This window comes from Callionymus lyra, chromosome 4 (assembly GCF_982586985.1).
Source record: "Callionymus lyra chromosome 4, fCalLyr1.hap1.1, whole genome shotgun sequence".
NCBI lineage: Eukaryota > Metazoa > Chordata > Actinopteri > Syngnathiformes > Callionymidae > Callionymus > Callionymus lyra.
Window position 1 is genome coordinate 37,668,102 of NC_141821.1, and position 60,948 is coordinate 37,729,049.

General features: G+C 38.9%; 1 protein-coding gene across 1 annotated transcript; it reads right to left on the reverse strand.

The window, feature by feature from the left end:
* Positions 1-5,903: 5,903 nt before the first annotated feature.
* fgf11a (fibroblast growth factor 11a) lies at positions 5,904-53,536 on the reverse strand. The gene is made up of 6 exons (XM_087790152.1): positions 53,441-53,536; positions 53,063-53,373; positions 27,833-27,943; positions 13,095-13,198; positions 6,672-6,870; positions 5,904-6,138 (listed from the first exon to the last, which is right to left on the reverse strand). Exons 2-6 carry the CDS (start codon positions 53,253-53,255, stop codon positions 5,996-5,998), a joined length of 750 nt encoding a protein of 249 aa, XP_087646278.1. The 5' UTR covers positions 53,256-53,373; positions 53,441-53,536; the 3' UTR covers positions 5,904-5,995.
* Positions 53,537-60,948: the final 7,412 nt, after the last annotated feature.

The following is a 60,948-nucleotide window of genomic DNA, read 5'->3' on the forward strand; positions in this document are numbered from 1 at the left end:
ACTTTGCAACATGGAAACGGTCCTGACAACTGCGACTTGGTTGTGGATCTGCGATGTAGCTCTCCATTTTGACCGACTGGCTCTCAGGATGAGCTACATAGTGTTTAAATGTCTTCTCGGTTTGACTGTTTTACACTCACGTCCTGGTTTATACAGACTTATCCTCGCTGAGGCATTAATAAACCATGGCCAGGCGGATGTAGTCCTGAGACATCAGTCACTTCTCATCCCCCCTCGCATGGCACTCTCAAGTGCGTCACACGACTGTGTTGTCTACGATGATGTCAGCCCTGACGTGGGACAGTTAATACGAACTGTCAGAGACTTGTGGCAGACGGCCCGGGACTGCTTCCGTATCTATGCATGACCCTGCAAACGGATCTTGCTTCCTGCTCGGAGTGATCCACTGAAGTTCTCCTCTGGTTGAACTGCATTCAAGATCCATGCTGATCACAAAACTTGAAAGCTCTTAGATCAGCACTGAGTAGAATGCACACTTCTTGTGTCCGCCTGCTGGTTTGTATTAACCGCTGTTTGCTGTTGTATTGTTAGAGCAGACAGCTTGTTCACTCTGACTCTGCTGCTTATGTTGGTATCAGCTGACATGCTAACGAGTTCTGGGTTTCTCCTCAATCCTGATTCATCTCGTTGTTATCATGAAAATCATTTTTATCACTCTGTCTAGATTAAGCTTTCTGTCCGTTGTTTTGTCCAGCATTGAGACTTACTTGGTCTAGTTCGGGTTTTACAGATCTCCCTCACACTTTCAGTACAGGCGTGGCTTCGAAAGGCTTCTTCAATATGAGTGCCTGCTGTTTGAGGAGGATGAAGGTTCAGATGCACAGACAATTTGCTTGTTTGTTTGCGATGCGGGTCACGTGATGAGTCCGTTGCTTGCACACAGACTCTCACAGCGGCTCACGTCAGTGGTTGTGTCTGCTTGAGAGGCAGCGGATTGTAAACCATAGCTTGGCTTCACGCGGTCTTGTGGCTCGTGATGTCACGGCTCTTGTGGTTCGAGTCCCAACAGAAGAGATCTTGTGCTGCCTCCTGGTCATCCATCTTGGTTTTACCAAAACATCTTCTAAACATCATTAAATCATCATCAGAGAGGTTATTATGTCATTGTTGGACAAATGGGAGCAAGCCTTGCTTGAATACTTTCTTGTTCTTATTTTCCAGTTCTGTTCAGCCATTATCAAGATTGAATATTTTAAACTCTGTTATTTTTAGGTTCTGACCCCTTCAGGAAATTTCACTGAGTGATCTCCCATGTTTGCCCTACTGGATCTGTTCAACCAAGGAGCCCCTGCTGGTGCTTCCTCTCAATGCATGTTGATCTCAATGACGAGGCAGGACTCCGAAATTACAATCATACAAATATATTGGTTTGTTTATTCAATGATATCCCATAATAAGTCTCCTGTCTGTGGAAGGTATTAGAGAAATAAATACACACCATGTTGCAAAGATGCAGAGATTGTATGGGTATAGAGTGTCAAGGAGGGACACGAGAATAAATAGTCGATTCCTCAGAGATGTCCAGTAAATGCTCGCTGCATGCACGCTTCTAGTTCCGCCTCCTGGTGAGTCTGGACCACTCGTGGTGGTCATTGTCCTTCGTCAGGCTTCGAAATGAGAAAGAATGATGTTGCAACACCCCAGGAGGGTTTTCTGCCCGCAGTCCAAAGCGCAGGGATATATTCACATAGAGATATACTTCCTTTATTTCATATTTTTTTGCTCTATTGAATATAAAAATATTGTCATTGTGGCTTTGACAGCTGGAAGACTGAATTTCTCTTTTTGCTTTTGGTACAGACATCAGAGGTTTTCCTAAAACACTCCCACACAGTCTGACCGCTCGTGAAAAGCAAAAAAAAGGGTTTGTTAGTGTTCTATAAAGAGTGTGATTTAGGAAACAGTTCAGTCCGAACCTCATGGAGGAAGAATCGTAACATCTCTCTACTCACTTCCACTCAGCTGATGTTGGATATCAGAAATTAAGCAAATGAAACAAGCGTGTTATTTAGATTCAAACAAAATTCACACATTACACCCATTTCAAATCTATGGAGACCCTAAAAGGACATATCAAAAAAGAATAATAAACTTCCGCTTGCGTGCCAGAAACATTATTCCGCAAACCTGAAATTTTTGCGTGCACACAAAAAACGTATTGCTTCTACACCCTTCACATCTGGACCAGATAATTCAGCATACTCATACAGATAATGTCAAGTGTACACCAGAAACTTCCTCATGTATACTAGAATATTTCATGTGTGCCCCAAAAACATTTGCCTGTGGAGCAGAAAGTCTGCGTATGCCCCACCGGAAATCTTTATGTATGGACCAGATAATTCCACAAACCCACCAGAAAACTTTACATATGGACCAGATAATTCCAGGTACCCACCAGAAATCTTTATGTATGGACCAGATAATTCCAGGTACCCATCAGAAATCTTTATGTATGGGCCAGATAATTCCACGCACCCACCAGATATCTTTACGTTTGGACCAGATAATTCCAGGAATCTTTACGTTTGGACCAGATAATTCCTGGTACCCACCAGAGAAATCTTTACATATGGACCAGATAATTCCATGTACACACCAAATACTTTCGTGACCCACATGTAAGTATATTTATTTATTTTTTTACATGTCCTTTTAGGGTCTCCGTACAAATCAAATAAACAGTAAACAGATTGTAGACGTCCTTCTCCTTTTCTCTCTCTTAGTTTGTCTTTTGCTGCATTGCAGATGTGAAGAAGAAAGTCCAACACACGCGCGCACACACTAACACCCACGCACCCACACCCAATCTTTGGGTGGGCACACACACACAGCAGAAGCAGGAGAGAGAAAGGTCAAAGGGAAGTCAAAACATTGCTCCAGAAAACAAGATCAGCACAGCATGGGGGCCCTCGAGGTGTAGCATTAGCTCATTAAAATAACCATTTCAGCTAGTTTAAAATGAATAAATGAGTGAATATGTTGTTGCTGAGTCCAGTATCATGAAATCAATCCCATCATCTTCAGTCAGTGATGAGCCAAAGAGACATCTGATGCCGTTGCATGAATGCAGATGGAACAATGAGCATCAATTCCACTGACAAAATGTTTGCTCGCTGACACATTCAAGTTATTTATTATCTGGTTTGAAGGCATAAATTCTGCCGTGAGCAGGTTCTGGTCATCATACATAAGGTTTTAGTGACGCACAGACAGTCCAGCAAGATGGACAGCTCATTTACATCCCATAAATCAGTCAGGATCAATTGAGGTGAAGGCTGAAGGGTTAAACAACTGTAGCACATCTACACACACCCACACACACACACGCACTCACACACACACACACACACACACACACACACACACACACACACACACACACACACACACACACACACACACACACACACACACACACACACACACACACACACACACACACCTGAAGACATGCAACACCATCTAAGACTTCCAAAAACACCTTTCTATAGTCGCATATAATTGTATATATAAAAATCTCTATATCCAACTCTCAGATTAGAATAGATAAAGTTAAATAGAAACATGAATGATATTATTAATCTCTGTAGAATAAAGCAATAATATATAATATATAATATATATTAATATTCCTCACAGTGATGCTGCTGGCTGACTGACTTTTACAGTTATGGTACTTTTTTAAAGGGTGTACTGGAAGGGAGTTTTTGGAAGACATGGCCCTCACCTGAATTGAAACAAATATAAGTATGATTTGATATATATATATATATATATATATATATATATATATATATATACAGCATTAGCACTATTTAGAGCACTAGGGAAATCATACTTATATTTGACCCTTTTCTATCCAAAAAGGAAAACTAAAATATAAAAAAATAAAACAATTGTAAATATATAAAATTATTGCAACTTTAAATATCAGCCCTTGATATACGACTTTGAATATAATAACAATATAGAATTCTCTCTTCCATCAATCAAATATCCACTGATATCCCGTCTGTTAGCATCACACCATTTATGCTAGCTCTCTTTAAGAGAACCTGCAACTTGACTTCTGCTGGAGGTTATTGTTGATAGACTGATACAGGTTTAATTGTAAAACTAAAACTATTCATTATTTTGAGCTTATAGGTATTAGACTAAATGCATAGATTTTGTGAGAATATGTGACTTCTCATACATTTCTATTGTTTGATCAATCAATCAGACAATTTAGACTAATAAAGTCAGGGTTTATTTCTGTGTTGAGGGCACATTATTAGGACACATTTCAGGTTTAAATGTAATTTAAAAAACTGCAAAATTATTGTGCTTGAACTGAACTTACTGGGCATTCGGCTTGAGCTGCAGAATGATAAAAATGCAACAAAAAAACAAAATTAAGTTTGTACATCTTTGTTAAGCCACAAAACAGCCCAATAAATATAAAGTTGAATTCCTTTTAACAATAATTAGACCTTAGACCTATATATATATATATATATATATATATATATATATATATATATATATATATATATATATATATATATATATATATATATATACATACATACCAAGACTAAACTTTCATAAACTTTTTTTTATATATATATTCTGTCATAAATTAAGTATATTTGTCTCTAAAATATATTATGTGATATCCCATGCTCAAATTGTCTTATAAATTGGTTTATTTTTTTTTTAACAAGCACAACTCATGAAGAAGAACTCTTTAACTATTATTTATATGTTCTTCACCATATAACCTAGTCATGTCACCACAAAACTGCTTCACAGCAGTCGGTCAGAGACTTGCTTTCACTCAAAGTACAGAGAGATATTTTTTAATTTTAAAAGATAAACATGAAACTGATACAAAAAGTGTTTTATCTTGTGGTAATGTAAAAAATTGTAAAAAATAACTGCAGTTCCGACACTAGAACCAATATTTTCATTTTAATATATTGCAGCTTTAATAGAAGATGTTCTATTGTAATTAAACTTATTTCCGTTATTAAAGTAATCCATCAAATGCATTCAATTTATTTGAATGTATTTGTTATTTCTTTTTATACTAAAAAAAACATGACTTTAGTATTACAACCTTCCCTCGTATAATCTAAAAAGAAATTTGTCAGATAATTCTACAAGACGGACGACAACTTTGTCAGTCTACCAAAGGACGTGGTTCATCTCCATAAGCTGCTGCTGTAATGTCACACACAGCGACATGTTCATGGTTTTGTTCGACACACACACAAACACACACACAGAACTCGCTTATTAGATGTGTTAATGCATGCCATTGTGTTACGTATGTTTAAATCATACTCAACAGTCGTTAAATATCAGCCAGAGTTGACTCACATGCTGACCCTGGCGTGTGTGTTTAAACGTCAGGGTGGTAATGACTGGGTGAGTGTGTGTGTGTGGTTATTCATTGCCATGGGAGAGTGGTGGCCCCTCGTTTAAGGGTCGAGAGATTGTGATCAGCACCCGGACTCTATTAAGCCGCAGCAGCAGAGGACGGCTAGAAAGGGGGTGGGGGGTTCTTGTGCCATAGAGTGGAAAATTGAGTCTGTGTCACAAACTAATCAAAAGCTGAAGCAGAAAGAGAGTTTACACACACACATGGACACTTGCCGACCTGCACAGATGATGGAGAACATATGCCCTGGCTAGCATTAGCTAGAGGAGACCCATTCACCCAAAAATATCATTGTGTTTTCCGCAGCAGGGATTGAACCACACCAATGGTCTGTAGTTTGGACCTGGAAGACTTTGACTCATCTCTGTGTGGAGTTATTGCTTTAAAGTTCCGACTCATCCCAGAGGTTACTGAAGAGGAAAGAAGGTGGCTGGTGTGGGTGAAAAAAGGGGCTTAAATCTTCCCGCAAAAAAAAAAAAAGGAACGTTGGTATCCAAATCTGCCGGAATTCCTTTTGACCTCCTTCTAATGCCGCCCTGATGAGCGCTAGGAAGTTGAGGTTTTCGTTTTACTTTGAGGGTCTTTCTTGCCATTTTGGGGCACGGGTGAGTCACTGAAGGACTTGGGTGTTTTCCTGGGTGGACTCTGCTCCGCTACGTCATGCAGAGAGGGCTCTCTGTACATGGCCACTATGGGAGGACAACGTAGAGTTCAGAAAAGATGCAGAAAAAAGAGAGTATTATAGAAGTGAGAAAGTCAGGATTTGTAAAGCTTTTTCTTTTCTTTTTCTGTTTTAATGAAACTCCAATTAAAAGTTTTGAACAAACTTTCTACCAACATAGAAACATTGACAACAACTAAAACATTTCTTTTTCAAACTGTCAGTTTGGTGAAAGTTGTTAAAATACATGAAATGTTTAAACACCAAAAAGTGAATCAATGTAATGTGTAATATTTCATTATATACTTTATAAACTATTTAATTTAATGTAGTTAATAAAAATAAATATAAAACGAATACCAATAAAAGGAAGAAAAAAAATGTACTGGAAAAAAAAGTTGTAAGAAAAGTAACATTTTTAGATAGCTGTCGGAAACATCTATAAATTGTCAATTTAATAGTATTATTTTGACCTCATAGTGTAGATGGCCTCCCAGGCCAAACTTTTTCCACGTCTAGTATACATCAGGTAAACAAAATTCCGCACTTGCTGTTTGATACCTTCGATGAGTTTAGGCAGGAAATGGGCCGCGCCTTTGGTCTTCTTCACACGGTTCCCCTTCATGACTTGTCCGTCTCGGTTGATACCGATGTACCAGGCGCGACCCGACTGGGTCTGTCTGTAGAGGATCGAGGAGTAGGTGACGTAATAGTTCTCAAACACGCACTCCTTGAACTTGCATTCCGGAGTGAAGTGTTCCTGAAACCCACAGAATTAAAGAGTAATTAAACATTTATCGGAGCTGGACGGTTCGGTCCAGACCTAATAAACTCAAGGAACCAACATTCTAAAGTGAGACCAAACTCCAAACAGACTGCAACATCAGTCTCTCTTTCAACTATTGAGAGATAATTTGGAATACGTATCAAAAATGACCTGACTCTCTCACAACTCACTCCTTCCTGGTGGAAACACATTTCTTCTGATCCAAATCAATGTTTTGTTTTGTTTTGTTTTTATTTACAGATGTGTTATTAACAATTAAACATAAATGCAAAACAGCTTTTCAGCTTGGACACTACTCTCCATATGTGGTGACATTCAAAAGAGAGAACTCTTTAATCTTACTTTTAGCAGATTTTACTTATTTTTTATTTTTATTTTAAAACTATACTTCTTAAAGGCCAATGTGGACCGTATATTTTTTACTTAAACATACTATCAAATAGTCATATATACACATGTGCAATTTATAGTGTGTGTGAGAGAGAGTTTAATAGTAGACAGGAGAGAGTTTGATTGTACATGTGAGATAGTTTGATAGCAGATGTGAGATATTTTTGATAGAATATGTGAGAGTTTGATAGTAGATATGAGATAGAGTTTGATAATAGAAATGAGAGTTTGATAGTAGATGTGAGATAGAGTTTGATAATAGAAATGAGAGTTTGATAGTAGATGTGAGGGAGTTTGATAGCTAGTGTAAGAGAGTTTGATAGAATATGTGAGATAGTTTGATAGCAGATGTGATGGAGTTTGATAGCAGATGTGAGGGAGTTCAATAGTATATCCCATTCTTTCCACTCCCTGGCAGCGTTTTGCATGTATTTAAAGGGGCTGTGATACTATTGATGTTGTGTAAATGTTTGCCAAAATAATAATGCCAAAAGAATATTTTTAATAGCACCCAGCCGTACTTCAAAGAATGTAAAAAAAAAACGTGGACGACACAAAGTAACCAACAGATGTGAGCCAAACGCTTATGGCCTCATGCCACTGTTCACGTAACAACATCATCGTGGCCAAACCTTCACCTTTGCCATTTTGTATTGACCCTATGGTAGGCCTTGTGGTGTTTGACCACACACACTCACACACACACTGTGGGACATCCCTCTTGTTTCTCCTCTGTCATAGGGTAACCTTGTGTAGGAACAAACCAATTTGCAGGATTGATTTGGGGCGACGACGTGACAGTGAAAAGACCTGAATAAGGACTTTCTCTCCTTCTCTCACTCTCTCACCTCCATCTTCTGCCACCGCAGGCGCAGCGCTGCAGCATTAACGTCTGCCTGTATCCATCGCGCCGCACATAAACAAGCTCATTACAACAAGTGAATCGCCCATTTGTTAATTACAGTCGTACGCCCAGACAGCCCACACGTTTGCTCCGAAAGGTCTCTTAGTCTGATAGTTCTCATTAGCTGTGTGTGTGTGTGTGTTTGTGTGAGACAGTGTGAGACAGTGTGTGTGTGAGACAGTGTGTGTGTTTGTCTGTGTGCGTGTGTGTATTGGCACTCATCACTCAGCCAGATCTAAACTACACTCAGATCTGCGAATACGCCGGCTTGTGCTTCTTCATTAATCACTTAATGGAGTGTAAACAAATCTGCTCTCCAACACAAGCATGGATGCCACAATCAGCAATAAACCTTTCCATGAGTTTTAGACTTTGTCTACATGGAACTGTTAAATAAAAAATGCATCATAAAGATGGATCTGTTTTAGCCTTTCCAGGTACGGACAGTGCCGCATCGTAGTTGTGAAGCCACATCCTGAGCTTTATTTTTTTATGTGTCAATGACACTTCAAAGAAAGGTTTGGGTAAAAATGTCTGCCGAAGTGGACCATTCATATATATAAAAATAACAAATACAAATTCTTGGATAGCAGATGTGAGAGAGTTTGATAGTAGATGTGAGAGTTTGATAAGAGATGTGAGATACTTTAATATAATGTAAGAGGGTTTGATGGCAGAAGTGAGAGAGTTTGAGAGTAGATGTGTGAGAGTTTGATGGTAGATGTGAGAGAGTTTGATGGTAGATGTGAGAGAGTTTGATAGTAGATGTGAGAGAGTTTGATGGTAGATGTGAGAGAGTTTGATAGTAGATGTGAGAGAGTTTGATGGTAGATGTGAGAGAGTTTGATAGTAGATGTGGGAGAGTTTGATGGTAGATGTGAGAGAGTTTGATAGTAGATGTGAGAGAGTTTGATGGTAGATGTGAGAGAGTTTGATAGTAGATGTGAGAGAGTTTGATGGTAGATGTGAGAGAGTTTGATAGTAGATGTGAGAAAGTTTGATGGTAGATGTGAGAGAGTTTGATGGTAGATGTGAGAGAGTTTGATGGTAGATGTGAGAGGGTTTGATAGTAGATGTGAGAGACTTTGATAGCAGATGTGAGTGAGTTTGAGAGTCGATTTGAGAGAGTTTAATGGTAGATGTGAGAGAGTTTGAGAGTAGATTTGAGAGAGTTTGATACTGTGTAAGAGAGTTTAATAATAGATGTGAGAGAGTTTGATAGTAGATGTGAGAGAGTTTGATAGTAGATGTGAGAGTTTGATGGTCAATGTGAGAGAGTTTGATGGTAGATTTTAGAGAGTTTGATAGTAGATGTGAGTGAGTTTGATACTGTGTTAGAGAGTTTGATAGTAGATGTAAGAGATTTTCATAGTAGATGTGAAAGAGTTTGATAGTAGACAAGAGAGAAAATTATAGTAGGTGTGAGAAGGTTTGAAAGTATTTGATAGTACAGTATTTGTTAATGCATGATGTCAACACTAGCCGGCAGCCTGCAACACTTTCTGTGTCTAAACTATCCACACAGAGCAGGAGAAAGTCAGTTGTCTAATGCTACAGCTAACACAAACACCTGTTTTTTGAGATCAATTGTGTAGAAACTGAAAAGAAGTCAATCCTGGATTCAGCACGTTATAATGACAGAAGAGGTTTCTGGAACCTATAAGGTTAATCCAACCGCTTAAAGCCGAACATGTTTATTGATCCACTCGGTCATTGGGGAGTCTGTGTGCATGGAAGCGTGTGTGAGCCTCGGTTTGTCAGAGATGAGGTTTGTGTTCAGGATGAAGTTAGGGTCTGGTGGTTCAAAAGTAAGGAAAAGTAAAAAATAAGATGTGTTAATTAGATCTCATTAGACAGCTGATGAGGTATCATGATACAGTTTCTTCATTTTGACCACTAGATGGTACTTTCTGCTTTGTAATCTTTAGTTCTGATTTACAATTTATTTGATTTTAAAATAATGAAGAGACTGTATCGTGATGCAACATCTATATTTTCATGACAACATACTTCATAAAAAATCTGGGGGAATCAAACCATCAACCAATCTGTTTTACCACAATGTATTTTTTTTAACTTTAACAGGATTCGTAGTATTCAGTTTTTTTTATGATCAATAGGATTTCTTTTTTTAAAGAAACATGTTTTTTCTAGTGTTTACACGAATCACATAATGCTGTCATGCATGGGTGCGTCCATGTGTGCATGTCTTCTCATGCGTGTCTGCTGTTGTGACAGAATAACATGACGGATCCCTTTTACATCTGTGGGGGGCTATACAGCACCAGCTGACACACACACACACACACACACACACACACACACACACACACACACACACACACACACACACACACACACACACACACACACACACACACACACACACACACACACACACACACACACACACTCCAGTGTGACGGATGATCAGCTGCCGACCTCATCACTCACTTGCACATAGAGAACAGAGAGAGAGACAGCAGCGGGTGAGAAGGAGAAAGAAGACAGTTGGATAATCCTACGGTTAACACACACACTCACACACACAAGGTTGTTCATCTGCCGTGTTCAATTAAAAAGGATGGAGGAGACATTGAAAGAGATTCAGAAGAAAATCCTGGATCAGACCTTGATTGGACGGTGATGGCAGAAGCGAGTGTGAACACTTAAGTAGTGACAGTCGAGACCCTGAAGGTTAATCCGTCGGCTGTAAGTCTGTTTATTGATCACGTTCAAAAGGGGGGAGATGTGTTTGTGCTCATCGTGTAAAAGTTTCTAAAATAAGTTTCTAAATTAAATTGCATTTTACTTTCCCAGAAAAAAAAACTCTTAATTGTGCTAATATTGTGGGGTTAAACTCAAGCTGGCACAGCTCTGAGATCAATATTCATTATCAACTATTTATAAGATTAAAGCACACATAACCACTTCAGTGTTGACTCCAGTATAATCAACTTCAACGCTTAAAAAAGAAAGCAGAGCCAGGATTGTTTTTAAGGTCAATTTTTGTTTTGTTTAGGGAAGCACTTGAGGAAATAAAAGTCAATGTACGACGCCTATACATCATTTTAACAGTGGTCAACGACTTACTTTTAATTTTAACCTTTTTCTTCTGGAATTTAAAGTATGTTCAGGATATAGACATAATCTGTCCTCATCAAACATGTCAGGATTAGAGAGAGGGGCAAAGAAAGAAGGCGGTACATGTTCGGAAGAGTTTAAAAAAATAATAGGATGGTCTAGAAGTGGGGCATTATGATTATGATGTATCTGTCAGTGAATCTTTTAATTGTAGAAGGAGAGTTGTGAGCGGAGCTTGCAAGGTGAAGTGTTTTATAGCATGAATGAAAAATACACACAGCGTAATGAGAACAGCTGGAGCAGTGTGAGGAGAAGAAGGGGTGAAGGGGGTGTCCTCTGCCTCTCACCTTGACGACCAGACTTGAAGCGTATTTTTCTTAAATATAGCATGAGTCTCCACTCATTTTAATAACCTATCAAACACCGAGTGCATTAGCTAGTTTCTGTGTCGGGAAATATGAGTTGAACCTGGCACAGCCCATCGTGCACACCAGCACATGCACACACAACTAAGCCCCAAAATGATAGAACAGAACATTAATACTGAAAAAGGTCAATTAAAAGTGTCTCAACGCAATGGACGGAGGGCCACGGAATATCACCTCATGGGCCGAAAATGTCCCACGGAAGTTCAAGTGTCTAAATTTGAGAAAACAAAGTGGCAAAGAAAGTGCACTCAGCACTGTTTAAACACCAACGTCGTTTTAAAAATATTGTAGTGGTTTGGATTGAACCTACAGACATACCCATCCATGGTTGACAGTATAAAGAGCTTCAAATATTATTTTTCATGAGCTAAGCTGCCAGCGATATGAAATTGGATCGATCTGGCCATGCCTGCTCTAATGAATAAACAGACATTTTAAACTCTGGAAATAATTTTTTAGGTCATCCAGTCCACAGTTGTACTCCCTAAAGTTTTACTTTGTACCAACTTCCCCTGTTAGTGGAACACTCAGTCTGGGTCTGTGAGTCTGGCCCAATTATGTCCGTCCACCTCTGTCAGCTCGATCTACCTGGCTGCCTGTGTTTGTTCGTCTGAACTGAGGATTCTTCCCGGTGGACAGTTATGAGGAAGTGGGTTCGTCCATGATTCTAATGAAGCACAACTGAAACTGTGACTGAGTGAGCCATTGGAACCCTGATAGAAAATAAATGAGGTGCCACAGAACAACTGATGATGTATCATTATACTGTGTCTTCATTTTAAAAGGACACTAGATGGCACTGTCTGCGTTTTAATATTTGACTCTTAACTACTAATTCAGTGAAACTGCATTATTTTCAAAATGAATCATGTATGATACCTCATCAGGTGTTTTATGAAGCCTCATTAAACCATCACTAATGATAACCCTTCTCACCTGACTGACCTTGAAATGGACTGGACATGCAATGATAAGTGAATACCAGAGAAAAAGCGTCTTTTTGTTTGTCTCAGACTTCGGTGTTTGTCTTGTCAGTGTTGTTTTCACCATTTCCTACTGCCTTTGCGAACTGACCAGTATCTTGCGTGAATACAAATGTTGTTTAGTAGCTTGGATTGGAAATCACCCAAGAACAAGTGTGAACAAAGTTTAAAAGCAGAAGATCAAAGTCAGCGATGAAACGGATGGAAGGTTGGAACAGGACGGCAGATTAGAGGAGGGAGAGGACAGGGTTGGACGCTCTGAACAAAAGGTCGCACTGACAGAGATGAAGAGGGAGCAGTAGATGCACACAAGCGAGACGGTAAATGTTGGACTGTGAATGAGACGCAGAGCGAGGGAAGGACACCGGGAGTCGTGCGGGAGAAGCCTTCACTATGATTGACACTCACTGAGGTGTAGAGGTAGCCCTCGCTGTTCATGGCGACGTACAGCCCGGTCTTGACGCTCTGAATGGCAACGATCCTGAGGCCCACAGGAATCAAGTTGAACTGCACTGCAACAAAAACAACAACCCATGTTCATGAGCAGGTGCATAACATGTTCACAATTATTTCCTTTTAATATTATTGAAAATCACTACGTTTGAAATTGAAATTGGTTATGAAACAGGAATAATAAAAGAAAAAAAAACATTAAATTACGTTAGTATTTGTGAATTAATATACAGAAATAGAGCTAACCTTAATATGTGTAATATATGCTATATTTTAACATTTACTTCCTCTTCTATCTCCTTATTTATTTCCATTTTTATTTCTGACTTATTAAACTTTAAATATTTCATATAAGAGAAGGTTACTCTAACCCATGTGTAAAAGTGATGTGTGTTATATAAGAATTATGCGATTATGATACTTATCACGATACAAGTACAATTATATATATTTATATTTTTTTTAATTAAAGAGTCACCGACAAATAGATCTTAACAACATCTCCATTATGACATAAAAAATAATGACAATCTTCATCAAAGATAATTTTTTATAAACGTTTACTTGGTTTGGGTTTGTTTCTAGTTAAAAATAAATAAATCTGTATTTTATACAAATGTAAAAGTTATTAAAACAAATACAGAAATGAAAGTTGAGATAAAAATAGGTTAGACCTCAGGTGTGATAATACACGTTATAATGTCGATCTTTTTTTTTTCAATGCCACAATAATGAAGCTGAAAATTTGTTTTCAAAATTCTTCCTGGCGATCATGAACGAGGCAGTCAGACAGACATATGACGCAAACGCTGATTCTCATGCAGTACTTTCGCTTTGCAGGCTGTAATCAGCTTCTGACCCAAATAGTTTTGATTTCCTCACTCCAGAGAGTTTCACGGATAAAAAATATGAAATTAGGGATTATGAAGCCATAAGTGTGATCAATTTGGGGAACATCTAGAAAAGAAGATGTTTTGTCGTGTTTGTTTGCATCATTCAATGTTAAGGACACATTATTACCCACAACACACTTGGATTTAAGGTGCAGCCAGGGATGTTGTTTATTTTTACTATGAGTAAACAATTTTGCTTAAACTGCCTCACATCTGTCACTCATGTCAAAAGATCAACATTGACCTTCTCTTAAATTCAGGTTAATCCACGCCTCATTTATTCATGCAGTAAATTATATAATATTCTGCCGGTTGAGAAGTTCAAGTATGTTTATGTCTTAATCAGAAACAACTCTATTTCAATTCACTTTACAGCAAACAAACAACTCTTCAATGTCAAAGTCCCGACTGAAGGAAGTAGTATGACGGCAGCATCACAATAATATCCAACTGTGCAACTTCAGGCTAACATTCCTCAACAAGAGGTAAAGATTTACCTTATTTGATCTACTTATGACATATGACTCCTTCCCTTTACACTGATTCTTCATTTTTATATGTCATATTGTTAAGATCTATATGTCGGTGAATCTTTTAATTGTTTACCTTTTCTCAAACATGTGTAACATCTAGGACTAAAATAAGGGCCAGTGGACTCTTGCTTTAGTTCTAACTAGGACAGAAAAAACGGAATTTGGTGTGTCATAGAAAAAGATGATCAGATTTTTTCTCAACCACTATACGGGACAGAAGCAGCCTACTGACCAATACATGTGTGATTTTAAATGAAATAACCAGCATTTACATCCATATTTCTGACATTAAACGTGTTATTTGAGGCATCAAGTTACACAATCGTATTACTGTCAAGAAAAATTCCCAATTCCCAATTTAAAAGTTAAACAGAAATGTGTTTAGTAAAGAAGGAAGTTAACACAGAGAACATAAAATGAATAGAAAATGGAAGGGGGGCGTTGCTGGCGAAGGCATAAAGTAGGTCGTGTTTTCTTTGGCTTCTCCACTTTACGCCGTTTAAACTATTTTAATCAACTTTTATCCTCACCTTTATGCTATCAAACCATCAACAAGATTTGGAACTATGACGAAGAGCAAGAAGAAGGGTCAAAAAGTGCAAGAAACGCGCAATGGTAGTGAAGACGAGTGCCAAGGTTTGATAGTCTGAGACTTCGCTTGAAAGTGTGAAAACGGCAGAAGCTGCTCACACATCCTGCATTATTAGCCTCGAATCAACGCAGGAGGAACATGGAGGACGTTTCGCTGAGTTGGAGAAAACTTTTTCAGCACTGGTGAAACCGAATTGGGTGTTAAGCATCAAACTTTGTGACTAATGGATATTTTATAGAATTGTTTAAATTGCATTCTGGCTGTTCTGAATATAATTTTCTTGCTATATACTGTATATAGTTTTTTTGTTTATCATAGTTAACTGACCAAATCGAAGTTATTTGTTTATTAATAAGGATATAGTGTTAATATATTATTTAAGGGTGTTTTGGTTCATTTTCAATGTTAAAAACTAGGTGATTGATTCTTGTAGGTTTAGGTTGATTTTAAAGTTAAGTAAAATAAGAGGGTTGATGTTGCTTTTGCTCTATTCTGTTAAATAGCCTTAGCCTCCCTGGTTAGTTCACCAGAGCCTGGTGTGGTCCACGGACAACACAGTTCCGCTATCATGGGTTTTTCTTTTCTTCTCCTCTTTGTGGGGGTAGGGGGATACCAAGGGTTGTTCACCTTTTTCTTGTTTTACTTTTGTTTTTGAGCACTCGCTCAAATTTCTGTGCAGCAAGATCCAATATTCTGAACCTATTGGGGGGGGGGGGTTTAAATTAACCCGGTAAAGAAGGCAAAAATATTCTCCCATCTGAAAGGTTTGCATAGTGATGTTTATTTCCTGCAGGAGATGCATATTAAACATTCAGACGCTTTGAAATTGCGGTGTGGATGGTTAGCACAAACCTATAAGTTAACATTCTTTACTAAAGCACATGGTGTGGCAATCTTGATTTAAAAAAAATGTGCCCTTTAACCACATATTAACCCAGATTGATCCAAATGGTCGCTTTATAATTGTGACTGGTGCAATGCCGAATTTTGATAACCCGTAACTGTATTTCTGACCTGTCCACAACTACCTTAATTTCAGGGGGTGATTTCAACTGTGTCTTGCATACAATAATAGATATTCCTTGCGTTCAAGAAATCCACTTGACTCCACAATTGTTTGGAATAACTTGATGAAGTCATTGAATCTAATCGATATTTGGAGGATCCAACATCCGACTCAGAGAGAGTATTCCTTTTTTTCTCCAGTTCATAAAACCTCCACACAGATTTCCTATTTTCTCGTTGACGGCAAATTAACATCTGCAATCTCCTCATCAAAATATTTTAACATTTTAATTTCTGACCACAGCCCAGTCATGATAAACATTGATTTTGGAAGGAAGAAAGAAGCTGAAAAACAGTATAGGGAAAATCAATCTGCAACTACACTTATTGTTAGGTTGAGGCATGAATATAATACAATTCTTACCAACCGACTTCTTCTCAAGATAAAACATAAACACTTTGAACTCGGGGATAAACCTAGTATGAACAATAATACACCCTGATCAGACTGGTTTTATTCCCTGAAGATATTATTTTTTTAATGTGTGCAGATTGTTAAATATTGTCTATCATAAATGGAGCAAAGATTCCAAGGCTGCCAGAGTTGCCAAGTAGAATTGAAATACATGTTGTTAACCTTAAATAAATGTGGCCTTGGTAATAGTTTTGTTTCCCGGGTGGAGATGCTTTATTTGTCACCAACTGCTGCAATTAGAACTAACTCTGACCGATCTTCTTCTTTCAACCTTCAGCGGTTTTCGCCAGGGATGCCCACTTAGCCCTCAACTCTTCGCTTTGTTTATAGAGCTACTTGCAATTGCCATCAGAAACAGCCAAAATATTATTCCTGTACACCTGGGTAAAGTTGATCACCACATCGCTCTGTATACGGACGACATTATTTCGTTTCTTGAGCAGAGTGAAGACTCTATCCTTCTCTTACCTAATATTATTGAAAGAGCTTGTCATTTGTTCGGATACACTGAACTGGCAGAAGAGTGAATGTATGCCATTAGGAAATGGGCTAGACCCGCTGTTTTTGAGTCATCTCCCCGTAAAAATAACTGATCAAATAAAGTATCTTGGACCCACAGTTGATAAACAACCAGATTCTCTGTATGATTTAAATTAAGTTAAATTAATCCATCAACTCCATAGAAATATTGGCGAACACTTCCAATGTCAATGGTTGGTAGAGTAAATACCATTAAGTTGATAACACTGCCCAGATTCCTATACTTGTTTCAAAATATACCAGAATTTCAGCCAAAAATCTTTTTCAAATCTTTGGTTTTATTAAAATGCCCTCGCATTGGTTGGAAACATATTTGCAAATAAAAAGAATTAGAAGGTTTAGCTCTCCCTGGGATTTCAACATTATTACTGGGCGGCTAATGCTCTTTTCTATTGGAATAATGCATTCCCTGGGGAACTTAAAGACCCAACACCATCCTGGGCTGCTATTGAACAGGATATTAATGGTACCTCTCTCCCAGCACTACTACACACTAAAGAAGGGGAAATTTAAAATGAGAGAAATCTTAGTTTTATAGTAAAAAACTAAGAAAAAAAGGAAGGTACCAGAAACCTATAGTTTGGCCCCAATTTGTTACAATCATTTATTCACCCACTCAAAGGTTTTCATAGCTTGGAGAAAAAATGACTTTTCTGGACATTTCTGTTGCAGACTTGTATATTGAAAATGTTTTTGCATCATTTGCCCAACCTGGGAGCAAACGATTAGTGTCTCTGTTTGAGAATTTTTTTGATACTTACGTGGCTCCACCTACTGACCGTCAGAGGATCATTTAGTAAAATGACTTGGTAACAGTATTTTCTGCAGAAGTGTGGTCTAAATGTCTTAATAATATTTACACTTGTTCAATAGATTCCAGGCATCAATTGATACAATACAAGGTCATAAACAGACTTGATTACTCCAGAGAAAAACTACACTCCTTTTATCCATCCACAGCCTCAATATGCATCAAATGCAAACAATCGGTGGGAACTTAAGTTCACATGTTTTTATTCTGCTGTAGACTGACAAATTTTTGGGAGGAAATATTTCATATTTATTCTGCAGTTTTGGGGAAAAATTTGGATCCCGGGACGACCCTTTTGTGCTGCTCACAACAACTGGAACATTTCAATTATACTAAGACAAAGGCAATTAACATATTCTTTAGTGTTGGAACAAAGAAGGACCTCCTAGTTTTGAAATGGAACTTTCAAACTCTTTATCTATATATATAAGTTTCAATAGATATGGCAGCCTATCTTGGACTATATTTCGGCAAAAAGAATGGACTCCTAAAATGTTATCGTACTTTTATTTTGTGTAAAATGTGTAAGTGTTTGACTATTAATGATTCGTCTAATCATTAATGTTTTGTAAGTGCTGTTTTATTTTTTTCATTTTCGTTTATTGTTTTATTTTATTTTTTGGGGGGTGGAATGTTTTTTTTGTGTATGTTTTGTCTTGTTATTTGAAAATTCAAAATAAATTAATACAAAAAAAGAAAATGAAATGTCTAAATGACAGATTCCTACTATTTCTATATATTCCTCTCAGGTAAATATGCATTTTGTTTGGTCCGAAGATTTTGGCCCCTTATGTGATTGAGTTTGGCACTCCTGATCTAAGAACTCTATAAAATGAATCTATGTGTTGCTGAATAACTTTCTAATGGACATCCTTCACAAGGAACCTGAATCCATCATCTGAGGAGAAGTCCTGGAGTTTACGTGTATCACAGCTCATTAAAAAAAGACTTCAGAAGGATTGGGGAAATCAAACCGACAACAGATTCCTGTTGAAAAAGCAATGATGAGACCTTTGATTCTTTCTATCGCTCATCTTGTTTTCTCCTCTGCACTCTTTCATCCCTCTGTCTGTGTCTCATAAAAGAACAGCCCGTCTCTCCACTCGCTTTCTTTCACACACAGAAACTATTTGATTTAATCCTCCATTGGACGCGGTAGATTCCGAATCAGGATGTTCCAGATAAGAGGAGTTTTCCTCCAGTGGCTGCCTGAAATGATTAAAGTGGATGAAAGTAAGAATTCTCTGTGCGGCTCTGAGTCAATAAACTTTTATCAGTTAGGACTTCCTGAGTCATGTTCCCTTATGTTTCTCTCTGAGAAAATCCAAATGAGGTGACCTCCTTTTCACTTTCAAGGTTTTTGTCGGCTTGTTTTTTCAGTCATTTTCACTATATTGTTCTTTTTGATCTTTGGACTATGGAAAACTAACGTCCAGCCAACATTTATGATTAAACTAATCTATAAATCAAATGATCTTATTTAAAGTGTACTTTTTTGACCTTCATAAGTAAATTATTCAACCTATTTCAAATCAAAGTAATTAATAAATACAGGAGAAATGCATAAATCAATCTAGTATTACTTACTGTAGGTCACTATTAGTCTAGAGATAGATATATTATTTAAAAAACAATTGTTGATTTGAAGGCTCATTAACTCAAAAAATGCTCATCATAACTGCAGTATGTGACAACATACTCTAAATGACTTCTCTTGGTACTCCTTCAGCAATCAAGAAATGACTACCCTGCCCTCGTTCCTGTCGGCTTCTCAGAGCAAGACAATCACTTTGAGATTGTTTCCCAGAGTTCTTAACTCAAAGTGAGAGTACTAGAAAAGTGAGTATTATCACTAAGATCTCAGTAGTCAGAGCTTATATTTTTTCCCACTGACCTTAACACTCTTCCATACATTAATAATATGGATATTTTTTGGTGCATGACATGAGGTGAGTAGAGTACAATTTTGGTGAGCTATCACTTTAAATGAGGACATAATAGTACATGAAGGATATTTTAAGTGACTAATTCTAAAACATGCTTAGATGCAGATCGCATGTCTATCCAGATTTAATCTTGCTGTTGAAATGACACCATCAACTTGAACTCTCTCCTAAACACCACAGTAAATAAAGAAAGTTGATTATGAGTCAGCATTTTAGTTCAGGAAGTTTCGCTCCAATAACTGCTCACAGATTTGCACTGAAATTTTTTTCATTAGAGGCAATAAGTCGTCTGAGTGGTGGGTGGGCCCAGTTAATTCATCTCAAGAACAGCAGGAAGCTCCTTAAACAGCAGCTATACTGATGACCGAAACAACATTTCCTTGGCAAAATAAAGACACGGGCCAAGGGGTTACCTACGAGCCCCCCGACAGCAGGGCACCGCTCAATGATGGAGGATCCATCAGCTCGATGCCAGCTGCTCCCCGACATCAAAATAATTCTCCTATCTTTCAGTGACTTTAATCCCAACATTTGTCTCATCTTTTTTTGTCTCTATACTACTTTGTCGCAATTATAGCCTTCCTTTTTTCCTTCTTTTAATTCTAACATTTTTATTAAAATTGTATCATACATTATATATATATTATATATATATATATATATTACATCACAAAGCCAATAATTAAGAAATAGTTATCTATTTCTCATTTTAAAGACAATTTCAAGGACGAGTGTAAAGTCTTCTTTGGAGACATCAAATCCTCACAATCCTTTTTTCGGAGAAAAGCTGCTGCTTCAATGAAAGGGATGAAGACAGTACGGATTATTATAAACATTGCTTGACAAAAGCTCAGTGGCTGAAACTTGGAGCATATTAAACGTATATTCTTTAAGAGCAGCATCAACAATTAAATGTAAATATGTTTTGTTTCTTTTACTTTATTCTGTAAGAAATACTTGACCAAGGTCTGGCCCAGGGGCCATTCACGGTCTTTGAGCAGACTTCATGTGGCCTCTTCTGTATAAACTTTAATATTAATTTTAGGAGAATTTAAAATATTTCAATGCAAGCTTGATGAAACAGCTGAGGATGTATAATGATACAGTGTTTTAATTTTTAAAGACCACTAGATGGCATTTTAACATTTGGTTCCGATCTACTAGTTCAATGAATCCACACATGTTTTTCAAACTTGGAGTGAAGACACTGCATCATGATGACACTATATCATGATACCTCATTAGCTGTTTCATGAGGCCTCATCAACGAATCACTAGTAAACGCTAATTTCTGAATGGTGAAAAGGTTTCCCCTGTCTCTCTGTCTCACTATAACATTTAAACATAGGTCGTCCTTTCCAAAAAGGTTGGTCCAGCCCTGCTATATGCAGTTAACAGTTGCCATCATGCTAACTCCCCAAATGCACTTACAAGCAATGTTCACTCTAAGCTGCGCACACAAAAAATTATTGGTCGCCCACAAAAATGAAAGGTCCAACCTTAGATTTGGGTTTGTCTTTATTTTAAGTGTAAGACATTTGTGGAAGGCAGTGGCATTGTATTTTATAAACTTGGGGTTCGGGCGTCTGGTTGGGCAGCTTTGCAGGTCTTAGTCAGTTCGAAAACCAGCACGAACCAGAGTTGTCAAGTGTCAATCACAGAAGGCACCGCGCAATATTAACCAATCAGAGGCAACATAAGGCGGGCCTTGATGTCTCTACTATCTAACTAACTATTCATAACAAAATAGCGTGATCGAGTCATCATAAGTCATTTTTATTTGTAAAGCTCCTTTCACAGGGTCAACAGGTTCATTCAATCGTTTTCAGATCATTTAAATGACACATTTTAGACTGCGTTAAATCAATACTTTCCATGGGTAACAATCATGGACTGCCATTGATCTCTCCTTGAAGATGTGGACTATCCCACACAATATCATATCATTTGAATGTAGAAGATATAGAAATTCTCTTTGGCTGTCTAGGTGCTGCAGGACTTCAGCGGACTGTGAAGCCTGCAGAGCAGATCATTGGTGCCCCCTGCTCTCCATCCAGGAACTGTACGAGTCCAGGACCAGGAAGAGAGCAGGGGACATCATCCCTTTCCTGCCCCCTCCCCTCAGGCATGCGCCACAGAGCCCTGCTGACAAAAACCACCCGCCACAAGAAGACTTTCTTCCGCTCCGCCATCTCACTTATGAAAAGGTGAATTCCCACTGTGCCATTTATATTCCATTTATTGCACCGTTTGAAGGTTTTTGTGTTTATTTTTTATTCTTTCTCCACACAACTTTTTTTTAATATAATTTTGTAAATATTGTGTATATATTGCTTATTGTTATCTACCTCTTCTACTTTTCAACCCCAATTCTGGAGGCAACCACAGCCACAAAGATCTCCATGTATGTATACCAATGTTTATGGCGGATAAATATGCTCTTGAATCTTGAAACCATTGTCAGGCAGTATCAAGAAACAACAGCTTTTTCAAGTTGTACTGTATTTTATGTGGATCGCTGGTTGCAAAGGAGTCATGGACCTTGTGGTGAAGGATGTACAACTGTGAAACCTGCAGCTGATTCTGAAAGTTAGGCCGGGAGGTTCACAGAGCGACAGATTTATTTACACTTTCCACTGTTTAGTCACTGGAAAATGAATGTAAAAGAAGTAAGGTTTCAGAGTTCAGCGTAACGACCCCGAGTTATCTTGGTAATGCCTTTTTGATCCCTCTTTCAGTCAGCATGACAGATCGTAAGATGTTGACAACAGTGTGTCCAGAGATAAAACCGTCAGGTGATACATCCGTGCCCATGCATCATCAACACAACAATCTCCATTGTTCACTCCTGTTTCCTCCTTTTTTAATAATCCCAGCTGTCAGTGGCCGATGATTGTGCGCCTGATTTACTCCCACGAAGACGACCATCGCTCCACCACGAATGAATAAATGATTGTCCTGCCAGAATACAGGCAGCAACACATCCCGGGTTTTATAGGAGCTACCTGTCAAAGCCGCCAGCTCCCAAACGTTGAGGGAATGTAAAACAGCCTAAGCAGCAGGAATTTAAGAGTCGGGATTGATGGAATTACAGTTGAAGTCAAACGAACATTGCAGGTGCCCAACCCTTTAACAACCTGACTGACTGATCACCAGAAGGATACATTCGCCCCTCCATGAGTGAACCTGCATGCTGTTCATTATCACCTACAACTTCAGAATCTTACACACACAGATACATAAATACACACATAAACACACACATGCATTCCAACACACAAATGCACACACACCCACACACCCACAGACGCGTATACACACACACACATGCATATACACACCCAGGCAGACACACAACCTAAGACACACACACACAACACACATGCGTAAACACATGCAGACAAACACACAGAGACACAAAAACAGGCACGCACCGGAACAAAAAGACACATAAACATAAATAGACACACGGAGACTCATGGGCAAGCAGACAGATACTTGTAGACACACACAAAGAAACATGTGTTAACACACAGAACCATATAGAGATACAAACACACACACACACACCTGCATACATGCACAGGCACACCCACAGACCCACACAAACAAAGACACACACACAAACAAAGACATACACACACATACACACCTGCACAAGCACACACACACACACACACACACACACACACACACACACACACACACACACACACACACACATAAACAAACACACACACAGACAAGCATACGAGAGAGTTAATCCAAAATTGTGCAAACTTGATGTTTTTCATCTAAACTGGTGTTCTGAATAAAACTGCTGTGTGACCACATGGACCACATCCCATAATACTATATTGATCTTCCTGGAGGGAGGCCAGGGACTTCAGGGAGGTGATGGTTGTAGTCAGTAATCAGCCAGGTAATGACCCAACACACACCTACACTTGCTGTTACAAGACTATTCTGTCTGTAGACCTCCTATCTTGTACAATTGTTATGTATCCAAAATATTCCTGGTGTCCCCTCTTATCAAATACACCATTGTTGTACTCTTTGGTTGCCAAAGTTTTTTTTTTAAGGTTAGCAAAAAAGAAAGAAACAAACTTAAATGTATACCCCATTTATTAAATGGGGGTTTAAAGTAGCCAACTCTCTCTCCACGATGACGATTTGCTTCTCTATGTTAAAAACCCTGCTGTCAGCGTGCCTGTCATTTTGAACATTCTTCACGAATTTGGTAAATTTTCAGGATATCAGCAACTTCAATCTTCGGACATACTGTTTAAATTAAATCTAACTAGCTTCAAGTATTTGGTAGTGTTGTGTCGTTCACGAACGATTCGTTCGAAAGAACGAATCTTTTGAGTGAACGTACTGAACCGAATCACTTCAGAAGTGATTCGTTCCTTTCTCAGTTCAGTTGAAGTCACTCAGCCGCGATCGTGCCGGTGGGAGGATTCTATGATGATGATTATCATGATATGATGATGATGATTCTATGACTCGCTGAATCCTCAGCGTCAGCGAACGACGCAGCTACTCGTGGGTGCGGGGGGAGAGACTGAGGAGGGAGAGAGGGACTTCGCTACAGAACATTTAGTTTTAAAGGATTTCTTATTTTAATTTTTTTTTTTACTTAAACAAGGCCTTTTTAATTTATTGTTGATTGCATTTAAGTTTATATTACATTTTATTATTATTATTATTTTTGTTTTATTTTGACTGAACGAGGATTCTCATCCGGTGATTCTATTCCGGTGATTCTCATCCGGGGATTCTCAAAAGATTCAGTGTGACTGAACGAGGTGTCTAATCCGGGGATTCTCAAAAGATTCGGTCAGTGAGTGAATGAGGTGTCTCATCCGGGGATTCTCAAAAGATTCGTTCAGTGAAAAGGATTCTCTTCCGGTGATTCGCACGTCAGGGATTCGGTCAGTGAACGAGGATTTAAGTTCGGCTGTGAACACACCTCAAGATCTTCTCTATTTGCTAATTCCTCGCGAATGTCACTCGTCCTTGTCCGTGAACGCACCGGGCGTCTTTTTTTTTTTTTTTTTTTTGCATTGTCCCTGAAGTGCAGTGAACGTGAACATCGGGTCTGAATCATTAAATCTAGTAACGGATTGTTTGGCTGCGTTCAAGAAGTAGAAGAAATTGCAGTCAGGGCTCCATAAGCACAGAGTTATTGATTTGGTGAATGAACGAACTGAACAAATCTTTTGAACTAATCATTTTAATGAACTGATTCTAGTGATTCAGTACACTCAAAAGAACTGCCGTGCCCATCACTAGTATTTGGGGGTAAATGTTACCTATGTATGGGGGTGTATGTAACTATATCTAAATTAGTTTCAGCAAATTTCCCCCACCTGATTTTCGGAGATGAAGATTCTTAGGTGGGCCAGTCTCCCCCTATCATTAATTGGTTGAATTAACATGGTTAAAACGAATACTCTGCCTAAATTCCTTTTTTTTTTCAAACATTGCCATGATTTCTGCCAAAGTAATTCTTTAATACTATTGAAAAAAATATAATTTATTTTTTATGGTGTTGAAAACTACAGAGGGTAAAAAAAAAACTATCCTTGAAAATTGATGGTGGTCTGTCCCTAGCAAATTTTCAGGTTTACTACTGGGCTTCACACAGAAACTCTGTTTTTACGTGGCACCATTCTTGGTGTGAAATGGAACTGGCGTCTGTCAAACATCTATGACAACTCTGCTTTACTCTTCTCTTCCCCTAAAACTTATATCTCCTCTAACATCCATAAGTCATAATCATGCATTTCCTCCTTCTGTTCTTGCACTTCGTTTGCTTCTTGGCAGGATAAAGGTATTAAAAATGTAAAACATTTGTACATAAATGCTATTTTGCCGAGTTTGCTGATCTCTCTTTATTATATGAGCTACCAGTTTTACCCTTTTTTCGATATTTGCAGATCCGCAGGTTTGTTTCCAAACCTTTTTTATATTTTCCCTCTTTACCTCCCAGTCAATTCTGTGAAGAGTTACTTACAATTAGTCACCAACAGAGGAGTCAGTCTCTAAATTATATACCTCTATCCTGTCAATTAATAGTGAAGATACAAAAATAAGAGAGAGATGGGAGGAGGAGTTGGTAATATGTCTGTCTAAGAATTATTGGGACAAGGCATTACGTATGGTTGGGTCCTCCATCTCTTATATAACTTAGATAACTTTGTTATGATAAGACACTTTAAATAAAATTGAATTGAAAATTGAATCTCTTGTGCTCGGCTTGGATTGATTCAATTCAAAGTGTTGTTCAGAGTTCATTATTCTAAGGCTAAACTGTCTAGGATCTACCTTGCTGTTGGTGATGTATGTGTAAGGGCTCTCCTTGTAACCTCTCACACATGTTTTTTTATGCCCAATCGTTCAGATTTTTTGGTCCAGATATTTTTCAATTATGACCGCGGTTCTTGGTGTGCAGTTAAGACCTTGTCCATATATTGCTCTTTGGCACACCTAACATCACCGATGGACTGAGCACCACACAAAGGGAAATAATAGCATTCACTTCACTGCATCCTTCAGTACTGGAAATCACCTGATGCTCCACCAATATCAAAATGGCTGAGGGAAACAATGTTTAACCTAAAATTAGAGAAAATAAAAATACACATTAAGGGGCTCTACAGAGACATTTTTCGCTAAATAGAAACCCTTCATTTCATATTTTGGTGAACTACAGGCACTACCTGACTTAAATAAACCGATGATCACAGGTCAATATGCTTCATGTCATCTTTTGGAGGTGGGTTTGGGGGTGAGCCGGGAGGGGTAGGGTTGGGAGTAGAGTTCATGGGTATTCATATTGGATCTAAATGAACACACTTGAGTATCATTGTCTGTCTACTTACAAGGGTATCAGTGCCAGCTGGCCCATAGGGGGCGCTGAGGTGCCGCCCTCCCACTGATTTGGCTGGTTACTTTAATTTACTTTAATCGTTTTATCTTTTATTTTTTTTAGTTTTGAATTAACATTGTTTTAATCAACAACATTGATCATTTAGTTTATTTTTAGAACTCTTGATAAACTCTCTTTCACTGATTCATATTCTGATTATAATCTTGGTCTGCGTCGTCACTCGTCATATCCGGTCTCTGGCGTGGGTGTCCTGTGACGTTTACATAGCTCAACACGTGGCAACAGCAACAGGCGTCAGTTCTCAATTGGGACTTTGGGGCGCTGGAGAAAACGAACATCATGATTTTAATAACTAATAGTAAACATTCATTTTAATTCATCAGGTTGATTAGCTCAGTTGGTAGCGCGCATTACATTAATGAGTTAGTTTATTAGTTTAGTAATTCAATATTTTTAAATATATATATATATATATTTTTTTTTTTTCTTTTCGTATATTTGTGTGTCTTTGTGATAATTTGGTAGAAAGTAGAAACTCTATTGTTCTGGCACGGACGACAGGTTGGTATTTAGCTTTTTAATAATATAGTTTATTCTGTATGATGTATATAAGAGTATAATTAAAATATGTTTTCAATTGGAAAACAGAAAATAAATATTTTCACTGTGAAATGTATAAATTGTTGAATATGTATCCATAAACATATTTATAAAATGATAATAATAGTAAGAATAATAGTAAGAATAAGAATAAGAATAAGAATAAGAATAAGAATAAGAATAAGAATAAGAATACGAATAAGAATACAAATAAAAATAAAAATAAGAATAAGAATAAGAATAAGAATAAGAATAAGAATAAGAATAAGAATAAGAAAAATAATTAGAATAAGAATAAAATAATTGAACAAAAATAAATCCCTCATTTGAAATGTTAAATTGAACCATTCAATTTTCTGTTGCCACTGAAGAAGTTCCATATCTTTGTGCGTTTGTGACTCACAAAAGGAGCTGTTTTCGTCCTTTGTGCCTTCCATGGTGCCATCGGGCAGCATCTGGAGGTAGAATCCGTGTCTGCAGTAGAGCCGCGTGACAATGCCCTTTAGCTGCGGCTCTGTGAAGGAAAATACACACACGTTATTGTGACAACTTCAGACACAAAGATACACACTTTTAAATGAGGGTCCTGATATTTACAGAGGAGAAGACAAACACAAGGATGTGTTTGCTCATGTTCAGGTATTCTGTTCAAGTCCAAACTATTCTTCACTGCCTCAATGCTTTAATGCTGAATCAGCACTAACAGGTTTAACACCGGAAGAACAACATCTGTTGCCTAAATGAAATCTTTCCCTTTAATATGCAATTCAATAATAAAACATGCTGCCATTAAATCCTTGAATCATCCATCAATCCTTTTTCTCTTCAGCCTAATCCCTAATGGGGTCACAGTTGGGCCGGAGCCTGTCCCAGCTACCCAGGGAGAGAAAGAATTCAGTGAGAACATGAGACTCCACCCGTCTCATACGGTACATCTCATCCCAGATCTTCAGTTGTTCTCAACCTCACGTCTTGTAAAGTCTCTCCTCCCTTAAGTTGGCAGTCGACTTGGTGGGAAAAACCAACTTTCAAGTCAAAAAATAAATTGACACACACTATAAAAAAATCACCTCAAATTCTGAGTATGTGTTCTCTGAACTGCTGAAGCATAAATTGTGGATCTGGAGAAAGACGTGTTTCAGGCATCAAGAATTAATGACATCATCAAAGATGGATGAAGATGGAGAAGTGCGACTGCTGGCGGCTTGTCCTTATCCGAACAGAATCCGGACTTCGACAGAGTTTTAAGTTTCCCTCAACTACTCAGCAGGATGGATCCCACAGAACTTGAACTTTTATCCTCAGGACACAATCTACGATTATTTTGGGGGTGTTTAAAAACTTTTTTACTTTTCATTTCCAATTCCTTTATATATATATATAGATATACTTTCTTAAGGTAAACACACTATTAAATGTAGGTTTTAGATGAGTCACTCTGAGGTACAACAGAGTAATACTTTAAAAGTCTAAAGGAAAAAAAAATTGAATTCTTCACACTTTTTTTAAAATTAAACTTGTGCAAAGTGCAGCCTGGGGGCCACATTTGAGTGTAACTACGTGACCTTAGTGGTCAAAGACTGTGTAGAAATTAAAAAAAAAAAATTGTATTAATTTATTTTATCCATTACTACTCTCTAAATATGCCGATATGTTTTTTGTTTTAGGTTATTTTTGCGAGTATTTGTTGCCCCTTAACCCTTTGTTTTAACTCAGGGTCAAGGTGACCCAAAAAAAACCAAATGAGTTTGAGGTATCCCTTGTTTTGCCTCTGGGTCAAGGTGAATACTAATATACAGTGGTGGAGATCGTTCGCCTTGACCCAGAGACAAGACAAGGGTTAAAAAGATGTAGGTGAAGATAAAAATTAAAGTTATTTTATGTCAGATTTATTTCTATAAGTTCTATAAAATTATAATTTTCGCTTCTTTATTTTTTGCTTAATGGCCCCTCTCAATAGCCACTTTATAAAAACGTGGCCCCTGGGGAAGTTTAATTGCCCAAACCTGCCTTAAAATCCACATCTATCAGCATCATGCCGCACAAAAACATTTCTAGCTCAATGTGGAGTCTTCTGTGTTTTATTCCATCCTCTTTTGTACACATTAAGCACGGGTGTAAATTGCATTACAGCAACATAATGGCACACACACAAGCTGCTTGACGATGAATAATGGCAATGAGAGCCGGGAGAGCAGACATTGTAATGACCATATTTACAAGGGCCATCAATCACCTGCGAAAAACGCCTGTAGCCTTCTGCCTCATTGGCTGGTGTAAGATGAAGAGGGCGGGGCTTGCTAATAACCAATACCCCCTCTTGATCTGTCACGCCCCTCTCTCCAACTTTACCTTTGAGGGAAATCAATAGTGATGAAAGTGATGAAGCGTCGCTAAAACTCTCGAAATTATTTTTGTTGGTAATTAACCAACAGGAAGGACTCGACAAATGACACCATCCATCCACCTGGGATACCGCAGGTGAAATATTAAATATTCCATCTGTTAGTATTCCTCTCCGGCATATTCAGAGGGAAAAATTGAGAAAAACTAACAATTCAGGACAAAACGATGGATTAGATAATCTGTCAATCACTAGACATACAGGCCATTAACCATGTTTAAAGGCATTTAAAGTGTAGCAGCCTTATCTATATCTAATTTCAAATTAAGTTCCATCTAGTGGCCTTTCAAGGTGAAGATGCATCATGATACCTCATCAGGTGTGTCATGATCAACATATCTCATTTATTATCAATATAAATACGAAAATGTCTAGATTTATTCTTTAAAATGAAACTATTGAAGTGATAATTCACCACAAAATTTAAACTTCACCAATGTTCTACCAAACCTCATGTCGACTAAGGGTTAGTTGGATTCTTCCAGAAATAATTAAATAAGTCTGTATTTTAAGTTTGTTCCACAAAAATTCCCCTGAACAAGGCTTCAATGCAATGGACGTTACAGACGAGCACCTCAGAGGTATATGGATGTTTTAAGTGCGTCATTTTGGAAGAAGATGAATCATTCGATAGGAATTACATGTTTTTTTATAAGTAAATCATTTATATTTACAGTGCGCTTTTCCAGACCAGGGTCACAAAGCACTTAAACAATCAAAACAATACCACAATACTAATAAAGTATATACTTAAAAGGTCAAGATAACACAGAGAACAACACATGAGTTCCAGATAATCAAGGAAAAGCCTGCACGAATAAAAATATCTTAAGATGTTTCTTGAAGGAGTCAGTAGACAGTGAAGAGTTTTAAGGATCAGAGAAATGTGAGTTCTTCTACTTGAGCTGCTCAGAATTCTCTCTGCAGAGTTCTGTATCAAATGCAGGCGAGACAGCTCCTTCTTGTTAAGACATCAAAACAAACTGTTGCAATAATCCAGGCGAGAAGACACAAACGCATGGATTACAAGCTCCAGATCATGTTGTGACAACATTTTCCTAAGTTTAAAGATTTTTCTCAGTTGAAGAACAGTGTTGAACTAGAGCTATGTCTTTGTCAAATACAACACCCAGGTTTCTCAGGCTCAGTTTGACGGACTGGCAATAAACAGAGATTCAGTTTTGTCCACATTTAGCTGCAAAGTGTTTTCACTCAGCCATTGTTTGATTTCTAGCAAACAATTGACTAAGATGTTCAGCCTCTGGGGCTCAGTCGGATCAAAAGAGCAGTAGAGCTGGATGTCATCAGCAAAAATATGGTAAGAAACATCAGGAAATCTCTGAATGATTTTACCGAGGGAAATCAAGTACAGCAAAAACGCCCAGAAAGGTATGACGAGAACCTCTCTAACACAGACCCAGACAGTCCCACTTCATCCCTCAGTCTTCTCAGCAGGATCTGGTGATCAACTGTGTCAAAGGCTGAGGACAGATCAAAGAGAACCAGAACATTGTATTGACCTCTATTGACCAGCCTTACTTTCAGTAGGACTGTCTCTGTAGATGGATGTTTACGGATCCAGACTGAAACTTCTCATGGATGTCGCTCTGATCCAGGAACAAAGACAGCTGCTCAGACACCACCTTCTCCAAGATTTTGGACAAAAAAGGGAGCTCAAAAATAGGCCTGAAATTACTGAGGTCAGTCAGGTCTAAGCCTGGCTTTTTAAGCAAAGGCTCGACAATGGCATGTTTAAATACATTGGGAAAAACCCCTGTGGAAAGGGAGAGGTTCACCATATTGGTAAACTCTTATTATTCTTATTATCTTATTATCTTATTATCTTATAAGTCTTTGTATCTGATAACTCTGAAAATAATCCCAATACATGGTCAACATGAGGGTTAGTAGAAAATGAGTGAAGTTTAAATTTTGGGCGAACTATCACTTTAATTATTGTTAATAAAAATAGCTCATTATATCATATCAACCTTTTTAAGGGGCAACTAATGTGATAATTATAATGTGTCTTAAATTGATCTTGGACCTCTATTGTACTCATCAGTATGTGTCCGTTGGTGCAAAACTCTCCTTTAACTGAAAGACATTTAATATTGTTTACTATAACCACACCCCCTCTGCTGCAATTGGTCAAGCATTGATTCAATCCCAGAAGTCTCCACCACCAAGGGTCTCGTTGTATACACAAAGAGGGATTACTGCTGGCTGGAGGAGTGAAGCTCATTAATGTTCCATATTGGAATCTGCTCTCGTAACCTATTATTCGCTGATATGACAGGGGAGAACTTTATAAGGTAATAACTTCATAATGGTGAATCTTGGAGAGGAAAACTTCAACATTTGAAACAGTCAGGAGAGTTGGGTTTTAACATTAGTTGCCATTCAACCCCTTTCTATTCCATTAAATATAAAGTTATTTATTATTTCTAATCTTGCCTTCTTATCTGTACGTACTGGTCCACAAAGGAAATAAACGACAACTGCTTATACTTTCTTTCACTCCCGCCAGACACTGACATCATCTGTGCTGACTTGTATGCAGATAGACAGGGGTCCCTCTGGAGCCATTAGATGGACAATTTTCCCGCCTGCAGATTATTCCGGGGACTCTCACAGCAGATAAACCCAAATGTAAAGATGAAACTCAAGAGAGCATTTTTTTCTTCGAGACACACATAACACTTTACTTCAAATCCATTTTTACAAACTGTACGTGTGTACGCATGTGAGTGTGCGTCTGTGTGTGTCTTTACGTGTGTGTGTATGTATTTGCGTGTTCCTGCATGCTTGTGTGTGTGTCTTTCTCTGTATGTGGATGTGAGTTTGTGTGTGTATGTGGGTTTGTGTCTATGTGTGTGGGTCTGTATGTGTTAATGCAGGCTTGTCTGTGTACTTGTTTGTTTGTGTATTTATATGTGTATTTGTGTGTCTTTGTGTGTGCACATGTATGTCTGAGTATCCATGTTGGTGTGTGTATGTGCATGCACGTGTGTGGACTGTGGGTGTGTGTGCAAGCATTTACTGTTATAATTGTTGTAGTGCATTACGGGGTATTATGGATAGTTCAAGTGCCCTGATTCCCTTTGGACCACCAGGACATAGTGCGGTTTAATAGATGTGTTTAAGTGAACAAATAATTTCTAGTTTTCATCGAGAGCTTGAAAAACATCAGTAGATCAGTACACCGAGAAGGGGCCAGATATTTATAGATCAAAAGCTTTCTATATAAACCTGACATGAGTGCATGGGAAGTCAGAAAACCAAAGCCTCCAAACCGAGCTAGAGTTTGGATTTTGTATGATTCGATCTCAAATGTTGTGTTTAAAGATTTGATTTCCAAAAAACACAAGATAAATTTTGCCATGGACTCAACAACATTTAAGAAATGGTGATGTCAGTAAACATTATTTTAACAGTATTGTTCCTGTTTCTGCACTGTGTTTGCACAGTGGGTCGCCTGATTAGCATTAGCACCATGTTCCACTGCTGTAGAACTGAGAGAAGCAATTCAGCAGAAGAGTAGAAGGAGGAGGTAAAATAGGGAGAGGAAAGTGGGTGAAGTAGTGCCAAGATGAACGATGTAAAACTACTATTTAATCTGTAAATCACACTTGCTCTTTGGATACACACTGAGTGATTTACTCCGTCTTGCTCAAATTTAAAACTGCTCTTGCTTTCACAACGCTCGCTTTCAAGACTGCAATCTAAGACTGCTGTGTAGTCAAGGATGGCCAAGGACTGTTCCTGACCCTGGAATGTTCTTGTCAGCTGATGATTAACCTCCACTCAATTCAAATAACACAAAAAGGTTACTTTTGTCTCCAAGATGATAGAAGCAGCTAGTAAATGCCACTCAACTGGGTTTATTAACACTTAACTGTCATTTCTTACTGCCTTGGCTCAAAGGGAGCAGGTATAAAGGGAAGTGACTTCTTGTAACCGGCCACGAGTAGTTTAACAGAAATCAGAGAACCCTTTATTATACAGCACTGCCGTCTGCCCAGACCTGAACGAAAGATTTTTCATTTCCTCTCTTTAATTCGGCTTTTACAACCGAGTTGAACGTGAGTGACAGCTGGTACCCATGTGACCGCTGCTGTTCTCTTCAAAAGATCCCGCTCTGCACGCCTGTCAGTGACGCGGCGTCATCAGTGCTGAATGTAGGACTGCTGAATGTTGATTTATTTTGTCTTTCTGAGACTTGGCAGAGAGAGGAAGAGTTTATTCATCTGAACGAACTCTGTCCAGTAGGGAGCGCTGTCCTGGGGAAGCCTCGCCTCTCTGGTCGTGGGGGAGGTCTTGTTACACTTTTAGGGAGAGTTGTTCTTGCAAAGTTATTCAGACACAGGAATTCACTTATTTTGAGTCTCAGATGATCTTGGTTGGTTCTACAAGACCTTTCTATTGTGTGTCAAAGTCTTGAAAGACTTCAGTGACTTCTTATCTTCCATTATTCAAATGTGTGTTGTGTTAAATACTGGATCAAGTGAAACCTGTTAAATCAAACTTGAAAATTCAGAAAAAACGGTGCCCTTGGACAAATGAAGATCTCCTGGTAGAAGCAAATAAGAAAAACCCCAAAGTGTTGTTTGACACGATTCATTCTCTCGTGTCTCCTGCTCCTCAAATCACGCCTGTCTTCTTTGAAGCTGACAGCAATGCATTGTTGAGATTGTTCATTGACAAAATTAAAGTTATCTAAGAGAAAATCTCTCGCCCTTTGTGTGGAACCCCTACTGTCTCTGAGCCCCTCACCTCGAGGTCTTCCTTCACTGCTGTATCTTTGGGTTATATTTCGGCACTAGTGAACAAGATGAAACCCTCCTCTTGCTCAGATGACGTCCTTCCTTGTAGGCTTCTGATCAAATTATTTGATGTAATTGGCCCCTGGGTTACCAATATGGTGAACCTCTCCCTTTCCACAGGGGTTTTTCCCAATGGATTCCATTGTGGAGCCTCTGCTCAAAAAGCCAGGCTTAGACCCAACTGACCTCAGTAATTTCAGGTCTATTTCTAAGCTCCCTTTCTTGTCCAAGATCTTGGAGAAGGTGGTGTATGAGCAGCTGTCTTTGTTCCTGGATCAGAACGACATCCATGAGAAGTTTAAGTCTGGCTTCCGTAAACATCACTCTACGGAGACAGCTTTATTGAAAGTGTCCAGTGACATCATGATGTCGGCTGACTCATGTAAATTCACTGTTCTGGTTCTCTTGGATCTGTCCTCAGCCTTTGACACAGTTGATCACCAGATCCTGCTGAGAAGACTGAGGGATGAAGCTGGACTGTCTGGGTCTCTGTTACAGTGGTTCTCATCATACCTTTCTTGGTGTAGTTTTAGTGTATCTGCCAATCAAATGAGGTCTGAATCAGCAGATCTGTTGTGTGGAGTCCCTCAAGGTTCTGTTCTGGGTCCTTTATTGTTTTTGCTGTACTTGATTACCCTCGGTAAAATCATTCAGAGATTTCCTGATGTTTCTTATCACATTTTTGCTGATGACATCCAGCATTACTGCTCTTTTGATCCAACTGAGCCCCAGAAGCTGAACAGCTTAGTCAATTGTTTGCTAGAAATCAAACAATGGCTGAGTGAAAACACTTTGCAGCTAAATGTGGACAAAACTGAAACTCTGGTGATTGCTCCTGATGATAAGATTCCAGGGTTGAGTCAGTAATTGTCTGTCAAACTGAGCCTGAGAAACCTGGGTGTTGTATACGATAAAGACATGTCACTTGTTCGACATTACAGAAAACTGACCAGAAACTGTTTCCTTCAACTGAGAAAAATCTCTAAACTTAGGAAAATGTTGACACAACATGATCTGGAGCTTGTAATCCATGCGTTTGTGTCTTCACGCCTGGACTATTGCAACAGTTTATTTTCATGTCTTAACAAGAAGGAGCTGTCTCGCCTGCAGTTGATTCAGAACTCTGCAGCGAGAATTCTGAGCAGCTCAAGTAGAAGAACTCACATTTCTCCGATCCTTAAAACTCTTCACTGGCTGCCAGTTACTTTCAGGATCAATTTTAAAATTCTGGTTCTTACTTTCAGAGCTATTCATGGTCAGGCTCCTCCTTACATCACTGATCTGATCCAGCCTTACACCCCAGCTCGGGCTCCGAGGTCTGTGGATCAGAATCTACTTATGGTTCCACGCACACGGTTCAGGACCAGAGGAGAGAAATCCTTCCAGGCTGTTGCTCCTAAGCTTTGGAACGATCTTCCTCTCTCTTTGCGCTTGATGGAGTCTACTGACTCCTTTAAGAAACATATGTCTGCCAAGGGCCTCATTATACATGTTTCATCTTATAATCTTGTAAAGGGGTGCAGGTTCACTTCCAGCTTTAGGCAACACACCACCATCATGTGTGAAGTTTGTATTTACTCCGGACACTCCGGTTTCCACCCACAGGCCAAAAACAGAGATGGATTAAACACACACCTATTGACAGTTAATTGTTTACAGGTTTGATAGTTGTTTGTTTCTTTGGTGACCTGTGACAGGCTGGTGATTTGTTCAGTGTCTACGGCCTCTTGCCCAGAGCAGCTGTGATAAGATCCAGCCCACCAGCAACAAAATAAAGGATAAATAATAACTAGAAATTAATTAAACAAAACAAATATGATACAAGAATATGATTTGCTCTCAATCTAAAATGAAAGATAGTTGCACCCTACACGATTCAAATCCACAACCTCGATCTGTACCATTACAGAATCCTTAGCTCTTCCAAAGTCCTTAGAAGCAATGTTGAATGATTAATTTTGTCACCAAAGACACATTAAAGTTGATTATTTTGTAATTTTGTATGTCATGTTAAAGCTTTGCCTGTTTGCCTTAGTGCTTAGTTTGTTTACCTGTATTCACAAGTCTTTTAACCTTTGCTTTCCTTTCTGGTGTCCAGGTTCTCTGTTGCTCTCTTGCAAGATATTAGTATGGTTTTTATATTGTTTGTATTTTGTTTTATTTATTAAACTGTATTTATTCCATTTTTATCAGGACATTGATGCTGTTTTGTTTTTTCTTCTGGTTTTTGCCATTCAGGGCTGCTGTAGGGCTTACTACAACTCTGGTTATTGCTCCTGATGATAAGATTCCAGGGTTGAGTCAGTACTTGGCTGACTTAGGTCAGTCTGTCAAACTGAGCCTGGGAAACCTGGGTGTTGTATTTGACAAATGACATACAATGTCTTTAGTACAAGACTGCAGAAAACTGACCAGAAACTGTTTCCTTCAACTGAGTTTTTAGGAAAATGTTGTCACAACATGATCTGGAGCTTGTAATCCATGCGTTTGTGTCTTCTTGTCTGGACTATTGCAACATTTTGTTTTCATGTCTAAACAAGAAGGATCCGTCTCGCCTGCAGTTGATTCAGAACTCTGAGAATTCTGAGCAGCTCTTGTAGAAGAACTCACATTTCTCCAATCCTTAAATCTCTTCACTGGTTTCCAGTTTCTTTCAGGATCAACTTTCAAATTCTGATTCTTACTTTCAGATCTATTAATGGTCAGGCTCCTCCTTACATCACTGATCTGATCCAGACTTACACCCCAGCTCAGGCTCTGAGGTCTGTGGATCAGAATCTACTGATGGTTCCACGCACACGGTTCAGGACCAGAGGAGAGAAATCCTTCCAGCCTTTTGCTCCTAAGATTTGGAACGATCTTCTTCTCCCTCCGCGCTTGATGGAGTCTACTCCATCAGGAAACATCTCAAGACATTTTTATTAGTGCAGGCTTTTCCTTGATTTTCTGAGACTCCTGTGTTGTTATAGGTGTTATCTTGACCTTAAGTATTTATTTTATTGAGTATTGTTTTGATTGTTTAAGCGCTTTGTGACCCTGGTCTGGAAAAGCGCTCTAAAAATATAAATTACTTACTTACTTACTTACTACTAGCAAATCGGGTTGATGAGGCCTAATGAAACAATTGTTTTAGTATCATGATACAGTGTCTTTTTATAGGCCACTAGATGGCACTCTTGGATTGAAAATTATCCCAGATTTCGCCCAGCGCCAAAGACCTAGAGTCCCATGTATCTCAAAGTCCAAGTCCAAATTAGTCCAAATTACAAAGAACAAAAAAAGAGTCCTTGATCAAAATGAAACCAGAGTAACTAAAAGCACTGACAGAAAAGACCCAGAAAAGGTCCAAAGAATCCGGAAATTACCAAATCCAGTAGAATGAGCGAGCGAAGGTAGTCAGTGATACCAGGAAATACTGTCCAACGAGCTTACACCAGTTCCTGGTTATAAGAGGAACTGGAGGATTGCTGAGTGCCAGCAGTCGTGCATCACTAGCTGGAAAAACAACACTTCGTTAACAAGGAAAAAACACTGAGCAACAGGAAATGACTTGACATTCTGGTAAACAATGTCCTTAATACACCTACTTCAAAATTTAAACAATACTCCAATGTAAGTCACGTGTGTATCCCACGGAAAATTTCCAGTTTGTAACCCGCCTCCAATCCTGGAGCACACAAACACACACTTTCATGTGACGTGTTCCCAAAAATAATGAGAAAAAATGTATTTAGAATGAATTCGTCATTTGTCTGGAAGAGAGCCAACATGAATTTGAAAACAGTGTTTAAACTCTCCAAGTCATTGTTGATTCCCCTGCAGCCTTTTACCCATCTGTTCACGAGCACACACATGCACACGTTTTTTTTCTACCTGTTCCTTGTTGTGTGTGTGTACATGTCTGTGCGTGTGGTCATTATCTAATGCATGGTCGGGGATCATGTCCGCAGCTGCAAGTCCCACAGAGGTCAGGGGTCAGTGACGCAAAAGCACAGCGATCCGTTGCAGGGCTACAACACGCTCATCCATCTTTGTCAGCCGAGAACCCCCCACACTCCTCGTCCCCCACACACACACACACTTATGTGCACAATTAGGTCGTGACCCTCTTCACTGTCACCATTTCCCACTTGAGTTTACTTAAAATTCAGGTGAGCGCAACCTGTGTGTGTGTGTAGGTGAGGAGAACTCTGGGGACACATTTTGTCTTCATAACATCAATCATGAAGACAAGATGAAGGTCCAACGTGTGCGTCATGTACATGCTTATGTGTGAGGTTCTTTTGGGTACTCCACGGAGTAAAAAGACCCCAAAGTCTTCCATGTAGATCTGATATGTCGAGATGAGAGTCTGCCGATGAAAGGGCTGCTGATACTTTTGGTTGTTGGATAAAATAGTTTTTAAATTGAAATCAGTGGATCCCTCACAGGTTCCTCTCCCAAGCTACATCTTCCGGATCTTTCCATGGGACTTAGAGGCTTCCGCTGGCCAGCCAAGAGACATTGTATGTCTTGGGTCTTCCCCACGGTCTCCTACTAGTGGGACCTGCCCTGAACTCCTCACTACATATAGAAGTTCCCTGGCAATGTCCTAAAGGGGGACCTCTACATAATTCTTTCTCAGACTGCAGTTTAACCAGTTTGGATCCAAAACAGGCGGAAGTGGTAACGCTGGTAGGTGATGCATAGATGCATCTGGAAAGGGAGAGACCAGAAGTAAAAACGTGGACCTGCGTGTACTCCTGTATTTAGTGGAGTGTTGCTTAACTTGTTCGCAAAAACACCAAGATTATTTCTACTTTAATAGCAACCAAAGTCTAGCGTATGAAAAGCTGTATAAACCAAGACTTTCCAGAATCTAAAACCCTTGTTTTTGCAGTTTACACAATACATTTTCAGAAATATCCAGACTGCCAAAACATTTGATTTATTGAACATGATTTTAGCACCTGGGTTTATATCTAAGTTAAATCTGTGTGTCTTGCCACTTCAAATACAATAAAAAGTTCGGGGAATGGGTGATGACTGCAGTTGTCACTTATGAGCCAAAATTGCTCAGGGAAAACCTTCCATCCCATTCATGGGTTGTATATTTGTATATTATTATAAATAAACTCTGTTGCTCAGCTGAAGGACCATCACTCGAATGTTTGTTTGCACTTGACAAAAAACATTTTTGAAAATTGCTGCTGCTTTTCTTTCGGTCCAATTGTCAGAAACGTCTTCTACCTACAATCAAGTTACAACCATCTACAGAGGGAGATCATTGTCGTTGAGTGAGAGTGTGAGATGATACTTGTTGAGTCGGTAAGCCTAATATGCGACTGTAAGGTAGTTGGATGAAGCTGAGTTGGACCCCTGGGTGAACAGTGCCTTTAAGTTCCGACAGGAGGTCCATACATCTACTGTATATTGGCTAGAGAGACACCTGTGGCACCTGACAGGTGTAACAGGTCTTGTTGATTTGAAAAAACACTTTTGGTCAGCCTTGAAGAGATTTGACTGCTGAAAGAAGAGGAATACTGCCACGTCAGCAAGGAGGGTAACATACACTTGAGGTGTTGGTTAACACTCGTCACACTGGTTCAAATTCGTTGCTATTTGGGCTAGTTGGTATAGAATGACCAGGTTGTTGTTCCTGGGTTTGTGGATTATAGCTGCATTTCATTCCAACACACAGAAGACAATGACTCAGCCCACATTTAAAGCAGCAGCTCTCAAGGGGGGCATGGAAGGCAGGTCAGGCATTAGTGCTGTGGCAAAAAATAGTTGTATGAAGCGGTTAGAAACCTTACTTGGAGGAAGACTGTCACAAAGAAAAAGAGAGAAAAGTAGAAAGGTGAAAGAATGAAAATAATATATAATTTTTTTTACTTTTAATTAATCAGCACTGGTAGAATGTGTTTTTATTTTTCCTTCTGCTAATCACATGTCCGGGTCTTGTCGCCGTGTAATTAACAACCCTCCATTGTCAATGTGAGCAGAGCATCTTCATGACAAATAGACCATCAGTATAAGCAAGTATGTCAGAAGCATCACAGTGTCTTTTTTAATACATGGACCATGAAGAGCAGGCAACAGCTTAATTAACAATTTAATTGGGGAAAACATACAAATATATAAGTAGTGACATTACAATATTATACAAATTATTATGGCGACCATCATGAGGATTTTTGTGTTTTCCTTTGTTCTATAAAAGAAAATCCAGTTTTACTCATATTGGAAGTTTCTGTATAATTAACATTCATAAATGATATTCTTTTCCTTGCCTTAAACACACTTCATTTGTCACTGTTCCACATGAATTAATCAGCTTAAATATCAACACATAAATGACCTGGTTGACCAGCTTTTGCCCCTGGTCTTTTGGTTGGAGACACATGTAAAATAGTAAAGAGGAGTAAAAGTTACTCAAGTAAATATTATGTCGTCATATTTATTAAGACACACTCAAAGCTAAAGTCCATAACATGTTTTAGATTAATTCAAATTAGTTAAAAAAGTAGGTCCATAGCGCAGGTCAATAAGAATTTCAGTTTTTCTAACTTTTACAGTGTCTTAGTTTCTTAGAAGGGTGACAACCTTATCATGACTCTAACTTCATTCTGACACTGGAGACACATTTAAGCAGAAGAAATAAAGAAAAACTGTGTTCTGAAGCTCAAAGGAGCAAGTGACACAGCGGTCACAGTGGTACAGGGGATTCTACCCACTCGTCATTGTTTGTCCACAGAGAGAAAAAGTGTACCGTAATCAGCATCACGTCACAGACTGACAATACTAATGAAGAGCTGTGGGACTGATCAAATGCTTCTCATCATCGGAAAACAAAAACACGGGGTGCTTCAGAAGACTGAAGAGGTCTGCCAGAGGCAGCCACTGGAGACTGCAACAATCTGGCTGATGTTTTCTTTCCAAATCTGTCAGCAATATTCCGAATGTAGCTCCCTTTGTGTCTGTCTGTGTGTGTAATCACACCCTCGACTCTGCGGGCGTACAGTCTCATCTCATGCATCGCTACCTTTTAATTACACTGATTTGTGGGAGATCCACATCCAGGCACCAAAAACACAACTGGTATGGTACGGCATCCTTGTTTCCCTTCTGGTTCCGCCAGTAGTAATATAATCAAGCAAAAAGGTACGAAAAATGTTAATTATTTTCCAATTTATTTCTCTTGCAAAACTTGCTCACTGGTGCAACTTCCTCAACTTTGACCTAATACTGAACTAGTGTCTTCACTAGGGGAAAACATTTCATTTGATGGATGTAGGCGGTTCTAGCTGTTATTATCTTTTGAAAAAATTAATGACTAGCAGTTCGGAATGAGAAGGGTTCTGTTTTCTTTTATTAAAAATGTAATTACCTCTTTTCATGTTTTATCTTATTTTAAAAATTAAATGGCTATAAAAATCCCTGACCTAGGTGACCTCTTACATGTTTTTTTTACATGGCTACTTTGAAGATTCAAGCCTTACTAAACATTTTAAACATCATTTATATGAGTCACCCGTAGTGATGCGTTGATGAGACTTCTTGAAACAGTTGACGAGGTGTCATGATATTGTCTTCTTTTTGAAAAACCACTAGACCACTTGTCATCAACATCCACATATGTCATGTATTTGTTTCACCATGCCCACCACACTGAGACAAAAAGATTGTTCCTCTTTGTTCTCACACTTTCTCTTTGCTACACCTTCTTAGTGCACACACGACTCCAGACTTGTGAGTTCCAGAGTGTCAGCACTGATCTGATCAGCCGTCCCCTCACGACTCTCGTCTCTGTCGAGTGCTTTGGCTCGCTGCTGCTTCATTTATTGTGGCTGTGTGTCTCCATTATGCTGTAGCTGCCAGCGTGGCTCCAACCAGGTGATTTAACCGGCCCAGGAAGTTTCATAGACAGGAGAGATGGAGCGTAGAGCAGCAGGGGGGCCTCCACTCCTCAACAAAATGCCGTTCTCTCCGGATATACTGAGTGGTTTGCAGCTCAATCAATCCTATGAAAGATAAAACTGTTTGTCGCACAATTAACTCATTTATGGGTATCTGAAACCTCTCCTAGCTAGTTTGGATAGGGAACACCCAACTATAGCAGAGGAACCCAGTCCTTCACAGATGGAAAATGTCACGTGAAAGGTAACCGGAGTGTCCAAGAGATAAACATACTCCACTCATAAATGACTGACGTCCTCTTAGCAATGAACCTACAACCTTCTTTCGTGAGGTGAATTACTTTCTAACGAAAATGTTTAGTAAAATATGATATGAAGGTTGAGCGGGGAAATAAAAAGGGATCTTAGATGTATGGAAATGAGCAGGAAATGACATTCCAACTATCTCGAGAACAATAATTATGGTCCAGCAGCAGGACTAATTGTTTTCTAAACCGATCCCCTGAGGTTTACCCGGTCAATGAGTGATTGTTTTTTATAGGAGGAGAGCATTGGGAGAGCGAGATTTCAATAATGTGATAAGTCTGTTTTGTGATTAAATTAAAGGAAAAGGGGCAGGATTCCAGGAAGTCCTTGAAGAGACATTAGTCTGTCCATCTTCCTTTTGCTTAAAGTGGGTGCAGAAATAGAGCTGTACACGAGGTCAGTGATGGGAGTGAAAGTATACCATGGAGGAGAGACAGACTATATTGAAAATTGAAGACTTTGAATCAATCATATCCCACCAAATAAAAGCAGAAAATATATATTGCATATTTCCAGGGTGTGTCCTGAGCTGATGCAGAAAACTTTAATTAGGCTTAATAATGAGTGTGTCAAAGAAGATGACACATAAAGAAGAACATGACGTATGAAAAGAGTATAGCATATCAGTGCCATCAGAATATTAAATAGTTGTATTTAAGATTAAAAAATTGTTTTCAAATGTATTTTTTTTAGCATTAAGTTGTTTTTTTAATAATTGAATTCAAGAGGTCTTTATTGAAAGGTTGTTTTTTTTAATAATTTGTTTCAATAATTTGAATATCTTCAAAATCAATTGATTTTATCTTACACATAGAGTTTGATTTTCCAAATGTTCTTATAATTTTTTAATCAGTATAATAGTTTTACCAGAAAATACCAAAAGATTACCAAACTACTTGATCGAACTTTCAGCCAATCATGGGACGTGTTATCATCAAGACAACATACTAGCCCTTGCGCTTCAATTTAGGTATTTTTCAGACGATGTGTCAATTTTGTTTTAATGACTAGGGTCATGCTTCCATTACATTTCAATCTGTGGTATCTGATGTCGAAGATTTCAAACAAACAAATGTCTTTCTCTTACTGTCGGATCAATTTGTGGAGTTGAATTATTCAATAAAAAACAATTCAACCATTTAACACTCACATTATTGAAATATATGTCATACCTTTCAATAAAGAAAATAATCAAATTCATTTTTTTAAATAAGGACCGCCCATTCCCCAAACTAGGGCTCAACTGCGACACCTGCCGTCACAGATTTTGGAGCCCAGGTGAGGACCTTTCTCTTGATTCAGATCCAACTGCTGTATTGTTGGACAGCACCTGAGTCACACACTCCGATTCCCTGATGGAGCTTAGTTGTGGACAGTGCAACTACCCTTCAACCAAAAGTACCTTGGCCCGCAAGCCCCTTTTTTTCGCCTCAGTTGGGGTTCAGAGTACTTCAATTGTTTCCGTTCATATGCTTCACAAACTGTGGCCTCCTATGCTACATCGTCTGTATTGCTGTCTAATTGGAAAAACAATTTCCCGAAGGAGACCTCCTGAAGGATAGATAAAGTTCTACCTAACCTACAGTTCCACAATGAATAGCAATTTCTGAGAGTTGACCATGAGACCAGGTCTGGAATAAGGTTAGTAGAAATGGTCTCATGCAGTGTGATAGCTTTACTAGGACTTGTCCTGCTCTCAAAAAAGGAGGTGGTGTTTAAGTGACATCACACAATAACACTTTCAGGAACTTTTTTCTTCATCGGTCACTTGAACTTGTCTTGAGTGTATATTATTGTGTGTTGCCTTAATCAAAAGATGGTAACAATATCAAAAGAAAAATGTTAGTTACCCTGAAAAACAAGAGCCATACCTGTTCTACAATGCTTTGATTCCATGTGTCCACAGAGTTGGTGGTATAAAACATCATGTTAACACATGTTCAAATTTAAGAAAACAATGTTTATGCATTTAGGAGAAATTCAACTTTTAACAAATAAATATCAAACACGCTTTGTGTTACCAGATTGGTTTGGACAGACTCACGATTATCAGTCAACTCAATGTGAATGACTAACTGAATAAACTTTGGAACTTTTGTTTTCAAAAGACGATGAAGTGTGTTTGTGTCTTAGCTAAAGACCAGTACGTACAAGTGGACAAGAGCACTTATTTTTCTTGAGATTAAATATTGTTTACCATAACCCCGCCCACATCTACTACCACTACCACGCCTATGGTCAATCATTGAGGTTTGTCACCACGTGTTAATCCAGGAAGTCTCCACCTCCAATAGACTTGTTGTATAAACAAAGCGGGCTGTGAATGAAGCCAGCTGGAGGAGAAGTGAAGCCATTATTACGACATGATAGACTGCTCTCTTAACCTCTCAACCCCCGAAATTTGAGACGGGGAGAACTTTATAAAGTAACACATTCAAAACATCATCATGATGAGGGACTTAATGCATCTTGGAGAGGAAGATTTCATGTGAGCCAGGAGAGTTGGGTTTTCACATTTTTAATATACACTTTCCTAAATGCTTGAAAAATTCATCTTGATTGTTCTTTGTATATTTAAAAAATGCAGAGATTGGGGGATTGCCAACTTTGTGAACTAAAGTAAATAGAAAATTGAAATAGAAATACTGTTAATACTAAATTAAAATGTTGTTTTGATAAAAAATAAACAATAGGAGTTAAGATTATTATCATTCGATAAATAACGGAAAAAACACACACATAAAGGCCCCTAAATCAAGTGTTTATAATAAAAGACTTAACATTGAGTGTGTCGAAATGTTGAAATGTGCCTATGATCGATTTACAATCCATCATTGGTGTCGTCCTTTGTGCGTGACGAGTGTGACAACATCCTAAGGCAAAAGTTGCACTGATTCTCTAGTGTCTCCGCTGCCTGCAAACAAACTGGCACATGGCACATGTAAAATGTGAATAACTTAAACACATGCTGTCTCCGGGGTGGCATTAATCTTACAAACATACTTCTGTTGGAACCATCACAAAACTTGTGCTTAGCATGATGTTGGGAAATATTTCATGTAGCGTAAACAGTAAGAGAGATGATGCTAGTGTTTACCGTGATTACACCATTGAGTTTAGTATTTATATTTCTAATGACGCTCTAGAATTATAACATGTCAAAGAGTTAGCCACAGCCATCAGCCCAGCTCCTAAAGTGGGGGAGACGAAGGAGTTTCTTAGGGGAAACTCTTGAGGATCCGGTGGTCTACATTAAGACAGCCTCCTGCATCATTTACGACAAGAGTGTTCTGAGTCTCAGTCAGGATCATTTTCAAGATCGTCAAAACCACTGGTTAGAGGTTAAAGGAATTCAACCACTTACTCAGGCCATTGCATGAACACAGTATTTCCAATTTTCTTTTGCCTATTCCCTAATGGGGTCTTGATGGAACTGGAGTCGTTTCCCAGAACAGTAGCCAGACTCATACCCACACTCACACCCACAGACAACTATATTCTTGGTTGATAACTGTATGTTTTTGGACTGTGGGAGGAACCGGACTGCCTATAGGAAAAGCCACACAAGCACAAAAGAACATACAAAGTCCACAAAGAAATTATTCGGGTTCACTTTGAGAGTTGCTTTTGGCTGGGTTCAAAACTGAAAACGTCTTGCTGTAAGGATACAGCCCTGACCACTTGACCACAGTGCTGAAACTACAATGTTTCATTACATTCAATTGTTTAATCTAGTGAATGGTTGATGAGGCCTCATGGAACTGATGATAAGATATCATGATACAGTGTTTTCTTTTTAAAAGGCCACTAAATGGCGCTTTCTGCTTTAAAGGAATACCATATCATGTCTTTTAATCTTTGTCTCTTGTCTACAAATTCAATGAAACCGGGCATCATTTCAAATCATCAAATAAAGACACTGTATCGTGATACCTCATCAACATAAGAACAATGTTTCATAAAAAGAAATTGTTTAATCTATACAACTTTTATATTTCAAACCACACTTACGGTTTAATCATCAATCCACTAACATGTTGCAAACAGGAAGTACAATTCAAGTTAAAGGAAGTAGAATGAATGATCATTTTGCTGTATTCCACACTTTACAGTTTATTCCATATTTATGTTTTACACATAACTAAAAACTTCATGTGCATATTATATATTTCAATTAGAACAAATATATTAAATCAATAATAAAAAGCATAATTTATGAAACAGCAAATTCAATTTAATGGAAAATGTTGAAAAATATTCAATTTCTAGATAGATAGATAGATAGATAGATAGATAGATACTTTATTCATCTCCTTAGAGAAATTTACGTTTCCTTCTAAGAATACTTGCTTTACCTAATAATACAAAATAATGTTTTTGTAAGTGCTTTGTGATCCTGGACTAGAAAGGGGCTTTACAGATAACATTTACTTACTTACTAGTTTAATTATTATTGGAGATAATGGCAACTTAGTATAATATACTTCAATGGCCATCTGGCTAGTATTTTATTTATGATACATTGCTAATATAGGAATTTCTCTGAATTGGAATTATATTAAATTCCCCTGTAACTCAGATTTTTAATTCAGCTTCCTGAGAGCTTGAGCCAACAGTCATGTACTCTTAAGTGTTTGTACGTGCATGTGTGTTTCTGTGTGTTGCATTGATCATAAATAAATTGGTTCTGCAGGTTTTGGGTCCCCAGCATGTTAATATTGTGATGTTCACTGTCAGCAGCGATGAAACGGCTCGCGCACCTCTTCCTTTGCGTGTGTGTGTGTTTGTGCACTTGCACCTGACATTGAGGCGGTGCTGACTCTCGCACCGATTGCCACTCGGACTCTCAGGAGACGGAAAATTCCAACAGAATTGAAATTGTCCAGTGAGGAACCACATGACGGGTGACATGTGTGAGTGTATGTTTGTGCATGTATGATGTGCTACAAGGTCAGCTGGAGGATGTGTCACATCTCTTTGCATCATTTCACACAGGCATAAACTCAACTATTCTTGGCCGTATGTCCACATCTGCTAATACTTATAACCTATAAGTTATATGTATGCAAAATTACATACATAAGTAGGTAAAAGGAAGTTAAAGTAACACATTATAAAAATGCTACGATTAAAATTCATGATTGATTTTACACCTCAATACCATGTCACTGTAACTGTAATATTTAACACAATAAGTAACACATAGATGAATAACACCTGAGACTTCATCTTATTAATCCCCAATAAAAGCACTTAAAATATCATCATACTCCGGAGTATCATCACTCACCATAAAAGGTTTGACACTATATGACTTCTTACAGAAGCTCCTGATGATAAAACTATTTAATTCACATGATCATAAACCTGATGGTAAAAAAGAACATCTTCTGTCACAGTTTACATAAAATTTGTCATCTATCTAAGGAAAACAATTATTCCATTGATTATTCCCAAATTGCAGACTTGTGGAATTCCTTCCCTATATTTGTGTTTTTTGACTACAGTCCAATGGCTGCTGTACAAAATAAACCTAATAACTTGATCCATCAGAGTAAACTTGATCTCTGATCTTCTTCCTCCTCGTGCAAACGATGAACCAGAAATGACAAACATTCTCAGGACCTCGCCACAGACTTTAAGCAGCTTTTCACATCCAACACACGACTTGCACATGATGTTCCGTCTGGAAGTGGTGAGTGACATCTGCGGTATGCGGACCAAGTGCATGAATCAATCTTCAACGGAGGGGGGCGGGGCCAAAAGCTGCCATCGATCATCCGCAAACATTAACATCTCAGAATCATTCAGTCAGCGTTCACACAAACCGGAGCAGGATAATGGAGGTCGCCAGCTCCAGGAAATAATTGATCTATCATCAATCAATCGGTGATGGTTTTCAATCATATCAAAGTTCTGCTAATTACTGTCACTCACACCACAGACCCATAATGCACCAGTGATGTGCTGATACAGAAATAGGGTGCAAGGAATCATATTTTTTCTCCAAAAAGTGTAAAACATGTAAAACATCTACGATATATAATCCATCTTGGTGGAAGATGCTTGGAGCTATTTATTCAAGTCAAGTAAATGTTGTAATTTACTTGAGTCTTAGAAATACACACAAGGAAGACTATGAAACTTAAGAGGTTGTCAATTTCTTTAAGATTTGTCCAAGTTGTCAGTAACAGGCGTTTACATCTATTTTGAAATTGTGACTTATAGATACAAGGAGATGCTCTTGATATGAGCGGCTTAGCTCTGTTGCTTCGTTCAACTCTCAAACATTGGTTACACAACTGATCTAATCCAATATCACAGCTTCACAATTCTGGTGTAGTCTCTGTAGACTGTAATTGTCATGATTCAGTTAGTAATATCTTATTTCATAGACCTTGTTTCTGTTCGTCGTTGTGTTGTTTTGTTTCGACAGAGGCGGGGAAGCACCGGCTGTAGGCGATGTCACAATCAGTCTCTGACGGTCCGTGAACTCAGCGCCAGCGAATCAAGTTTCCCAACCTTGTAACTGCCGTTTGTTTCTATCGTTTCCTTTTCACTTTGGACATTCCAGGCTTTGCCTGTGCCTTATTTTTCCCTTGTAAGTTCTTGTTTATTTTTTATTCATTTCATCACTTGTTTTTAGATCTGCAGCCTGCTTCCCGCCTCTGTTCCTGTGGATTTACCGTTTTTGTGAACTCTTTTCTTTTGGATTTTTGTGATTTTCATTAAAAGACTGAAAGAAGACGTTTCACTTCCGTGATTGGGTCGACCACTTCTGTGATCGTCACACTAATATTTCAACCTGTATCAAAACGTCTTGTATTTATTTTACAAGATTTTGTAGATGTAGATGAATTAAACCTTGCTATTTAAGGCGTGAGAGGGCTTGTTTACAACAAACATTTTATATATATTATAAATAATCCAGATGAATACTTAAAACAGATTAAAAACAAATGGTCTTAGTCATGATCATACTTTAAACTGGACACTCCTACACAACCTTCGTTTTTTCCATCAGCAACGATTCTGTAGTGTTCAGTGTGTCAGTTGAAATATTGTCTTGGAGAGATATATACAATAGGTTCATCTGGGACCTCAATACTCGACCAGAGACCAGAGTTCTGACTTTTTGACGTTTGGTGACGTTTTTGGGGAAAGAAGCTTTCTCTCATTTATTTTATGCCATATTTATATGCATATAATTAAGATAAGCTCATGAATAAACATAACATACAGTTTATATTAACATTGTTTACCATGTTAAGAACCAGGACAACTGAAATTGTATCTTAATGTTTGCAGATCATTAAAATCCAAACTGAGCATCTTTTAAATTGATGCTAGCATTGTTGTTGTTTGTGTCTGCAGTACTGGAGCAGTTGTTATTGTAGCCTCCAGTTAAACGCTTCCGACAGACCAATGTAGCGGCATGCACTAACATGTTCACATTTGACGTGGTTCTTCTGGTTCTCCATGACAAATCAGCTATAATGGCCTGTGGATCAGAACCAGAGGGTCCTTAACCATTGTGGCAAGACTGAAAGAGAGAAAGTGATGGAGAGGTCTGATGTCCTTGAGAAGACAAGTGGGGGGTTGATGAGCCGATCAAGGCTGAGAGCAGAAAGGGATAGATTAAGAAGCAGAACATTGATAAAGAGAGAAGTGTGTGTATGTTTGCATGTGTGTGCATGGACACATGTACTTGTGTGTTAGTGTCGTAGCAATGAAACGGCTCAAACATAAGGTCATACACACGCAACTACAACATCTACACACACAGTGAATCTACAACATCAGCTTTTCTGGATTTACTTAGATATCCAATAGGAGGCTTAGCAGCCTGATTAGATCATGCCACTCACACACACGCACACATACGCACACAAAAAATCATATGCAAGCAGAAATATGTCTCTAAACTCATGTTTTATTTTAAGGTAACAACAGAGGCCATTGTTTTCGTTTGGCTTGCACACCTCAGATCTAAAACCGTGTCTGTAATCTATTCTACATCATGTAAATCACGTGATCATGTTTGAGTGTATTGTGAGTTGTTGCCAGAGGTTTGTCCATAACATGTTTGAACCATATGAGAACTGCTGTGAAGTTAATGCGTTCCTCTTTTTGAGATTCACCTTATGTGCTCGTGGGGCTACCTTAGTAGACAGGATGGCTACCATTGGTTTCCCTAGGAGCACATTTCATTAAGTGGAGAGTTGACTCATAGTCAAGTCCACCTTAGCTGAGACCAAGACAAGAGGAAGACCAAGATTGAGACAAAAATAAATAAACAAACATAATGTGTTGGAGAAAGGGTTTGCATTCATTTCCATAATGGCTAAAGTAAGGAGAGTTAAGAGAGCTAAAGTTCAGGAAAACTGGAAACCAACTGGACAACATATTTTCTCTAATGTACACCAAAAGTCTCATGACACAGCAATTACACTGTCCTAAGAGTGGGGGAAGTCAGAAACAAATATGGTCCATGTTTTTGTCCTCACATTGTCACAATATTGCCTTAAAGAAGAAAAAACATAGTACTATAAATGTTAAAATTAAACCGTACTTACTTGGTGATGATTGTCATCTTAAAGACGCACAGGTTATTAACATTCGTCTGTGTCGAGTGTGTGTGGCATGAGTTGACCTTGCAAAAAGCTGAGCATGCATCCTAACAACATTAGTATGGGTCGGGCGTGTGTGTCTTTCTGTGTGGAAAGTGAGGAGGTGACAGTGGAGTAGATGGTGTGTGGGTCAGTCTGGGACACACACACAAACAAATACACACAGTGACACACATACCAACACATGTCCCTCACACACCTATCGATTGAAGCAAGCAGGAAGCGAGCGTTGTCAGGACACACGTCACATGCATGTGAAGTGCTCACACGCAAACACACACGTCACACGCATAAAGCAGTGAGGAAGATGGAGGTGAGTGTTTAAGGACTACAGGACAACATTTTTCCCAGATGTCCTCAAATGCCCTGCAGGATTCAAAGCTAAACTGGTGCTGATTCTTATGGTGAGAAGGACATTTTTGTCTATGTGATGTCGAAGAGACGCTTTTTTTCAAGTGAAGGAAGAGGAGGGAGAAAAACAGTCTGTTTAACCCTGCCGTTTATTTCCCTTCAGAGGTCAAATGCGTCCTCAGGCCGAAGCACAGGCACACACGCACACATGGACGTACACACAGGCTTATCAAGGCGATGATGAAGACGCCGGGTGTCACACATGATCGTTAACACCGACCCTGGAAGTCATAAAACCTCCATCAGTGGTAAAAGCTGATGATGCGTCTCTCACCTCACACCCCTGGCCTGTGTTCTCACTCTCATCATCACCGTTGTAAATCCATCAGTTAAAGGAGATCACAGTGAGGATGATTCAATAAAAAAGGAAACAGTGAGAAGTTTGTCTATCAATCAACCGAGTCAAATAACCAAGGCTAACCAAAGCTCATAGAAATGGTTTGGTCAGTCTTTGCGATGTTTGCTAGCTGGTAAAGAGGATCTTTGAGCATACATGGAGCAGTTATAACACACATTTTAATGTCCTGTCATACAAATATTGATGCATACATGCATGTAAACTGTATATAGAAACACATTACAAACACAAAAGAAAAATATGTGATGCAAAATTTAATCAAAACCCATTTTTCAAATTGAATTTAAAATTGTAAAATAATAAGAATTTTAGTTTGCTTGCATGCCAGTGTTTTTTGTTCCTGTAGGCATGCGTGCTCGTGTGTGTTGATGATTCATCTAAATATAGATATTTTACAAGCATAATTTCAAAAATGGGTTATCACTTGTGCGAACAACTGCAATGCACAATTCAACAACTACATTCCTTCTTACGGTTTTGTGTATTTGAAACTAAATATTTAAAATTAGTGTTGTAGTGCAGAAATAATATTTAGAACAATCAAAATTTGGAAGACATTTATGATGACCTTGACCTCATAAACGTCATCTTGTGTGTGCATGTTTTTTTGTGTGTTAAAGTTCCAGCAGGACATGATGTTACAGATTTGGACACATGGATCTTGGTTTATGGATGCAAGACATGTTTAGTAATAGGCTGTTTTGGGCCAAGTCCTAGATCTGGATTAGCAGAAAAAATAATCCCCAAACACAGACAAATCATCCAGAAAAGGAGGCTTCAGGATGTGATGCAAGACTCACCTGGTCTCTTCTCCATCTTCTTCCCCCGGCTGCCACAAAGCCGGACTTTGGATATGAGGATTAGAATCTGTTTCTGGCATAGCGACTTGTTGCTCTTTGGGCACGGCTTCCTCTTGCTGGCAATCTGCCTGTTTGCCTGGGGGTCCTTTACCTCCCTGCGCTGGCGAATGAGCGAGCTGGCGAGAGCGGCCATCTTCCTTGCTTGGACCCTGCCGACGACTCACCGGCCGTGGATGGCCCGTTAGCGCCCAGGTGTCGGGGGGTACTGTGGGCCACCCCCCTACCCTTAAACCCAGGGCGACGGAAAACAGCTAGGCGAGAGGAACACAATCAATTCTCTTCAAAAGCAAAAAAACAAGGACCAGGAAAATTTGTTACCAGCAGTCGGTCCTTCAGCTAAAGCCTTTTCCACTGCTTGGGCGAGTCATATTGCCATTCTGACCAAGAGAAAGCAGCAGCAGAACACACTCTGTCTCAATCCCAAGGTAAGCCTGTCCTACTTTCTAAAAGCTCAGGGGGAAGTTCTTGCTAAAACTGTCCCGGCAAATTTGTAAGACACATCTTGAACCCCAGGAAAAAGATTTCGTCCTGATGGTTTTCAGGAAGCGGGAACAGGAAGACAGGAAGAATTTTCTTTGTCCAGAGGTTTAGGTCAGCTGAGCCACGAGGAGTCTGACCTGAGCGATCTGGTGGTGAGGCATGACAGACGACTCATTGACTTTCAAGCTTCCTTCTTGTTCCTGAGAGAAGACCTGATAAATCCAACAGTTAAGAGAAGACGAGGACACATTGACGGACGACAGACACAGGTTGGACGATCCTGACAGTCCTCATCTACTGGTGCTCCAACTCTCATAGAGAGTGCAGCGCTGTGTCCTTCAAGCCATGCGTGCTGTCTCGCAGAGGGAGGGATGAATGAATGGAGGGGGGGAGAGGAAGGGATGGGGTGGACCGCTGGCTCTGGCTGGCAGCCATGTCTCACGCTTGATCCTGCTGAGTCCTCATCCTCCAGCGGGTCCGCTGTGGTTCCGTGGAGTCCAGCTCTCTCCAAGAGAAGGCACGTCTGAGCAGGAGCGCTCGCGGCGAGGAGGTGTGAAGCAGGCAAACGTGCGAGCGAGCGAGCGAGAGGGTGAGTGAGGCGGGCAAGTGTGCGTTTGTGTGAGTTGTGCTTGTTGTGTTCACAGTGAATTACAGCGGTGCTGGCAGCTCCACATGAGGACTCGCTCTCCCTCTCATCCCCCTCCCCCGCTGTCACTACCATTCCTTCGTCTAAGTGGGCCACCTCCTCCTCTAATTGTCCTCTCGTCTTTCTTCAAGTCTCACGTTCCTCCTGACCGAGCCAAGCCGGTCTGGGTCAGACCTTAGCTGCCCTCTTCACAAACACACCCCCCCAGCACCCATCAACGCCGCGCTCAGACGAGGATGTACAGATGCGCCGACTCTGACTCACTTTGCGTCAGCAGCATCCAACGAAGACAATGATTGATAGAGTCACAGATGCAGTCAGTCAACGTGCACCAGTTTGTTTCATTAAAGTTTTCATCACTCAAATCATTTAATTTAAATTCAAAATGAAAGATCCATCTACATCAAGACTTGATGGAAAAATGTAAAAGTAATAATGAGAAATATAGATTTTGTAATAAAATGCATGTAATCTTTAACTCATTTACTTCTGCAAAATAACTATTCTAAGCTCATAATGGAGGAGATACAATGTAATTATAATTGAAGATGAATTCCAAAATATGTTGTCTTCATCTTTTTTAACCTCCTAAGGATTATTGTTTGTGTTGATATGGTGACCTATAAAGTGTTGACAATAAGAAACAGATTATTTATGTCAGCAATAAAAGTTAACGTGATGTTTAAGTAAAGGAAGCCCTGAAGGAGGACAAACACAGGTATAATTAAGATAACTAATCCTCAAGGAATTAAAAGACAATATCAAAATCTGACTAGCAGTTAGGTAAATATACATTTTGTTTGGCCTTCGACATAGACTTGAAAAAAGAATCAACTAAATTACAAAAAAATGTATTATCATTGATTTTATTGGAGGCTTATGCTAGTCTATCTCTCTAACAAATGAAAACAAATCAGGCTATCTGAACCAAGAAAAAAAGTCACCGGTATTTGTTTGCAATAAATATCCTACTGTATGCATTTTCTAGATAAATATATGATGTATTTAATTATTTCTAATTTCTATTTCAGGAATTTCAAGAAGCCTTTTAGTTTAATCTAACATATTCAGGAGTTCTTGCCTGCTATATAAATTTAATTTGCGGTCCAGATTTGGCTCCCATGCCTGAGTTTGGCACATGTGCAATTAGTGGACTATTCCAACCTGAGAAAGCTAGTGTGAGGGTGAGCTGTGGTCCTCCACTGTCCTTGAGTGATTGTCCACAGTCCAGGGTGTCCCTTGGCTTGTGATTTAGCTGGGACATCTTTGGAAAGGGAATAATAGCATGGATTAAGAAACTCAAGTGTTTTATTTAGTCATGCGTTGATGACTCATGAAACAGCTGATGAAGTTGTGTCAAAGTACTTTGAAAGACCACAAGATGTCACTTTCTGCTCTTATAGTCTTTTGGCTCAAATTCTCAAGTTCCATCTAGTGGCCTATCAAGATTAAGACAGTGTATTGTGATGCCTTATCAGATGTTTCATGAGACCTCATCAACTAATCTCTAGTTGCATTCTTATGAAAAAAAATTTACTCGCCACATTTTCGAAGACTTCATTTATCCACATTTCAGTTATACATGTTTGGTTCAGGCGACTCAATTCTAGCTCCCTCTGTGCCTCTGTGTCATGCTTCAATGTTCTTCTGTAATTGGACGCAAAACAACATCTCCCAGTTAACCTTTTTAATCAAATAGAATTTTTATATGAGCTGACATTTGGCAAAGAGAGTAACAACTTCACTCAGCTGTTAAAGGAATTTATCTCAACAACAACAGCTTCAGTGCCATTTTAGTGACAGCACATTTGAATGAAGAAGACCACTGCGACCAAGCAGAAAGGTCACAACTGGTTGAATGAAATGAAAAAGGTAGTCTGGGGTCTTTTTGAACTATTTCTTGAACTCTTGTGAACTCCTAAACCCTTAACTGAAGTGACCAATCGAAACATGATAAATATATTATTTCCAAAAATGTTTAAGTTTACAGGGGTAAACGTGTTAGATACTGTCTCTGACATATCAGAGCACAAACCAGTTGGTGACAAGTCTCTTTCCCACTTTATGTGGGCACTTTATGGCTCTGTCTGGTCTAATGTCCTCATCTGTTGGCTATGAGCTGAGTTTCTTGGCTCATCTTTCAAGAGTGAAGACTTCATCAGTCTCCTTCAGCGCCAGCTTCTCCACACCAAGCTGCAGTGGTTTTTCCTCTGCCAGACTACCTTGATGCTTCTACGTCTTGTTTTAGATCATCTCTGGGTTTTACAATGATCCATGCTCAATAATTGCCCCTGCCAAGGAGATTATACGTTGACAGCGTTTACCTATCTATCTGATTAAGAATATATTCTAAACTTTCAATTTTGTAACGTCTGCTGCTCTTATTTACTCAGCTCTGTTCAAGAAATAAAGAAAATCATATTTTCTTTAATAAATATAATCATTAATCACGTGATTTTTTTGAATTGACTTGCCACAACTAATGTTTTTATGATAGTGATTTAAACAATACATTGTTTTGCTTTATTTGGGATTTTCTTTACTATATATTTACAATACTAGAACTTGTTTTTATTTTCCTCTATACCACATGTGTGAAGAAGATTAATGTTCATGTTGATATTTTGAAAATTAAACATAGTATTGTTTAAGATAAGATGACACACAGAGATAATTAACATTAACAATTACACAAAGATTCCAAGATGAGTAAAACTGACGGAAACAAACGTGATGGTAGAACAAACTAATTATACCGAGTCAAGATTTACAATATGCAAATCAGATTTAAATTTCCTCCTATAGAAATTTTGGAAGATATACTTTTTTGGCCAGTCATTTTGTTCCCTTGTGCGATTGAATCCAACGATCTACCCTATTTCCTATTAACCCTTGTGATAAAAAGTCCCTTGATATATGCAGCAGGTTTCATATGAATGCTAAATCAGTTTGTAAATTTTATAAATATATGTCATATATATCAGATTTTACTGAAATAAACCCTGGATCTTAACATTAAAATAGTGAAAGGTCGTTGGGGTCAGTGAAGAAGAGCTGAAGTAGACATCTGCGATAAACGTGAAATATTTTTAGCTGCCTTTCCTTAATATTCTTCGTATTCAAATTAATCACCGGTCCTTTGATTTATATCATCAGTGTTATAAACCGACAATTGAACTGGCTCACAATATGTACTTCCACACCATCCGCATGTGTGTTTGTGTATGTGTGTGCGTGTGCGTGTGCGTGTGCGTGTGCGTGTGCGTGTGCGTGTGCGTGTGTGTGTGTGTGTGTTTGTGTTTGTGTGTGTGTGTGTGTGTCTTCTGGTGGATGATTTAAGAGTGTGGTCAGAATGGGAACCTCTAAATTAGGTAGCGGTCATTTGGAGGTTGAGCAGGGCTCGTGGGTTTATGGGTGCACAGGGGTTTTCATGGTGCAGGAAGAGAACTCAGGACAGTGAAGGGGAACTGCAGTGTGAATACATTAGTCTGACCGTCTGTGCACGTGTGTGTGTGCAAGAGAGAGTGAGAGAGAGAGAAAGAGAGAAAGAGAGAAAGAGAGAAAGAGAGAAAGAGAGAGAGAGAGAGAAAGAGAGAGAGGGGGAAACCCTGCAGGATTTTCTCTGCATGGCCAGCAGAATCAGACAAAAGGCATTAGCTTGTCTTCTCTTGGGGAGTTGTGGGTCTGTTGTTATAACACTGTAAGATCACCTTGAGGACATCATATTGCCTTCTAGTTAATTTCACCTCAGTAGGAAAGATATTGTTTTAACGTTAAAGCATGTCTGGGTTGATCGGTTATCAGAATTTTTAAACAAATTTGTGGTGCCCTGACTATTAGCGATGACATTGATGATACCCCTTAGAAAAGTTCCCTCTTCTCTCCCTGGCTCTCCTATTTCTCTCCCTGCTGTTTACGCTGAGTCTGGTTCTGCTCGAGGTTTCTGCTTGTTTAACGAAAGCACATGGTGATTTGCTTTTTTCTTCTGTTATATATTGATATTTTAACATTTGTACATTTAAACTTAACATTAAATAGAATTGAATTGTTGTTTGCAAATATGTACCAGAACCTTTGAGGAACACTTCCATTCGTCACATATGGTGGCTGCATCTTGACCCATAAACCAAACCCTTTTCATCATGTTATGTTGTGTGCAAGAGCTTTACGTGAGCCCAATACTAAATTCAATGTTTAGAAGTCGAAGCAGTTGTTTATTGTTTATCTTCATAGCATACAAACAACAACTAGTGGCAAATAGAAGATGGAAATATATGAAATGGGCAAGAGAAATTCTTGAAAAAAAAAAAAAAGATCCGTCCATCCATCCATCCACTGCTGTTTCTCTCTTGGGGATTGTGGGGAGGTGATGAAGCATATCCCAGTTTCTTTGGGGCGAAAGGCAGGGGACACCCTCGACAGGACCTAGTCTTTCACAGGGCACACAAAGACACACAACCATTCACTAACAAACATACTACAAACTCATACCTTCGGAAAATTTCCCACCGAAGTTACAAATAAACCTCTGTATGTACTTGGACTGTAGGAGGAAATCAGAGTGCCTGGAGTAAACCTATGCAAATGCAATTCTTTAAGTGCAAAGATGTTACTGTCATCTGAGTGGCCAATCAATGCAGGCGATTCTTTAAGCGTGGTTATATCATGTCATCTGATTGGCTGATCAAAGTATAAGAATATTTAAGTGCAATAATGAAAGTGCCATCGGATTGGCTGGTTGGTGTTGGCGATTCTTTGGTTGCTGTATTGTAAAGAAATGTGTTTTTCCGTGGTTGACTAAGGAGGTGCTGGTAAGAGATACAGTGAGAGAAGGGACTATGAGAAACAAGCAATGGCTCTAGCTTATCACTGAGAGTATGGCAACACTTATTCAAGGACTGTGATGCAACTCGCCACATGAGTACCAGAGTTGATGCCTGAGCTAAACATGAGCCCAACACAGGGCATGAACAAATGTGTACTCAAAAAGGGAGGGACGTCAACTCTCATCGACACACTAATTAAGGTTACCTATGGTGCCCCATAAGGTTCTGTTCCTGGTCCAATTCTCCTATTCACAATCTTAGGCAACTTGATCAGAAGACACTCTAACTTTCACTGTTATGCTGATGACACTCAACTGTATTAGTCAAGGTAGTCAGATGAAAGAAATCGACTACACAACTACAGTCTTTCATTACAGATATTAAGTCCTGGTGACCCAAAACTTCCTTTCTCAGACAAAACTGAGGTCCTACTAGTTCATCCACAACATCTAATACAATCCATAACTAATGATCTAGCTTTTCATAATGGACTTGCTCCTGCTACCAGCACCACTGGAAAGAATCTTGGTGTCTGCTTTGACAAGAATTTAACTCACACATAAAAAAAAATCTCACGGACTGCCTACATTCTCCTTTGTAACATTTTAAAAATCAGGCGTTTCCTTCCTTTTGGACACTGTTGAGAAACTTATTAATGCTTTCTTCTGTCTCTCTTCTGTATTTGTATATTCAAAACGTCTCCAGAACTCTTCAGCTCGTTCAGAACTCTGCAGCACGTTTTCTCACTAAGAACTTAAGACTAAGAGGCGCGAACACATTTCCCCTGTGCTGTCTTCTTTACATTGGCTTCCTGTAGAATTTAATACAATTTAAAATCCTTCGTTTAACCTACAAAGTTTAAATGGTCTAGCACCAACATACATTAAAGATCTTATCCAAACGTATCAACCTTTTTAACACATTACGTTCTTTAAACTCTCTAGATCTATCTACCGGCTTCAGTCCGCAGGGCAGACACCCTTGATGTTTAAGAGTAATCTTAAAACTTCACTTTTTGATAAAGTCTATAGTTAAGACTGACTCAGGCTCTGAAACAGCCCTTTTTGTTTTTCTTGGCTGCAATAGGCTTAGATTGTTTTTGTTTATCTGCATTACAGTCATCCCCTGTGCAGTTCAAACCCACACTTTTCTTCCCTCCCGGAGCGCCAGGGCTCCACCTCCAGAGCTGCTGCTGGATCCAGGCTCTCCACCATGTCAACGGATCCAGATTTCTCTCCAGCACCCTCCATGGAATCTTCTGCCATACTCTATACTCTCCTCTTTTTCTCTCACTTTAACTTCCCTCACTCTTATCTCCATCCATCTACCCCCCCTATTCACCCTCCCAGCTGGTCACAGCTGGAGACCATCAACACTAAGTCTGGTTCTACTTGAGGTTTCTGTCTTCTAGAAGGAAGTTTTTACACGCCACTGCCATTCACTAATTGTTGAGCTGATAGGATCTGTTTTTTCTTCTCGTCAATATAGTCTTACTTAAACTGTATAGTGTCTTGAGATAACTTTGTTATGAAAAGACACTTTAAATAAAATTGAATTGAATTTCTGATACTGAGAGGATGAATTGGTTGAGAAGGAGCAGTTTTATATAGGCCGATGCTAACACTAGAGTGGTTCACTTTCTCTTCATTACATTCAGAGTCCAAAGTTTGCAATCCATCATCTCCACATCAGTAATTGCATGAAGGTATCCCAGGGCGCTGGGGCATCATATTTCAGCCTTGTCATGCCGTGACGTGCAGACAGCAATAAATACACTCAATAAATATATAAAACTCACACAGTGGCATCTATAAACTTGCAAATAAAGCCATGTCAAAGCAAACACAAAACACTGAGAGGAGTGTGTTTATCAC

Bases quoted from the DNA above. Each gene is read 5' to 3' on its own strand.
- fgf11a (XM_087790152.1), bottom strand. From the start codon at position 53,255: ATGGCCGCTCTCGCCAGCTCGCTCATTCGCCAGCGCAGGGAGGTAAAG. The intron at 6,871-13,094 runs GTGAGTGTCAAT...TGTGGGTTTCAG, and splicing joins AGGGCTACCTCTACACCTCA to GAACACTTCACTCCGGAATG. The intron at 6,139-6,671 runs GTATCAAACAGC...GTCCTCCCATAG, and splicing joins CCTGCCTAAACTCATCGAAG to TGGCCATGTACAGAGAGCCC.